At 34.0% G+C, this 72089-nt stretch overlaps 1 non-coding gene and 1 pseudogene across 1 annotated transcript; one reads left to right on the top strand and one right to left on the bottom strand.

Annotated features, from left to right (window-relative positions):
- Positions 1 to 30589: 30589 nt before the first annotated feature.
- LOC150110545 (U2 spliceosomal RNA) lies at positions 30590 to 30750 on the bottom strand (annotated as a pseudogene).
- Positions 30751 to 58680: 27930 nt separating this feature from the next.
- TRNAE-CUC (transfer RNA glutamic acid (anticodon CUC)) lies at positions 58681 to 58752 on the top strand. Its single transcript has one exon. It is a non-coding gene; the product is annotated as a tRNA-Glu (tRNA).
- The last annotated feature ends 13337 nt before the right edge of the window (positions 58753 to 72089 follow it).

The raw sequence follows: 72089 nt of genomic DNA on the forward strand, positions 1-72089 counted from the left end.
ATTAATCTCATTGAATTTCTCGATATTGATGGCTAAATTTTGCATTATTGCTTTATGTTCTCGCTCCAGTTTCTGACAGGAAAAACCCAAGTTTTCTCCTGCCATGCAGTACGAAACCAGATAATCCACATTCAGTTGACAAACCCCTTTTATTTCAGAGACATAATCTTCCTCACGTCAGCAATGAGAAATAAATTTCAAGTCTTTTCCAAACAAAGGGAGAAAGTTTTGTGCCATCCTTCCGACTACCCTACTCGGGAACATCTAGGCAATTTCTTTAACAGCATAGACTATGAGGGAGCCACGCTCTAAGAGCGTGTTTGATTCCATGTTATGCTGGTAAACTGGCAAACAGCATCTTGATGTGAATCAAAACAGATTAAAGTTTTAACATATCGTGCAATAAGAGATAAACTGGTAATGATAACAGCTATTTTATCTACACCACTCTGAGTGAAGTGAGTTAGTTCATTTATTTTAAATTTTATTCAATATTTCCAGCGCCTATCAAACACGTATAATAAATTATAATAAAAATAATAAAGCTATCATGCGTGTATTTAAAAATATGAAACATCCATCATGTTCCTAGAAAATAAAAATTGTTGTCCCAAGAATCAAAATTCTAAGGGAATAAAGTGAGACAAAGAAAGCACTGTTGCAGTTTTAAAGATTTTCCGATAATTTTTATTTTTTTTTCTCGAATATTTTATACTGGTAGCATGGCTGCGTGATGGTTTTTAACTGAAAAAATGAAAACGCTCTTCTTCCATACTTCGAAAGGTGTAATTATCTTGAAATAGGCGTCATTACCACTGACAGAAATTTTAACTACCACATATTAATTCTCAACCTTCTTATTTCAAAGGATCGATTTTGACGTAGCAGTCGTCACGGACCAGTAGAACAGACTTTATCGTGACCCAGCTAATGAACTTGCAGAAACTGTTTAGCTGTTTGTCGAAATTGAAAATGAAAAGTTGCAAACATAGATTTAGTTGTCACTGCAAAATTTATGCAGCAAATGTTTGAAATGTTAGCGTTAGCAATGAAACTAGTTTTTTTTTCTTTACATTGCAAACAATTATTCTATTCTAAAACAGAAGATCTAGAAATTCGGATCTAACCATGATATGTTGAAACCATATAAATGATTTACCAATAATGACCTCACATGTGTTTTGAACAGTTTTAAAAATTTTAACCTTTACTCTACTTCAAAGGTAGGCAATGTTTTTCACCGCGGATCAAATGAGAGGGATGTAGTAAAAAAAAAAAAAAGGGTTCATAAACGAAGTATGAAACGTTACAGAGAAATAAAACCTTTATTCTTCATACAAATGGAATATGAAAAAAATAGTATTAAAATCTTTTATATCTAATTACTATTTCGATATTGCAAACACAAATAATCATCAACTACTAATTTATATGAAAATTATCACAAAGGTATATAAATATAAAGGTATATAAATATATATAAATTTTTGCTTGCATATATACGACAAACCAAATACAGATTTATAATTTGTACCAAATTTCATATTTATAATTTGATTTCTATTACTGATATCTTTCTCTAGCTCGTTGTGGTGCATTTCGTAAATTTATTAGTTCATATGAGTGAACCGTAAAATTTAATCAATTCAATTTCTAAATTATCATTTCCTAAAAATTCAAAATAACGTAACGTATGATCAATTTTAGTTGCATCGAAGTCCGCGAGGACTTTGATGAAACCAAATTAATAACACATATATAAATAAATAAAAAAAAAAAATATATATATATATATATATAAATATATATATATATATATATATATATATATATATATATATATATATATATATATATATATATATATATATATATATATATATATATATATATTTATTTATTTATTTATTTATTTATATATATATAAATAAATTAACTAATGGCCTAGTTGGCCGCGTGGTTAGCATATCCGCTGTGCAGGTTACTTTTACATACCGACATGGATGTTTATTTTTGTCTGTGAAATACTAGTGGTGGGCAGTAGATGGTGTTGGAATATTTGCAGTTCATTATAACTGCAACTGTGGATTGTGTGGTGGAGACAGAATTGTAGAGCAGGCATCCTCCCTCAATGAGTCTCTATACTCCTTGGAAGCGTCACTTAATAATAATAATAATCAAAATTAATCCTAAGATTAATTAGGAAACTAAAGATAGCACCATGCATAGCAAACGTTGGAATTAATTTTTAAATTCCAATTTAATATTTTCAATATAATAATATTGAAATAACTTTCAATAAGAAATTAAGAATTGTGCGTTTAATTTTGAATTGGCTCTTGACCATTGTCCAAGAATCTTTTTACTTTGGGAAAATATTTAAACCTCGATGTCTTAATATACTTACTAAAAAATGAGTTTTTTCAGAACGTTTCTATTCTTCAAACACACCATATCCAAATCCAATCCCACTTGCAAAAAAGTTAAACTGTGCAATAGCAGTTGAAGTCTTCTAAGTACGTACCAACAAACAGTAAAATGAACGCCTGGCTTGGGACCAGTATAGAAACATAACCATGAAACCACCGCCATCTATCATCTATTATCTTCCTCAAATTCTTCGAGGAAGAAATCAGAAATGCCTCACAAAGAAAGAATATAATACATTATACAGAAAGGAAAAAAAAAGAAAAATCTGTACGAATTTCATTGTTACAAAAAAAAAAAAAAAAAAAAAACAGAATTAAACCTGTTGTAAATATTACATATCATGTCGTAAATATGCGATCTAAATAAATATGTGAAAAAAAAAAAGAATTGAATTTCTTTTTAAAAAAATGTAATCAATGTATGTATCATATGTAATATACGTATGTATCACATGTAATTTAAATATGTAATCATAAATTTTAATTAAAAATTATTATTATTGCACCAACTCTCTTGGAGTCAAAGTCTCATCGAGGGGAGAGAGAGAATGAGGTTTATATCATTAGCAATTACGTAAATTATATGAGAAATATACATCATATTACATTATAATGTGAAATAAGTGTATATATATATATATATATATATATATATATATATATATATTATAACAAAAGTCCATTATAACGAAAAATCTCTCCTGCCTGTAACATATCTATAATACTGAAACTTAAAATCATTCACAACAAACTGAGGCAAATCCATTCCACTCACCCACTATTCTCCACGTAAAAAAAAAACACTTCTCACCCTTTTGTTCACCACTTCCCTTCAGTTTCCAGGGGTAGTCTTTAGTTCTTGCTTCTTCTTTCTTTTCTACAATCTGAAAAATCTCTCTCATATCCATACGATAACTCTCAAGAACTAAAACGTGTGAGTCACAAAACCCCTTCGCCTTCTATCAGCCAAACTCTGCAGCCAACTTCAATCTATCCTTATAGCTAACATTCCACAGTCTTGAAATCAGTTTTGTCATCCGTCTCTGCATCCTCTCCAACTCTCTATCTTCACCCCATCTAAACCCCGGTCACTAGATTTGAACAGAATAGTACAGATATGGCCTGAACAGTGTCTTATACAGTGAAATCACTACCATTTTATCTCCCTTGATTAATGTTCGTCTTAATATTGCAGTAATCCTCTGAGTTCTCTTAATCACCTTTCCAATAACCACCTAAAATTTTAAATTTCGACCTACAATAACCCGTAATTCCTCAAATTCCTCCAGGATGCTTCTGCATATAGAATATGCAATATCTGATCAGCAGTTCCAAAAATTCAAACCCGTACATTTAGCAACAATAAACGGGTGTCCCCATTTATTTGTCCACATTTTACACAATTTCAGCCCATTCAAATCCTCCTGAAGAGTCACTATATCACCACTACTCTCAATAACCGTCTTTAGTTTCACGTCATCCGCAAGTAACTTGAGTTTCAGTAACAATGTCATTGATATAAAGGCTGAAAAGTAGTGGTTCCGGCACAGAGCCCTTTGTAACTCCACCACTAACTTTTCGTTTCTCCAATATCTCAAATCATTGAGATAATTCATTATATCGGTTAATAGTCCAAGTTTTATTAACCAAACATGATTACCAACTTGCGGAAAATGTTTGCTTAATCATTTAAAATATTTTAATTTCATCTATGCAGACTATAAATCGAAATAAAATTTTGCTTTCGTTGAATCATCGGTCGCCATATTTTGAATCCATATCTTCCAATAAGAATTTGAATTGACTATGTGTGAGACTTGAATGTGGTTTAATTAAATTTATTATTTTTATCGCAATATTCATAACTTCGTTTAACTCTGTTGGAGACGTTTCAGCACACAGACTTACTTCATGAAGTATATAATGAAATGATAAAATTTGCATACAAATGTCGTTTCCTAAAAGTTTTATACATCCAGTATTTTTGTCTTAAATGGCTGAGGAATTGTCAGTCCTTACAGAAGAGTTTCTTTAAGTGTAATCTTCTTCCTTCACTAAAATTTGTGAAATCCATAAATGTTTGAAAAATAGCAGATTGTTTAGTAGTACCAAACATTGGTTTTAATGCGCATAATTTTTCTTTGATTTGTTTGGATTTAATTTGGCCATAACGAGCCACCATTGCCAACCGAGCAATATTAATAATATCAGCACTTTCGTCAAGGGCAATACACTTTTGTTTTAATTTATTCGTGGAGGTTCCCCTCATCCCTTAGTACTGGTTGAGCTCTCCTAATGAGAGATTAATTGGGTATATTATGACTGTAGACCCGTGTGTATTCACGGAGCGGTTTGCCTCTTCTGATGGACGAAAAACGCGAGTTTTCGGGTAAAAAAACCCATATCTCTGTATAAGACCGGCTAACTCACCTTTAGTGGAAAGAAACCAGATAAAGTTTCCTCACGTCATGGACGGGAATCGAACCTAGGTCTTTCAGAATAAAGGACTTCGTCCATATCGACATAGCTACGGAGGCTCTACAGCAATACTAAAAACATCCATGATAATAAATCATTTTTTATTTGTTTTTCAATAGTTTTTGAGATATCGTGGACTCCACATTGAACAGTACAAATTGATAAAGGCATTTAATTATTTTAATTATATAGTTTTGATTCTAAACATCTTTAAAAAGTTCCTCAGCACTGTCAGTAAAGGACACTGATTTACACATTTCCGCAAAGCTTCCTTTTGACGCTTATAATTCAATATAAATTGTTTTATGTATGCTAAGTTTTCTTACACGCCGAGTTTACTATTTGAACCCAAATGCTTGCTTTTATAATGACAATGACGCTCCATATTGTCACTCCATATGGACTCGTTACACTTTCCATGCATAAAATGCATACAATCCGATTTTCACAAATCCATATTTTTCTTGCTGTACAGCTTGAAATTTCGTAGGTTCGACATGGCTAAAAATAAACATCAATTAAATAGAGATGTTATTTATTATTATAATTATTATAATATCTTATAAATTCGATGTAAATTTAAAAGTACTTTTCTGTTGAAAAAAAACCCAAAAAAACTTAACATTGCTGTGATTTTTTTAATTTCAGAATTCAAATCATTTATAGTAAGAAATTTTATTTCGCGAAAGGTCATTGATTTAATCAGAATAAATCAGATGATAAGTGTAGTTCACAATGCAAGAACAAAATGTAACGATAATATAAATAAAAACACAAAAATAAATTAAACTTATTTACTTTTTTTTATTTTTAAAAATTTGGATTATTAGTTTTTAAATACTTTTGGCGGATCATCCCAAATGTTTTCGCAGGTCGCTCAGTGACCCATTGGTCATAGTTGCCGACCAGTGCGCTACATCATAATGTAACTATAAAATTGCATGATACGAAATGTAGTGGCATCGAAAACTGCAACTGTAGATTAGTAAAATAAATCAATTGGGCCCTCCATATCGACAGTAATATTTAGTATCTCGTTAAAAATTATCAGTGCAAGTTTCAGCACTTACACTATTCATGGGTCAAATCTTCACTTGAACATCATTCGTTGGGTTGATATTACTACATCCTTCACTGCTTCCGTAGTGAAGAATGCAAAACAGAATAATTAGAGATTATATTTGTATATAATATGTATGAAAGATCCATGAAGTTTTCTGTATACAATGCAGATGGTTTTATTACGCTCTGTGGCTGGGATCTGCTTAAAGTTCCCAAAACAAAAAAAGAAATTTTTCATAAATCTTTTGAACACTTAACAAGCAGCGATAAACTTCTAATGAAATAAAGTATGCAACCTCGGCATATGTGGTGAAAGAAGAAAAAAAAAAAAGATTGAGAGACACTCAGTGAATTTCATTGGACTAAATAATGCTGACTTTTATTTTTACACGTATACTATAAGAGATTATGATAGATTATGAGGAATGTTAGACAGTATGCCTCAGGTATACGTCCTATGTTATTTGTGCCTTCCTAGATACAGTCATTCCATTTTTAGTGAGTATCGCCTTCATTTATTTTTTTTTCTAGTTACCAATATAGCTATGGCCCATATTTGCACACATTGTATAGTCCATTCTAGTTTATTTCATTTTTTCTGTTCTCCTTTTTTTAGTCTTTTCTTTATTTAATCAGTCTGCATATTACCACTTGAACAGTAATTGTGATATATTTTATTTATAATATACTCGTACCGTAGGTAGTATTACATTTTACTATCTTCCATAGTCACTTGCATTGTTATAATACTTGTAGCAAGTAGTTCATCAATCTTAATAAATTTCGATTAAAAATAATAGTAGCAATCAAATACGCATGTTTAGTGTTAACTGTGATAAGTTAAAAAGACAGTCACATGAAATGCTTTGATTCGTTCCACAATCGCAGGCTTGGATAACTAAGCAGATAGCTAAACTATTCGATGAACAGGTCGTGAGTTCCCATCTTATTTGATATTCACAAGCCTCCTACAGGAGGCGTGTGAATATCTTTAGATGGTAGACGAATGTCGGCTTTCGGTGTGAGATCACCATCACATCTCTTCTTAGAGGGCTGAAGCGGCTTGAAAATATTCATGTTTAGTCCATGGAATAGGGTTTTCGTACAATAGAACCATCAGTCTACCTACAGTATTAAAACTAATGTACTTCATCCAATAATGACGTAAGCAGGAATAAAGTGGATTTCTCAGAATAATGCATCATGTTTCCCGTTCTTTTTGGATGAGCACATATACTCCTATGCTAAGTCTAGTGAATCTAAGTTGAGGTATGAGGTAAGCCTCTGATCTCTCTCATTTGCTGAGTAAAATCTCCAACCATAGTTGATAGTCTACTTCTCCTCTGTCATTATCCCAGTCGGTCTTGGGATAGTCTATTTTGTATGTATGATTATGATCGAATGAATGAAGAGAGAAGGAGGGAAGGACATCACAAACGTCCATGCTCCAATACAGCATTCGAACCTGCAACTTGGAGAGTTAGATACGCTAACCACTGTGCTGCCCACCAGTCGGGCAGGTATAGTAGGGTATTCAGTAAAATTATTACTTTCCAGCATATTACAATTTATGCACTTTGACCGATGATTTGCTAAGGAGACTAAGCCTGTGATCAGATTTTTTTCGTGCTAGTAAAATCGAGGATAGAGAAATTACGAGTCATCATACATTATAATTGTCCTTTCCCACCTACGAGTCCACATTTAAAAGATACTGCTGTTCTATTACGTAACTCTTTCGATTCCGGCACGGCACTAGAATTGTATCGTTTGTTATCTTTATCTTTTTGTAGTCATTTTTGATGTCGTCACATTCGATTTTCTTGAAAGTATTTGCCTGCATTTATTTGTTTGGGCCTGTCTTTTATTCTTCTGATTTCTTTCGATGTCTGATTATTCATTTCTGCATTACCTGCTGTCTAAATCGTGTTCAACGGAAATATCACTTAAGATGCATTGTTTGTTATATATCCAATTACTTATCAACAACTGTTGCAATCCCGTAACTGACATGACATTCACTGATGCACACAGACTTTTATCCTACGAAGTACTTAACCAACTAATTTACAGTGAGATCAATCGGGATGTGAATATTATCCCAGGTGTTTAATCTAAAAATCTATTTTAATAGTTTTTTTAGATTTTTCCCTCATTTTTTAGATCATTTTTACCTACCATCCAGACTAAATTAGCTGTTGACTATCTCTGAAATCATTCGTTTCAGTGTTTTCTGATACAATTTTCCATTTTTTTTTGTTATAGATTCAGTCCATGCAAGGCTTTCGCATTTTTTTAAAAGTTTAAATGTACTATCCATTCAGCATATTTGTCTTCCTCCGTAAGTGCCTCCCGTTGTAAACACGTAAATATATCCTCAAGTATGTATTACTGAATTCACTAACGATCGACTTCCCATCTGCACTCGTTTCCGAAAACTGCTGCTGCAGTGGTGATGGTGGTGTGTGTGTGTGTGTGTGCGCGCACCCCACCACTTGCTTATGCTGGAGCTGCTAACATAAAAATTGAATATTTGTATGTATAATTATAAAAATATCAAATGTTATTCTTAAGATACTTAACTGTTTCTGTAATAATTTTGGCACTATGTTTATAATTATGACAAATCTGCTCGCGAAAGATCTTGATTACAGATCAGTGGGTCCCAATAAGTACATACACAGCGACACTTGTGCTAAATGCCTACTTTTCAAGGAATAGCATGTCTCAATAATCATATCAAACGTTAACATAAATTTATCATTTAACAGCACGCAAATATTCAATCACAAATCGGCCGATGATATTTATGTTGAAATAGCATAAAAGTGATAATTCCAAACCAATACCATTTCGGGAACAAATATGATTCGAAATGAATTCTCAAAAATTATATTTTACTGATTCAGGATCACAGTAGGTTTTAATATTGAAATATTTTGGGGGAAAAAATGTCAAAGAGAAAAAAATGACGGATAATGCGAGAAGCCATTTCTTTTCAGGCACGCCATAAACTTTTCCACCACATTTCGTTTCAAGCACCGCTACTTTTTTTTTCGAAGTCATTCCTTTGCATTCACTTGAAAAGCTGGATAAGCCATTTCGTTCTTTGTCCAAATAACTAGTTTAAATAAATAAAATAAGGAAATGTTTTTCATACTTTTTATTCTTTCAAAACCAGATACAAAATGCATTGGTAAAGCAACAGCAACCAAAACCTCATACTTGTAAATGAAATTAAACATTATAACACTCTTTTTTTTTGTATATTACGTGATGCCCTAAGATGTTCAATTACTTCAGCTGCGAATTTGAAAATATCTATCCGCTAGTTGGTGATATCACCGCAAGATGATCTTTCTTCAATTCGCTACAATAACTGAAAATATATACCCAATAGCGCTGCCTCAACTTTAGCTAAGTTTGATAAGTATATATTAAATATATATAAACAATTTTAGACAATATTTAGTTTAGACAATTAAGTGCTACATTGGTGCAGGCAGTTTATTAAATAAACATCATTTGTAATAATTATAAATAAATATTATTTAAAAAATAATTATAAATTTTTACCAATAAGTTTGTATCATTTTTTGTTTAGTAATATAGTCTCTAGAATGATCCAAGTAAAACCAACCGACAAAATATAAGAAATATCGCAAATACTAGATTTCAGTTTAAATTCATCCTACCAAAGTGAAAGCATTATAGACGTCCTAACTGACAGGCAAAATGAATCTAATCGGTCATTATCGCACTTTTAGAAACTTACCTAAAAAGGTCAAGGATCACAGGTATCGATGTTCTGATTTGTCAATGGAAAACTAATGCAGTCCAAAGCATAATTCAGAAAAAACAAAAAAAAATAGAAGACTACTAACCGTACTTCCAATCTAACAACTATATATGAACATATTTTACAATAAAATTTCATTATTTACGAAATTTACAAGTTCGTACCATTTACCTAAAAATATAATGACTTCTGTTACCTTATTTTCAATCTTAATATTTATCTTGAAAAATAAGATGACGATATTTCCATATATTCAAACTAAATTCTTTACAAATCCAAACTTAGTTTCTCAAAAATAATTGCAAGTTCGATTTATAAAATGAATATTCCTGGAAATATATTTTTCATTTCCATCTGACTGCTCGTAATATTGAATCTATGACGTTATCGCTAAATTAAGTTAATCGATTCGCTTCAGAATTCATATTAAACAAAGTTCTGAAACTTTCCGATGTGAATTTGGTTTCCACTTCTGCAATTCAAAAAAAAAAAACTGATGTGAGAAACATTGCTCTAAAATAAATAAAAACAAATTTGAATGTGTGCGAATTAATCATCAAGCTGGTATAAAAATTCAGTGTTCATTTTCATTTATGGAAAAATAAGTAATTTATTTCTCCGGTTAATATTACATTGAAACAACGACATGCTGTCTAATGTAATAATCAGCCATTATTATACATTGATAATTAAACTCGCATTGTTTGAATAAATTTCTGCTGAGCACCGCAATGGACACCATCTTTTCAATCTTGCGCACCCAGTAATTGTCGCATAAATTTATTTCTATGTAAAAATTAAAAGCGAATATAACAATACTTATCATTAGGACTTTTCATATTGTTACCGAGTTTTATTTGAATACTTCTACCAAGTGAATGAATATCTTTACTGTAATAATAACTTCACATCTGTTGAAGAAAGAAAATCTATTTTATATCAAACAAAAATAGTCCACGTGTACTTACCGCGTGAAGCGATTCTCAGGAGAAGAAATTTACTAATTACAACGTACAGCAGGACTGTTTGTAGTCAGTCCCACCAAATGTCCAGAAACATCAAAAGGAACCGCGAGCTTCCTAACACCACTCTCTTCACAAGCCCAGTCAGCGCACGTTCTGACGACTAGCGAGCCTACACTTACTTCACGTGGTTGCGGTGATGACGTAGAGAATGTCGTCACCATGTATGGTCGATGCCAAGTCACCTGGTTGCTCCAGATGGAAGAGTTGGAATTATACGAAAATAAAAAAATATAAAAAAAAATGAAAGAACGAAAACGGAAAAGAAAACTTGAGCTGAAACTTTTTTAAAGAATGATAATAAGAAAATATAATTTCGGTGAGGAACTCGTAAAGTCTTACGAACCAAAATTAAATCAATTGCCAGTCGCTCGTACAAAGACTGTACAGATAGTATGGTGACCATGAAGAACATATTAATTTTAAATGACTGCTGAGGATATATATAATTACTGTTTCAGAAAAATATTTTTTTAAACTTTTCCTCTACGTCAGCCTCATATTTTGTTTGTATCAACGAAGAATTACAGTGCAAAGATTTGCTTCACGCAACAAAGTGTGCCAATATATGGAGTTACAAAAAACTTTTTTGTAGTAGCTACAGCTTTAGTTTCTTCGGAAAGTGAATTAACCCGAATGTTGTCCTTGGTAGGAGTAGCATTGTGCAACTGAACTATTAAGCATCGAAACATTTGAAACATTACATCTCTCAGTTGACTTTTTTAGAGGCTTAACTGTTTTTGGTTTTCGAAGAATCTCTATTTTAGTAGGGGGGAGTAGGGATTGGCAATTAGGCTACTTTCAAAGTGAATCATTTTAAATATACTGAGCTTTGGTTTCAGTTGAATAATCTTGTATTTGAAATTTGCAATGCTACAGATAACTTTTGGACGAATTTAACAATGAATGGTTAGTAAGAAATTATTCAATATCCATATACCCTTCTTGTTGATATTTCAATTTTGTTTGGTTAAGAAATGAAGAAAACAAAACAGCGTTCTCTCCCTTCATATAATGCTCAGTTGTCCAGGTCTGAAATTTGTAGATTTCTTCAGATGATGCCTTTTCTATTCGCACAAATTCATTAATAATTGATGTAATTTTTGTTTTTCAATTATATTTTTATATTACAATTTTATTACAATTTTACAAGATTACAATGTACAATTACAACTCACGATTATATAATAGTATATGATACTTACCGAAAACTCCATTACACTTAATTTTAATTCTAAATACACCGAGACGGCATTTAAAATTTTGTGTGAGGACTAAATCTGATAACTTGTCCTGTTCATTCTTAAGAATATAAAACGTTCATCAGGTCCAAACAAAGCTGTTCACTTTAGTTCGATATGCTGTTTCTTCTAGATCTTCAGTGAATTCCCACAATAAAGAAAATCCCTACACCGTCTTCGAATTGTCCTCTAGTTCGAATGCTTTATTTTTTTCTCATCTTAAGACGGTAGGGTAAGCTCTCGGAAGTTTCGAGCCATATATATTTTTTTTCGCTCTATATTTTTGCTCACAAACACAGCAGTGAGTGAGTGGAAGATTTTGCCTGTTGAAGTAAAGAGTGCGTCAATGATGAGTTCAAGAAAAGATACTCCTTGACTTCCAGGAAGTCAAAGGAATCATCGAAGATATCAAGAAATCATTGACTACTCTGAAGTTTCGGATAATAATAATAATAATAATAATAATAATAATAATAATAATAATAATAATAATAATAATAATAATAATAATAATAAATAGATAGGACAATAGATGAATAAATAAATAATTGTCTTCGAAAAAGTAATGAATTAAATGTAATTCGCTTTCCTTTAGATTGGTTCCTAAAATTAATTAATACAGTTAACACGTTGTTCAAGCGCACATTCATGATAATAACATATATAAGATGGTAGCATAGTAAATTAATATTTATTCCAAGATTTTTGAGTAAAGATATTTTTAATATGAATAAAATATTTTGTTAACAGTTCGATCGAATAATTTAAGTCGTAATCAATGATCTGAATTTCGATTTTCGTATAGATATAAGAATTTAAAAAAATGAACGATTTAGATTAATTAATCCAAAAAATCTCAGATTCATTAACACTGAAATAGCTGAACATAGGTAGGTTTCTATTACAGGCTTAAAAGGGAACATGACTTAATAAAGCGCTTCAAAACAGGAATATATCATCTAAGAGAAAACATGGTTTTGTAAATTTTTTCTATTTAAAATCCTCATTTTTCTGAATTTACTTCAAAGTGTTCAGAAATTCGATTTAAAAGAAATGAAGCAAAAGAAATCAGTTATTTTTCACGAGTGAAGAGAATTCATTTGAGGTACCACCTGCGGTGATAAAAACGTCCGGTAGAATAATTTATCAGGACTGTCTGCTTTTCTGTCAAACGTGCGAATATGTCTTTCTTAAGCAGAATAGTTTAGTTACCGGTTCGGATTCTCTATTCCGAGAATACTTCTTGTGTGTTTGCTCTGTCAAAGCACGTTCAATCAGAGAAAAAGGTTTTCTCTGAGTGTCCTTTTTAATTACAAGATTGCTTGTCTTGTGTCCTTCCTTCTAAGAACTTCAAGCTATTTAATCGTAAGTACTATTTAAGAAATTAAACGAAAGTAGTGAAAGCTTTAGTTTGCCTCAAGGAATAATTTCAAATTGGATTACTTGACAATTACTTTAACCAATAGTTTTTTTTTTTTACTTTAGTGAGATGCGCTGCCTCCTGGTGTCATGGCTAAAAGAGTACACATTTCTTGTCGAAGAATATTGGATTTCTTTTATTGAATTAAAATGGTCCAACAAAACAACTGATATCTCCCTCAGTTAGTATAGTTGGAACAACATGTCCTTTGGAAATACTTAGTTCCGACTAGGACAAAATGTATATTTGTAAAAGCATTTCAAATGAAGATAAGTAAGTCTGGATCATCCTCAAGAATATAGATACTAATGGGAGAACACACTGAGATGATCAACGGGCAACAATGAGAGTTTTGCGCAGGTCATACCCGGCTGGGTATGCCACAAACGTACTGGGTATGCCACAAACATACCCGGCTGGGTATGACCTGCGCAAAACTCTCATGCAATCCAATAAATGCTTTTACATTCATCCAAAGTTACTGCCTGGTGCGGTTTTACAGTTCTTTTATCATTGGACCATTCATCCTGTGATCAGTTACTGTCGAGAGGCATCGCAGTATGATAAACAATTTTGTTGTGCCACAACTACAGTATCCCCTGCAGGGATTCAGTCATTTTCATGCAGGATAAGGCCCCTCCACAGGTCGATCCCTACAGGAGGTTTTTCGAGAACATTTCACGGAAGCCAGAGTGATCGCCAGTGCATTTCCCACTGTGGCGGCCTCATTTACCTGAAAGACAGCATAGCGCAGCATGCACGCAACACCATCAGTGGCGACCAGCTGCGTTCTGCTGTTGACCGCCCTGTACGTTTGTGTTTTTGTTTGTTTGTGCTTTTGATCGCCCTGTACGTTTGTGGCATACCTGGAAGTGTATAAAATCAGTTATTTATGCTTGTGTCGCTTTCCTCCTCATATACACAGAAAAATTACTACATCTATATTCGATTCATCATACAGCGCTCCCCCAGTGGTCAATTTTGGTACCACTTTTTTTCTCACATATCGCTTCCGCATGATGCACAAATGGCACTCCACAAGGCCTTAAACAGGAATACTTTAATTTTGATCGCCCTGTACATTGAATTATATTGCCTTTTATAGCATTAATTAAATTTATGCCACATTACTTGGCAGTAGCAGGTCACTGGATCTAAGAGTTAGTGGAAGATGGCACTGGATGTGTATCGAATATAATATTAAATATGATATTTTAATATTTTTGAGAGTGTTTCAAAAGCATTCATTTCTGGATTTTGTTTTGATACACTAAGATTTGAACTACATTTGCGGTCCAGTTACATTCAGTTTGAGAATTTGAGATTTGCAGTTTTTTGTTGTATTTTTTTTTCACAATATGGCATTTATTGGTACAGGAAATGTGTAAATGGTTTTTATCATTGTAAATTTGGGGAGTGTATTAGTACGCAGGCAATCTAAAACTCAATGGAAGTAAATAAAACTTCTGTATAAATTGTAAATCTCTTCGTAAATAATATTATGATTTAATGTTTTTATGTGAGCACATCCAAGAAGCATAGGCTGTAAATTCCTTCAGATACATACTAATCGTATGTATCTAAGGCTAGATTTTCTGTAAATCTGAAACATCTTGCTGTAGAGGCGTTGGTTTATTTTCAACTGCGTCAGGCTTTCGTTGTCATGGTATTAGTTGCGGCCCCATGAATTTCATTCATCGGGACCAAATGATATTCACAAACATCTATATCCATAATGGGAATGAATCACATAGTCTGTTGGTCTCAGGAAGAAACACTGGCAATAGAACCAAGATGTCTGAGTTTATTACAATGAAAATCCCAATCAAACAAAATGACAGCTCCACCCACACAGCACGCATTCTCTGTCACATTCTGTCAGTGGAACTTTTCACTCATTCTATGTATCCTCAACGTGATCATCCGAGAGCTTCAATCTTTTGTCTGTATCAGTTTATTATTGTGTGCGGTCCGATAACAGAAATTCGTCGATCATTTAAATTAGCTCTTGGTCTTCATGAGTTCACTGACTGTATATCTTGATGTCCGCTGACTGAAGATTATTTCTGAGTAGTTTTCAATTTGTATTTGCATCCGATAGTGAAATTACTTCGCAGGTCATACCCGGCGAACGTGAGTATTCACAGATCTGTTCAGGTGAAAGTAAGCTTCATCTTCTCACAAAATCATCCACTGTCACGAGTCGTCCAACTCCACTCGAGTAAGTAATGTTAAAGCGAATGTCAGTCGACTTTCGAAGTCCTACGGATGCAATTCCTGTTTCAACGCTATCTTGAATGGGTAGAAATGAAGAATCTTCCGTAGAATTTTCCATACCTTTGTTTAATGCACATTAATGTGTCTTGATACAGCACGTGCATTGCATGTACTTTATTCACTTGTTGTGCACTTATTGGTTTGCGACCTCTGCTATGTCTAACTACCAACGATCCTGTTTCTTCAAAACAACTGATCGTATACGTCGCAGAGTACATGGAGATGGTGGACCTTTGTTCCGACGACGAAATTCGTGGAGTGCAGCAACAGCAATTGTAATGTTTTAGGTAGTACAGCTTCACGAACAAAGAAGGTTGGGTCAAAGTTAGTGCCATCACTATAGACAGTATTAACAACCAGAACGAAGGAGAATATCCTCTGTCCATATTTTTAAACCTTCCTGGTACCTGTCGAGTTGCGTGATGTTCAAGCCATGCATTTGCTGTTTACACCATCCATTGTGGTGAATTTTGGAACTATTTTCCTCTCCTCAGATGTTGATTCCGCATGATGCACAGCGTATTCCTGCAAAGGTTTGGAGCATTTGGATCATTGGATGGCGCTCCACAAGCCTTTAAACAGAGATACTATAATTTTTATCATCCTGTACATTGGATAGTGTATATCAGATAAGAAAACTACTTTCCGTTAATAAGAAAAAAAAAAAAATTTCCATCTCCATCTGAGACCAGCTAACTAATCTTCACTTGGAAAGTCTTTATAAATAGTTTCGCACTCTACGCAAAACTATATGTGTGTGGGAGTTTTGGCCTATTAATCATAAAACGCCAACTAAACCTATATTACTGTTAGAAATCTAATTTATTTTTTCTGTTGCAATGAACAATTTTACTGCTAAATCCGATAATTTAATGTTATTAGTTTAATAAAATAATGAACTCAATTAATCAAATCTTATAGTTAACAAAATCAACTTGCCTACGTGAAAAGCATGTTAAGATTAAAATTTTAAAATAATGCAAAATAAGTGATCACTTCCTTATATAAGGGTATTTATAAATTTTATGAGATGCTGAAGCCTCAGTTCTGAAACACTTCGCATTTTGGGCAATATCTTTTCAAAGTCTAGTACAGCTTTCTTCCTACTGAAATATCCCATATATCTAGAACTAGTGTGTATTTTTCCTCACAATTTCAAGTAGCCTTTATATTTTGATTTCTATTTCTTCTACTCACTCTTGTGACGTAATTCCAAGCAGGTTCCTAGTGTAGTCCACGTATTTATGGTATAAGTTGCGAAGCGGTATCTACGTTACCATGTAGTTACGATAGACTATGCATTATTCCATCGTGGCATGAATTAAGTACTAGATGGATTTTATCGTTTTCTTTCCGCTTAAAAAAAAAGGCTAAAGTGTGTGTGCGCGCGTGCGTTAGAACATGTAGCACATCCCAATCCCAGATCACTCACAATAAGAACAGCAACAATAATTTTAAAACTTTTACAATTTTACATTATTTAACAATGTATTTTATTATATTTATCTGAAAACTAGTATTGTAAGTTTTTAGAAAATTTCTAAATCTAAGAATCCAATTTTTATATAAACGTATACTCTATATCATTTAAGGTATGAGATGTTACTGTGTCAATACCACCAACAAACATCGCAGCTTGTTTCATTGTTGGTAAATCAATATGCGTACTAACAGTATATCACCAGATAGTGTTTAGTTTAGCAAACCTATTTAGTCCGTTTAAATGCCCAATAAAACTGATTCACATTAACACAGTGATAACAGCAATAAAATCAATAAATTAAATAATGAAACAGCATTAAATTAACCATTCGATAAATTCATATGTACAGTTCTGTATGTTACGTCGAAGTAGATGAGTTACTTACTGATAATAGAATTCAAAGAGTAGTAGTTCGAATGATAATTATTGATAATGTACTTTTTTATTTTATTTTTTCCAGTCATAGTTTTTATTCATAAATAGAAAACTCACTAAATTTCTAATGACGTTTATTCATTCACGGAATAAATGTTATAAGTTCTATTAGAAAACAATTCTTAATTTAATACTGGTGAAGCATAATATATTATCCTTAAAGAATAGCTTCTCCGTATTGACGAAGATTCTGTTAAATCTTCCCACGTTTCCAATAACTGCCGAAACAAAAATCATTTAAAATGCAATTCGCAAAACAATTAAATTCTTCAAGATTGGGGGATTTTAATGGTAGAGAAATCATTCATTCTGTCAAAGGAAAAGCTGCTCATTTACTTGTAGTTTTATGTGTGTGATTGGATATTTAATAGGAACGCCGTCTTATCCATATTTCCGCTTCTTTAAATACTTTTTGTACACCGCTATTTGTTTTTTTTTTCACTTTTGAGCAGATCACTTTAAAATCTCTTTCCTTTGATGTTTAGTATTTTCATTAACTTTCGCGATTCTTAATTCATCTAATATTAAATACGAGCAATGACAAATGAAAGGTTGAAAAAAAATTAAGAGTAGACTAACAATATTTACATTTAAATGAAAATAAATCATTATCCGATTCTAAATCGAACCTGCATCAAATTATTCTATTCCAGAGGTTTTTTTTTTTTTTTTTTGTAGATAGAAATACTGAAAGTGGTATTGTAATGTTCCCCTTGAATTACGCAAATTTTAAGCTCCTTTAACACAACTACATCTAAATATCCAAAATAACGTTAAAATTAATTATAGCTAATCGTCTTATTATGTTTTTATAGCTAATAAAATAACAATAGCAAGTCATAATAGAGTAAATTCTTTTAACAGACATAAGAAGATCAGTGGAATATTATTTTTTTTATAATTTAATATCGTTGAAGCGCTCTGCTAAGCAAATGTGGTCAAAAAGGCTTTGAGTTTTAAATTATCTCGTGTGTGTGGGTGTGTGTGGGTGTGGGTGTGCATAATGCAGTCATCGCTTCTCTTTTTTATTTGGAAGTAAGCAGAAGAAAAGCGATGGACGATTGTCGCTAACGTTTTTCTCCACTCATAATCCTATGACGGGGTAGACACGCCTTCTTCGAGGATTGTGTGCTCTCGATCAAACAAATATTTATCTCATTTTTTGTGTGATCAGTTTTAAAATCATCAGTTTCAATCATCATTAGTTAAAAAAAAAAAAAAAAGCGTGGTGAGCCCTCTGCCGACAAGAACTATTGTTGCATATTGGAGTGAATTCCTAAAACTAATTTTACGTATTAAATTTACGCAAGAAATACTACAAGAAAATTAAAGAAAAAATGCTGTCATTTCCAGGATAAAGGTATATAACCGATTTGAATATCAAAGGCTTAAAATATAACAGCTATGCATATGATTCTTCAGAGAGCCCTCTGGTATCTAATGCGATGCCAGCTAACTTTTCAGTATTGTCTCTCACAAAAATACATTAATGTAAATCAGATTCATTGTCTTTAATGGCTATTATTCTAGGTGTTTAAGTGGAAGACTATTGTGATTTAAGTTTCTTGGTATCGAATAACAACGCTATTGTTATTAAAGAGCTACTAGTGTTTGTGAGCCTTTGAACACAACATTTCTGAATTGTAGGCTATTATGGTATCTTTTCAATTGTATGCTGCTGTATAAAATATAGTCTTGTTTTGTATTCTTTATAATGATCAAGTGTTCTGTATTTCTTTTTCTCACCTCAATGTCCCGTTCTACAAGTTGGTCACGCTAACATTTCTTGTGAGGAAAAGAAAGAGTATATATATTATACTCGCAGCCAACCACGTGCAACTTAGAGGTCATCTTTAAAACAATGAAATACTGGATATCATAGGCTGCATTCTATGCACTAATGGTTTTAATTTGGAACGTGAGGACACATCGATAAAATTGATGCATAATACCTGTATGAACTGGAGCAGCGATCATAAACACGTGACAGACATATGTGCAAGCTTTCCACTTGGAAAAAAGTTTTCTTTTGATTCTTTATTCTTTACTTACTTAACCAGATAGGGTCGTAGCAGGGAAACTTTTTTCACGTAAAGTAGAGTTTTTCTTCCAGCAAAATAAGCCAAGACACCAGACGAATTACGTGCAATTATCAACCTAAGCTTACACCCTGGTTCTGTATTGATCGTCATCCCAAATTACAGCTTGTTTCTTTACTTACTTGATAATATCTTTGTAGATTAATTTTCAGATTAAAGTTTGTATAAGAAGAACAAAAGATTATTCGGGAATCCGATTATAGCTATTTTAGAAAACTACAGTATCCCTATACGACTTGTAACACATCGATCTTCAACCTCCAGCATTCTACAAGCGTGATTTTGGAATTGTGGAGAAAAGCCAACGCCTTTTTGTCTGTTTTGATGAAGGAAACTAAAAAGTAGAATAATTTATTGTTATATTTTCTGCGATTCGGTGTATCGTCTTTTGAGTCTCAATCTAAAGCAATGTCGGAAATTAGTACACCTCTTCAAGCATCTCGTAGAACATGTAATACCGTAATCCTATTGAAGTTCGCAATGCTAATGTCAAAATTTTAATATATAGTTATTATGCAGTTGAATCTTTGACGGTGTCTGTATAGCTCATACAATACTTTTTTTTTTCAGTCGATTTCCGAATTGGTCAAACTCTGACTCAGGCAAGTAAGGATATTTCTCCCAGAAGAAACTTATGATTTCATCTCACTTAGAACAATCGATCATACATCTCATAATATCATGTACACTAATGCTAGGAGTATTAGGAACAAGAAGGAAGAATTTTTGGCCATTATTGGCACTTCCACACCACAGGTATTAGCATTAGTGAATCATGGCTGACTGTAGATGATATAGCTAGTGGGATTGAATGTAATTGGCATAGTGTGTTCAGGAATGACAGGGAGAATAAAATGGGGAGAGGAGTATTGTTGATGATAGCTGATGAACTGCAGCCAAGGAGAATAGAAGTTGAATTGCAGGATAGAGAAAAGAGCACATTTGAGGCCATTTGGTGTGAGATTGTGGCTAGCAGAACAAAATATACAATTGGGTGCTGCTATAGACCAGGTAATGGAAAAGATGGTGGAGATGGTATGAACAAGCAAATAGAAGAAATGAGTGGAAGGAGGGTAATTATTACGGGAGATTTCAACTATGATCGCATTGATTGGAGTGAGTAGAGGACACACGGGAGGAAGGAATTGAATTTTATGCGGTTATTAAGGGATAACTATCTGCAACAGCATGTAATGGAAAATACTAGGGGTCAGAGAGTGCTTGACCTAGTAATTACATCTGAGGATTTGGCTGTAACAAATATGACCACATTGCCACCAATTGGTGAGAGTGATCATAGGGTCTTGACTTGGGAGGTGGCTAAAGGTGTGGAATTTACAATTAAGACAGGGTACATGTGGAATTATAGAAGTGGTGTACTATATATTATAGAGCTGGTAAGTATGACAAGCGTCATGGTCATGTTCAGTGTCATGGCATGTACAACTGCAAGGGCTAGAAGTTGATAGTGCATGGGAGGCAGTTAAGAAGTGTTTGCATGAAGCAATGGCTGACTGTATACCTAGGGTCCGAATAATAAATCAAGTAGGAGTTAAATGGATGAATGACACCATTAAGCTTCAGCTGCAAAAAAAGAAACAACTATGGGGGTATTAAGAGGAAGATGTTAAATCCCGTTTTATTTTATAGCCGGGTACGAAACTCGGGTGGAAATCCATCGACATCCGTAGAGTTTCAATGCCGAAAAAACTATCGGCGGAACCAAGTGTAAATGATCACTTGGATAGTACAATACCAGGGCAACTCCATGCAAAGGTGGAGCAAGATCCCTCACTAACTTTAATATTCTTTCATAATGTACAACCCAGTTCCTAAGAGATGTAAATATATTGTTTTACATTATGAGAATCGGTCGCTACCCAGACCGGTTTCAACATTTTTGAGGTCTCATCAGTGAGCAGGTAGACCTGGAACATCAAGGTTTTAAGTGAACAGAAACTTACATACCTCTACTATCGAATTGCCGGAGAGTGGTGTACTATATATTGTTAACTACAAAGATAATAAGCCGAAAGGCTTATTATCTTTGTAGTTGCTGAAGTGGTGTACTATATATTGTTAACTACAAATTGTAGTTCACAATATATAGTACACCACTTCGGCAATTCGATAGTAGAGGTATGTAAGTTTCTGTTCACTTTAAAAAACCTTGATATTCCAGGTCTACCTACTCACTGATGAGACCTCAAAAAAGGTTGAAACCGGTCTGGGTAGTGAACGATTCTCATAATGTAAAACAATATATTTATATCTCTTAGGAGCTGGGTTGTACATTATGAAAGAATGTTAAAGTTAGTGAAGGATCTTGCTCCACCTTTGCATGGAGTTGCCCTGGTGTTGTACTATCCAAGTGATCATTTACACTTGGTTCCTCCGATAGCTTTTTCGGCATTGAAACTCTACGGATGTCGATGGATTTCGACCCGAGTTTCGTACCCGGCTATAAAATAGAACGGGATTTAACAGCTCCCTCTTAATTAACAAATTAGCCGGTAAAATAGCCTTTCGGCTTATTAACTATGGGGTGAATTTAAGGAGAAAGGTGACCGGCAGGCACATGAACGGTATAAAGCGCAGGCCAGAACGGTAACGAGTGTGGTAAGAAAAGTAAAAAAGGATTACGAAAGAACATTGGCCATGCAGGCTAAAGAGAATCCTAAACAGTTTTTTCGATATGTTGCAAGTAAAAGAAAAAATGTATACGCAGAATGATTTTAAAAAATGCCGATGGTAGGGAGGTAACTGAATCAGTTGATGTAGTTGAGTTACCGAGTGAACACTTTGCAAGAATATATCATCCAGGAGGTGACATTGCAGAAATGAATGAACCAATAGATTATACGGGAATTGTGGTGAATGAAGTGGAGGTGAGTAGTCTATTGCATAACCTCAATGTCAATACATCTGTGGGATTGGATGGTATACCAGCTCGTGTCGTACGTGAAGCGGCTAAAGAATTGTCAGTACCTTTGACCATTTTGTTTAATTTGAGTCTCGGGTCAGGGTTAGTCCGAGGGGTGGAAAGAAGGGAAAATAATTCCACTGCATAAAGGAGGGTCCAAGGCTGCTGTTGTAAATTACCGACCGATTAGCATATCAGGAATCCATGTCAAGGTCTTGGAGAAATTAGTCAAGAAAGGAATACAGGATTGGATAGATGAAAATGGGGTATTGTATGGGGGACAACATGGTTTTGTGAAGGGTAGATCATGCCTCAGCAACTTGCTCACGTTTTATAACACAGTGACGGCTGAACTGGATAAGGGTAATGGGTTTACAGTGATTCTACTGGACCTTGCAAAGGCCTTTGACAGGATACCACATGGAATTCTAATCAGTAAACTGCAACATATGAGAATGGATATAGGGTTGTTGAGATGGATAGGAGGGTGGTTGATGGAGACATATCAGAGAGTGGTTTATTCAGGAGTTGAGTGCAAAAGATGGCTTGTGACTAGTAGTGTGCTGCAGGGCTCTGTTCTTGGACCACTACTTTTCAATTTGTTCATCAATGATATAGGAAAGGATCTGAGAGGAAGTGTTCACTTGTTTGCTGATGATGCAAAGTTGGGTAGAGCAATTGGGAGTGCACAGAATGTCAAACTTTTACAGGATGATTTGGATAGTTTGTAGGACTGGGCTAGGGAAAATGGATGTCAATTTAATGTGGCAAAGTGTAAGGTTATGCATTTTTGGGGTGAAAAGAATAGCAGCAGTATATCACATTGGTGGAACCGTACTCCAGAAGATTGATGAGGCCAGGGATTTGGGAGTGTTGGTGGATAGGGAATAAGTTTAGGGGGCACATTGCAAAAGTGGCTAAATCAGCTCATCAAATCACTTGGCTTCTGAAAAATACTTTAACAAGCAGAGACAAACAGGTTATTGTACTTCAGTATCGAGCCTTGATAAGACCCCATCTAGACTACTTTGCCCAGATATGGGCTCCAGGGTTTCTTCTTGATTGGAGAGGATCCAGAGACGAATGACCAAGATGATAGCAGGTCTGCGGAATGAACCTTATGAGAACTTGTTAAAGATCTGTGGGTTGCAAAAATTGGTCGATAGGTGGAAAAGGGGTGATATGATTGAGACTTTCAATTTCCTGAAGGGTTTCTATAAGATTAATCCAGAAGATATTTTTGATAATAGGACTGGTAGTGGGAGGACTAGGCTCCATACATGGAAGCTGGGCAAGAATGTGGTTAGCAGGGATGTTAGAGCTAGGTTTGTTACTTGGAGAGTGGTGAATGAGTGGAATAAGCTGCCAGAGTCTGTTGTGGGTGCTACGACCGTGAATGAGTTCAAGACGAAGTATGATAGATACTGTGTGAATGCTGAATAGCTGTTCTTGACATGATGTTAGGGCCTCCATCGATGAGTCTGTGGACTCCTTGGAGTTGCCAGGAATAATAATAATAATAATAATAATAATAATAATAATAATAATAATAATAATAATAATAATAATAATAAACATACATGTAATACCACTGTTAGGATTAGGAACACACGATGGTGTAAGTTGTCTGCTGAATCTCGTCACCGCTGGCGGAAAGTGCGAAGAATGGAACTCGGTTCTTGCTGATTTTCAAAATTTTATGGTTGAAATAAATAAAAGTATAAAATATTTTAAAAGTTTTAAATGTTTTCACAAGACCTTTTAATGAATGACTATTGCTGTTTTTTGTATTTCTTCACGTTTGATTTTCTGCCAGATTTCTTCTGCTTTCTCCTCCTGGATTCCCCAATTTGTGTGATGTAGACGATACTGTCCAAAATCCCTCGTCACTTCTTATCCACTCTCCCTCCCCCACAAGCCACAAAAGTTAGAACGTATCGGTGTCTAAGTCAATTTACAGTTTTTTTACAAATACTTTTGTCCACTCGAGCATCTAGAAACTACTCGGAAAATCTACATCCTTTCTTTGTCTATTCTTCTAATGGCAAAGAAAGGATGTAATATTCAATAGTTTCTGGAAGCATTTTACCAAGTTTAAAACAAATTTCTTTACTCTGTCATATTATTCATTTCGAAAACTGAATAACACAATACATAACCCTGCAATTCAACTACGTTTACACAAGAAAACGCTGAACAGTTTATTGGAGTCATTCAATATATAATTCATAACGGAAATATAAAATTAATAGTGAGAACGTAACAGCCCCACGTTTTTTCTGCGGGCAAATCCCAATTTTCAGTACCATGCCATTTGCTATTTTTACACAAAATGTAAAAATTAATGTAGAATGTAAACCCATGTGAGTAAAAACACACAAAAAAAATCATTTTTTGGTCTTGTGAGATGTGACTTGTGAAAAGTGAGATGTGAAAATCCAAACTTCGAAAACTAGCGACCTAAGAGCTGATAATGCTTGATTAAAATTTCTTACTCTTTATCTTTGCATTGGTGTGATATGACGCTTTAAAAACCACTACACTGTAGAGGAAGAAGAAGAAGAAGAAATACAAAGTTCATCAAAACATAACTGGGTTTTGACATTCACGAATACGACAGAATTTATTTACAGCATCATAAGGACAAATGAGGTAGCTGTGTGTAACTGCAGGTATTACTAAACTGAACAACCAGAGTTCTTGGTGGAGGTGGGGGATACAACTCGTACGAGTTCCTTGGACAGTTGATCCCCCTCGCATCAAGTGAAAATTAAGCTTCTCTCTCTAGAATTTAGATTGAAAAAGATGAAAAAGATGAAAAAAAAAATATATATATATACGAGCAAACCGGGAATCATAAACTATGTTACAGCTTTATAAAGTTACTTCAATCATTACTTAATGAATGATACGAATAAATATGAAGCAGTTAATGAATCATTTAATTATAAATTTTTACTTCTCACATTCAGAAAATATTAGTCTTGAAAATTTATTACATCATGTGAAGTTTGATACCTAAAATATACTGCTCACATTCATAATTTTATTATTATTACCAGACAACTACAGGTAGACATGGATTCGTCGAACGATTCCTGTTCTAGAATTCTCATTACTTCCGCCTGCCACCTTCAAAGATAACCAATTCCAATCAGGAAATTCTCCGTGAGAAAAAGATCTAACTATCCTCCATGATCATTTCAAAGATTTGTAGGTTTTATCATATCACCTGATGCCATTGCTCTTTTTCCTATTTCCTAAAATCTCATCTGCAGTCCATAAATTCTCTAAAAGATTTAGCAAATTCCAAAATGTCATGGTGTATCCAATTCTCATTTAAATCGACTTCAAAATTATTATAAAATATGAGCAAGTTGATTATATGAGTATTACACATATGATTGTTGTTGTACTTAAACGTGACTTATACCGTGCGTTTCTATTTCTACATTTACAATATTTCTCTTTCTATTTTACAATACAATTTAATTGTATTGTAAAATTTGTATTGTATTGTATTGGACGTACATGTTTTGTACATTCATAATGATGACTTTAAATAAGTAACGGTGAAATCAACTTGCTGCATGGCAACGATATCCAAACTAATTAGATTGAATTGTTTCTCAAGCAAAGGTATTTAACAAGTACCAAATGAGGAGAATTGCTAGTTTAAGTGATGAATGTTATCAGTATTAAATACGTCAGTTACTGGGTAATAAAGTTGCCATTTTCGCATTTAATATGAAAACGGGTCATGCAAGTAAATGGGGTTGCCATTATTAGTACTAGCTTTATGGCGGTTCCGCCTGTTCCAAGAGATGCCTTGAACTGTCGACGATATTTTTGTGCACACTGACATAGCATCGAATTATTAACTCCTGCTTGGCTCGCCTTTTCCCCAGATAACGGCTGAATTCATGGGCCATATCATCGATTTTTGTAAATATATAATAAAGTCGTTGTGGATTTGTAAATGTGATGCCTGCAAGTCATCCGAATGGAGAAGAGTGCTATGCATAAAAGACTCGAGCAGCATGTTCAAGAACATTCAATGATTCTATTGGATTGAGACATGATTAAATTGTTGGCTGTTCAGGTTTGGTACTCTCAACTGTTTGCTCCTTGATTCTTTTCCAGCTCGCTAACATTACATATTATCGTCTTTACAGACTCTTCATCTGAAGACAGATCATCAACTTGTTTGTCTTGTACACATAATATTCATCTTGGTAATGCAATAATACGCCCTAGTTGTCATCTAAGGCAACATCAACACTGTTCGATTAACGCGTTCGTGTTGCACTCTCCACCACACTAATCCCAGTTAGATCGCCGAGAAATAGATTCGCCAACTTGGCTTCCTTCTGTTCGCTTATAAACAAGTACAAACCTTGAGCGATGTACAGACGTGTCTTCTTTCGAATTGGAGACATAATTATGATATTTTCAAACTTTGCGACTCTTTAAAATTCTAGTTTACACAACGTATATATTCCCCTACTGCACTAACATGCTCTACTGCCTTTAAACTTTTGTGACCAGGAGGATGATCTCAAACAAGCAATCTGTGGGTTCGAATTCCACCATCAATATGGCTGTTTTGTGAAAGTCCTTAGATGACAGATGAATTTATTATGAAATATGAAATGGTTTTAACATTTTCCATATTTGGTCTCTAGAGTTTTCGGTTATCTAACTCTTATTCTACCCACCTATTAATATCATATTTTGCTCAACAAGAATCAGTCCAATGGATGAAGTTCTCTCCAAGTTTTCTCCATTCATTCTGTTTGCAGCTTTTCTCGTCCACTATATTTCAACAAATTGGAAGTCAGTAAGCAAAGGGTAATTGGTCTTACCCTTTGCTTAGTGACTTCCACTAGCCTCCATTTTGCTAATAATTCAGGTCATCCTATCTTGCAATATCTTTCAATATGGCCAGCCAATATCTCTATTATGAATGATTGATGTTTAAATGCTAATGTGCTGTGCATCTGCTCCTGATCTTATTAAATGTGAGGGTATCCTCTCTCTAAACGACACATCGAACATGTTCCTTTCCATTACATTTTTAGTACCTTTCAATTCAGAAATTATATTCAGTTAAATTCCAGGTTTCGCTATCACATTTCGTTATTTTTATACCATTCCCAAACATGAGATGCTAAAAGGCTTATAGCAAATAAATACTGTGTGTGGGGGGGGTCGAAAGCAAGATAGTCTGCTGATATTCTTCTTAAATTTCGGGAGGTGTGATTCGATGGAACACTCTTCCCCACGAAGTAGTCCTCGTGAATACTTCATGGGGAAATATGTTGCACAAAATCAGAATTGACGGAATAAAAAACGATGGAAAGTCGCAAGTTCGAGATTTAGAAATTTAACTTTAAAACGATGTAAGACAGTTAAGATTTTCGTGTGACAACAAAAGTTCTTTCTTAGATGGATTCGCATTTAAAATATTTAAAAAATCGTGTAAATATTCAAGGGAAAACCTGTCTATTTTGCAGGAATCAACTATGGTCATTTAGGTAGGAAGTGTTTGGAATTATGAAAGAGACAATTAATCAATGAAGGCAGAAGAACGTATCTAATTAATACATTGTACAGTATTTTGCTTATCCTGGTGTTTTGAAAGAGATTCGAGTAGAATTAGAAACGAAAGAAAACACTTTCTAGTTGTTAATTTATTTTATAGAAATTATATTCCGTCAAAGTTATCGTCGTTTCAATTATGCAAGCAACAACTTCAGCTATGATGTCCCCTCCTAATAGATTTATTTACGCATAGATGAATGGAAATCCATTTACGACATGAACATTATGGATAATGTGAAAAAATAAAATTAACATAAAATCTCAGAAATATTGCTCTACAATTCAAAAGCAATTTAATTAGATCCAGATACTACTTGAGAGTAAACACTCCATCCACATCAAGAAGTCTTCAGAAAATTATCAATATTCTTTAAGGAAATAAATTTTTCAGCAACAGTCAATAATTTTCTTGTTCCGGCAACTAGCCAACGTCTTTCCGTATTTATATCCTTGCACTCACGTTATTACATGATGTGTATTTCACATGATGTCAATTTCCTGTCTATCTCTGCTTGGTAAAATATGTAAACTACAAACATTTGCCTATTAAAGAAATAAGTCTTGCCAAATTGTTATTTCATAAAGTGCACATGTGTCCATAGTGTACCACCACTTACTGATATATCTCTGACATTCGCTGGTTAATATTAACCATACTTTTAGAGAGGTTTCCTAAATTGAGACGTTATTTCTGAAACAGCACATGAGCCTACACTTTCTAGATTTCGAGATCAAAGAGATGTCAGAGATCATACAGAATGTTTAATATATATGTTAATGATTTCATCATGAATATTATGGGTGAGAAAAATCTCTCTCTCTCTCTCTTTCTCTCTCTCTCTCTCTCTCTCTCTACTGATATCGGGCATGTAACTGGACGAAATAGGAAGCTGTTCATGTGATGTCAGTTCTCCTTCAGGATATTCTTAAAATATTAGAAGAACTGAACTGATAGGGAAGCACTATTAAAGTTTAATGTGAGGAATATAAAGCATACGATTTGGTAAGACGATAATACTATATGGATACAAATTTAATAAAATATATGGGTAATTAATGATTATAACGATTCCTTTATTTTGGTCAATAATTAGTGTAAGTTCTATAATCACATTGGCAACACAACTAGTGAAGTTAAATCGCTTATGAATAGATAAATGAAAGTCCCCTTTAATGGAGATGGGCGTTGTCATTGATATCATTATATATACTGTGTTGAAATAAGTGTTAGGACATCACTATATTTAGCTCATGGTTGTAGAATTTTAATAATGTTAAGATAATGAAGAGACGTTTTATTAAATTTGTTGAGTAATTGTATCTGATTGTTAAGATATTCTGTTAGTTTCTAATGTCCTACGTAGTTTATTAAAAGTAATAAAAAAGAAGAACAGGGAACTTGAATTTTACATACACATTACAGTATATGTAAGAATATGTAACTTGGTCGATCTATTGATCTATTTAATACAGAATTGATCTATAACTACGCAGGCTCACGAGAAGTGCAAATTATCATGCCTATAAACGTTGCGAACATAGCGCTTTATTTCTGTCTTTTTTTTTCTTACTTATTGGTTTAGTGCCACATCCCCGGTACAAGATGATACGTCATCCTCGTTTAGATGATTATTTGAGATGGCAGGTTATTGTACGATTTGAAGTCGTGCAGGCAAACGTGACATTTTGGCTTAATGTGTCCCGCGGTGTTGTCCTTTTCACTATACACCCAATTTCAGGAGACAGGAACCATTAAAAGAAGAGCTCACCAATGTTTTCCGAGGGCTATGCCAACTACACAAGACTGATATGTGACTCTACCAGCAAAACAGAACCTTAATGTCCTGTTACTGCGGCCACAGGGGAAAACATTTCCAACTGGGCTGTGTTATGATAACTCAATTCAAGTGGACTCTAGACAAGAAATCCAACGGTTGGTTATGTCATTCTTCGGCCTAGTGGAAGAATCTTATTGTCGCTCTTATGCAGAGCATGGTCCAACGCTGTCAGGTCCAACGCTGTTTGTTTAACCATTACACAGGATTATATGGTACAAATACCAAACTTTGTGCTATTTCATCGCACAATGCATCACAATTTGCAAGCACATAGACTCTAATTGTGTTCGCGCTGTATTTAGTAGTACAATAAAACTACTTTTTCTTTCATTTGCATTATAGTGTTTGTTGTGATGGGATATTTTTCAGTACTCTGTTTATTCTTATGAATAAAAATGGATCCTTTTATGTGTTATGGCAAGCATACCAGTGGCATTAATTAAATATTTCCTAACTTCTGTTTATGTTGTGCATTCCCCGGTGGACAGACTGACCCTAGAGGTAGTGCAAAACCAGGCAACAGTCGCTTTCTGAAAATTAGTTTAATATCTTAGAGGCCGGTGGGACCTGTATCAGATTTGAAACTAATAAGAACATATACTACACTTTTAGCTTCTTGGTCTTTTGGCTAAGATACGAATGTAGTATCTGTTCTCATCAGCTCGAATGTTTTGTAAATTTTTGCGGATTGCCGATTTTTTTCGGATTTTAGATTTTTGTGGATTGCAGTGGGAAAAATTTGAAAACTACTGCTCTAGTACACCTTCCAGTTTAAATAGGGTAATATTTGATACCAAAATAGTATTATTGCATACTTATTCGCAAATAATATTGTGAGGCTCTGCACAATGGATTGCTGCTACTGCGAGGAAGATTACCAAGTGAAGGAGATTGCAGCACATGCATGGTTGCTTGGGGAACATGCGCTTTACCTTCTCTGGCTGCTTGGAGATCAAAGTCCAACACAAGCCTAATACCGAAGTATCATATGCAGAAGAAAAGCGATACAATGGACATGCAACATTTCAGAAGATGTAGAAAGCGTTTTGGAAACAGGTCGGCAAAATTTTGATTTTGATATAGAAAAGGAAATGTCTTAAAACTAATGCTGGGATCCAGTTTTTAGTAATCTCCTTTCTGAGTCATTTCTTGAAACTTTACAAGAAACTCCTCAATATTTAAAGTTTAGTAAATATGAAAATTTTATCCAATGCTATTTATCTTATGATAAATACGATGGAATAGGATATAGAATCATATATATATTGTGTGTGTGTGTGTGTGTGTGTGTGTGTGTGTGTGTGTGTGTGTGTGTGTGTGTGTGTGTGTGTGTGTGTGTGTGTGTGCGTGCGTGTGTGTGTGTGTGTGTGTGTGTGTGTGTGTGTGTGTGTGTGTGTGTGTGTGTGTGTGTGTGTGTGTGTGTGTGTGTGTGTGTGTGTGTGTGCGTGTGTGCGTGTGTGTGTGTGTGGGTGCGTGCGTGCGTGCGTGCGTGCGCGCTTCTCGGAGGGAAGTCAATGGACACCCCCATAGACAGGATGTATCGTGCCACATAACAAGTCATGTGTTCGTAACTCGTGTACATTGGAGGAATATGACGCTCCTAAGTCAGTGCAACTGTGTCCGCGTGAAATGGCTGCGAGAAGGGAACTGAGGGAGTTTGAAATAGGCGATGGGATAAAATGCCATATTGCAGACCTATCTCTTTGGCAAATTGGTGACAAATTGGGTCATCCAGGGTCAACAATCAGCGATATCATACTAAGATGGAAGCGCAGGAATTCAACTCCAAGAGCTATCCGCAGTGGACGACTAACCACACTCACCGAACGTGACTGTAGTCATCGATTAGAACATAAATCTGCACAAAAACATTCAGAACCGAGGCTCATAATATTGGTTTCCACAGTAGGACTGCAATATGCAAGTTCTGCATTGCCCGAACCAACACGCAACATCGTCTTCAGTGGTGAAAAGAGCGCGTGTACAGTGGGATGTGGAAGCTTGGAAAGCTCTGTTATGGAGCGACGAATCACGCTACACTCTCTGCTACCGACCAGATGGACGAGTGTTGTTGTAGCGGATGCCCGATGAACGTCTCTTACCAGGGTACGTAATACCATCTATGAAATTCGGAGGTGGCGGTGTGATGGTGTGTTCTTCATAGTGTTCCTATTTTTCCTGGCTTGGCCTCGGGCTTCTCTTAGTGGTGCTACAAACATTGAACTCTTTGAGGTATCTGAACAATGCACTACTTCCCACTTTTTGGTGTTTCGACGGAATTGACCATTGTTTCTTACATAAAGAGACATTATCTCTTACCATTGTTTCTTACACTGTGTTATAAGGCTGCTGCTGCTGCTGCTGTAACTGAGTTGTTTGTGGACATGAAAGACACCACATTTGACTGTTCCCCATAGAGCCGTGAACTTCACCCTACCGAACATCTGTATGATGAACTGGAGCGTCGGGTGAAGTTAAGAGATGTCTGTCCCATAACAGTTCTCAACTTCATTACATTCCTACAGAAAAAATGCTCAAAAATTCCCATTGATCGGTATCTTATTCTTTTGGATAGTATGCCCAGTAAGAATGCTGCAGTCGTCGCAGCGAAAGGAGTCTTACATCATATTAAGGTGTGAGCCGTGCCTGTTTGTTCCTTACACAGTGGTGTGCGTGACTTCTTTCTAAGCAGCGTATATCACTGAATGAAATTTTGGATATGATTTTTTCGATATTCATGTTTTATGCTCTGACAAATGCAAATAATTGAACATTGCATATTTTATATTATCTGTCGAGAAAGATTTCTTTTATTGAAACGTTTGGAGATAATATACTGAAATTAAGGTGGACATTCTTATAGAACGCTTCGTTATGAATACGTGTTAATTAACGGAATAGATCATTTTTCACTCAATATGGTAAAAGCAATTGAAATGAGAGAAAAAAAAAGGAAATACCAATTTTAACACCCAATACATCAAGATCGTCATCATTAGCAAACACATAAAATGCATTAAGAAATTCTTAGCAAAAGTGATGAGGATTCCAACAGGACTTACTGAATTCTCTAGAATTTTATAGGGATTTCAAATTCTCTTTCAAAGAAAAAAGTGAGCACAAAGAACTTTTGCTAGATATCTTTTTAAAAAGAAACGAAAATCCATAGAAAGTAAACACAAACACAAAGAATTTCTTACTGAATAAAGAATGAAGAGAAAAGAGCTTGAGATAACCGATAAGTGTCTCGGGTAGTGATGGTGCTTAATTAATTTATTAAAATCATGAACCACGAAAGATCGCTTTTTTTCTATTTAACTTCCTCTTTTTTAAATTGTAATATTTGAGTGGAGCGGGTGAGTCAAAGCAGTTCTAGTGATACTGAGATTTATTTTCTATGTTAGTTTTTTTCCTGTAATTTTCAATATGTAATCGATATATCATTAAAGGAAATCCTATGCTTAGTTTAAAAAAATTGAAAATATGTAATCACATTATCCCTGGAAGCCGATAAAACATAATTTTGGCTGCCATTTGATTAAAATAAGAATAAAAGAAACTTTTTAAAAAATGCACGTTTTTTCATCTTTATGAACATTTCTCAGTTGAATGAAGGCATTGTTGAAATCAATGATAAAAAAAAGTTACAGAACTAGAAAGAATTAACGAAAACTTTAAACAACTAATAAAACTGACAAAAAAGCGACAGATCCAAATGTAAACACTACTTTTTGTTACAAACAAAATGCTGAATGTTTCACTTTTTTTAAAAAAGGCTGTTTCTTTATTTTTCTTTCCTCTTTACGATGCTAATGACTTTAAACAAAAGCGCCTCTATTATTCATATTTGCGCACATAAATTACTTTCGTAATCTTCAGAAGTTCTTCCAGAGTTGACAGCATCTACGGCTGTCTTAAATAGTATTTCAGCTTCTCTCTCTCTCTCTCTCTCTCTCTTACTTCCAGACTTCAATAAGAATACTTACAACATATTCAAACTCATCAATTTTTTTTTGCGAATACTTTGATTTCGAACAAACAGACAGTCTTTTGCTAACTCTCAGTCGTAATAAAATTTCTTTACGAATCTGCGGCTTGCATTTTCAACTAAATCGTAATCCGAATTTTATTACAACTCTATGAGAAAAATCGAAAGATTCTAAAATGATGACAAGGACAAACTTCATTCCGAGCAATAGAAAATAAAAAATCATAAAAATGCGGGCGTGATCAAAATTTTTTTCAGACTTGCTGAGCAAATCAATAGAAATGTTTGTATGTTATAAAAGCTTTTTTATTTATACCACGGAATGGACTTAGTAAAATGAAGAGAGAAAGAGAGAGAAAGAGGGAATGTTGGAAAAGCACCATTACCTGAAAAGAGTCTTTCTGAAATTCAGATGTTTTATACGTTCAAACATTCTGCATGCCATATTCTGCAAAAACGCACGCACTGTTAGTGAAAAATGTAGTGCTAGCACTTTAATTGAAGAATTTAAGCGCATTTACAGGAAATCTCTACTAACGATGTTTCTCTCCTATTTTGGAATTTTCTTTTAAAAACAGTCTCGAAGAAAATCAGTACACAGATCATAATGACTATGCACAGTGGTAGGGACGATCGAGACCCTTTCATTTCGTACTTCATAATTATCTTTTAATATGAGTTTAAAAACATAAATATAAATTATGAATATTATTAAACGTAATACATGGGAATCATACTTAGTCTTTTTTTATAATAAACAAAGTCGGCAATACTTCTTTAGCCTTACGTTTGGTCTATCGTAGGCAGCCTGTTTGGACATATCACCATGGCCGGATTTTTTATTTTTTTTTTTAAATGTGGCTCCCACCCATGAAAGGTTTTTGTAAGCATTTAATACATTCATACTATGGTAGATAATCATTTATTTTTTTACTTTTTTTATTAATATTCAATTCACTTTCTATTTTTATTTATTTTATATAGTCCAGAAATCCGATTCTGGAGACCAAACATGGAAGTTTCCCAAGCCACTTCAGATCTCCAAGCGAGGCAGTGATATTACATCTGGTGATGAAGTTTATTTCCATCTAAGCTGAGTGTATTTCCTTGGCAGTGAATATGGTGATGCTACTAACCATAAGTGGTATTTATATGCATATCTCTGTGCATTCATGTATGTGTTCTATGGCAAATTTTATTTCACGATGAAAAAACCCAAGTTTTTATTTTATTTTATTTTATTTTTATTTTTAGTACCTCCACCAAAAATCTGCTCCACTAGAATTTTCTAAAATAAAACGCAATTACTACTAGCAGCGTTGGTACTGTTAGCTGAATGTAATTCCTCTGATTTATGCTTGCATTTCTTTCAATAAAAATAAGTAATTTTTGGTCTGTCAAAATTTGAAATATTTTATCCGTTAGAAATATTTATTTATTTTTGATATATTTATATAGGAAGTTATTTTAAGAATAAATCTTGTAGTAATCTGAAACGTTAATTGTAATTATTATACAGTATTATTAATAAAAATAATTAATATCTGAACATTAATAAAGTCGCTAGATAACTGAGCATGCTCTAAACGGTTTACGATCAAATCAACAACAACAACAGCTGCGGTAAATGGAAATCTAAATAATAACTAATCTTTCAATCCAGACTGTTTATTCGATTATTTTAACTTTTCATTGGTTCGTTTGGGGGGGGGGGACCGTGATAAATGACCTCTCCACAAATCTCCTAGCATGTCTGACACAAACCGCTTCCGCCAGCGTTACAGGGCAGCGGAACTGCTCGTAAATGAGTTATTTATCGAACTTTCCTGATCCTTGTGTGCTCTACCTGTACACACAGAACGCTCGCGGTCTTTCCTTTTGGCTCTGCGTTTATCACTTTACCGAGCAAAGCGAGTCACTGCCAGCCATTCCGTATAAACGTTTGGCAAAGTCATTTCTCTAGGTTTACACCAAAAAAAGAAAAAAAAAGTGTCTGCAAAACTTCGGTTAATCCTACGTAGAGTACAACAGACGAAGATGACAGCTAAGGAAATCTAAGAAAACACAAATAGCATTAAGTTCAGAAGTAATAATGGGGAAACAGATACCGTATTCCTTCACTTTTGTATCCCTGCTGTGAACTCATTTCTGCCTTGTCGATTATCAACGCCTGGAAGTTATAGCTTTGGGTGTGGAGAGGATTACAGCGATACTAACTTAAATAATAACGGGTTTTTTTTTCTGTCCCTGAATGCTCATTGTAGCGTTTAGAGTTGCAAAGAATTTTACTGAATTTGTTATTAGAATAAAGTGAGGTAATTTCTATGAAAGTTACAGTATTATTTATTACTTCAAGTTTTATGTCACATTAGAAAGATATATTTTATGATTCTGTTGTTATCAATGTTTCGAATTGTTTAACCACAAGAAATTTAAAAATCTCGTTGCATTATTGACTTTTGCATCATCCTTTATCAATATATCCAAATGTTTCTTTTTTGAAAAGTTTATTATCATCTTCACATATTTACAAATATACAATTGAAATATTACTACTGTATTACATTTTTGTTCACTACAAATATTCAGTACATAAGGTTAAGTAAATATCTTATTTAAATGTATAAATAATAATTCTAACAATGTATTTTACATTTTTACTCATATATATATTTACAATGATTCATTTAATGTCTTAAGAGAGAGATATTTTTCATATTAATAATATCGGATGTGGAAAACTTTTATATAAATATACACATAATTCTTTTCTGTATTTTGTCATTTACATTTATATTTAAATCTACAGTTCATTTTAATTCACAAATTATATTTACAGTTGTTGTTTTTTTGTTATCAGGTAGGGAATACTGAATAGATTCATTTAACTTTTTAACGTTGCTATTTTTTGAATATAATAATAATTCAAATTAAATGGATATTGAATCTAACATTATTTCTTCGATCTCGATAAAGGTCTAAACCGGTCTGGGTAGTGATCCCGTGATCCCCCTATAATGTATAACATCATACATGTCCTCTAGGAGGTGTGTTTCAGATTATGGGAAATACTAAGGATAGTGATCAGAGCTTACACACCTTTACTACGAATTTCTCAGGTCATGAAAGGTTTGCTTACGCTTGGATCCGCCGAAACATTTATAGTTTCTATATTCGGCATGAAACTCTTGTGGTTTCTCCGAAACTCTTGTAGTTTCTCTATTCGGCTTTGAAATAATGTTGAATTCAATATCCACTTAATTTGAATAATTTTGGATCGCCGCCGAAATGAAGCCTTTTGGCCCTCTTTTTCAGTAATAATAATAATAATAATAATAATAATAATAATAATAATTTTATTGGTTTGGGGGGCATATTTGCATTCTCTCTCGAAGCTTCTGCTGAGCTTATCTGAGGAAGATAGATGGTGGTAGTTTCGTGGATCGGTATCAATACCTGTTGCAACAAGCTAGGTGTTCATTTAACTGTTTCTATGTATGAGCTTGGAAACCGGAAAAAAAAATTATATATATTAAAGCTTTTTCTGGTTAACATGTAGAGGCGAGTACACGCGCCCACGGACTGCCACTTCTTGAGTACCGTTTAACCTTTTTTTTTGCAAGAGACGGGGTTGATTTGGATATGGCGTGTTTGTGTCCTTCTAATGGCGTTTAAGAGGGGTCTGTTATAGGTTTGTGTGTGTGTGTGTGTGTGAGAGAGAGAGGGAGAGAGAGAGAGAGAGAGTAATTCCCTCTAATTTTCAGTATCCCTATAATATTTATATAGCAGCTGATTCAGCTCCCTATAGATTCCTATGTTTCTGTCGTCGAATGGCTGTTTGTTTATCATGTCAGGTACGTAGAAGTTTCGGATGGCAGTGATTTTCCGTAGTGATTATTATACTTATGTGTTATGTCGTTTGTTGACTGTGGACATGTTATCTGGTATGTTGTTCTGGTTACTCTGTAGGTTGGACAAGTAATGTTTTAACATGATATAACATTTTAATAATAACAATAACAATAAAAATAATATATTTCCATTAATCAAACTTTTATTTATATAATATTCATGTTCATATTTATATTCATGTACATATTTATATTCAAATCAATGTCGGTTACTTTTGTATTTACATCTTGCCCTAAAGTGTTATTTGCTTTATAAGTATTTATACTGTAATTCAAATATGCGAAATGTTTCTTTATTTTTTTAAAAACACTTATAAATTTAATATTTTTAGACGACTACGATGTTGTTTATCACAATTTGTATTGTCTATATTTGTTCTAAGGTTCTCTTCTATTACTGTTTCTTTTGGTAATCTCCAAAATCTGCATAAAATCAGCACATTTAACATCAGATATTTCGTTATTTCATTTTATTATTCAATTTAGTCTTGAGTGAAAATGATTCGTGACTGTCTTATCTGTAGTTGGAATATTTGAATAAAATATTCTGAGTCCTCTACATTTAAGAATTTACCATTTTAGCATAGAAAATACTGACAGTGTTCAGATCAATTCTGTATCAGACAACGCTAGTTCTGATTATTTATTTATTTCTTCTGTATTCAAATATTATTTTAAAATATATTTAGATTTGCTTCCCAGCAGACTGTAATTCACGTTTCGCCTCGATTCCATTTTTCGCCCAAACTTTAGTTAAGCAAGCATGAGTACGGTATGCTTACACATCTGAATGCGAGTGTAGTATGTATTCAAAACAACTGCATTATTTACCACATATATCGTGATGAAGACCAACTTCTTAGGATAGATAATAGAAACCTATCGCTAAATAATGTAAGAATTTGAAATTATATTTTATGTTATTTCCATCTAGAAAAGGGTTTCGAGAACCTATGCTACGTTTTAGTATTGGTACTATAAGCGGGCTATGGACTAAATAATTCGAGAAACCTGCTCGAGTGACTAAAATGAAACTTTTCAAGTCACTTCTGGTCTCTAATAAGCGGGGTGACAGTCTCGCCTGATATAGTAATCATCTCCATGTCATTAACACTGATCTAATATTTTACGAATTCCAAAATTATGTTGCTGTTATCTAACCACAGATTAACCATATTTCGCCAATTTCTTTTGTCTTGCATCCAATCAGCCCTTTGAAGAATTCTAACATATAGTGGATTTATTATCTTAAAAAAAGTCGCCATCAATATACTGAATTCCTGATATCCAATTATATTTGCAGTACAAGCTCTCTCCATCGTGTCTTTACATAAGCACCCACCTCTCTCTCTCTCTCTCTCTCTCTCTCTCTCTCTCTCTCTCTCTCACACACACACACACACACACACACACACACACACACACACACACACACACACACACACACACACACACACACACAGTAAATTATCTTCAAGATTAAGTTAAAGGGAGATGGTAAATCCCGTTTTATTTTATAGCTTTATAAAATAACGCTATAAAATGGCTTATTATTTTCAGGATTACTTATTTATTATTTTTACATGAATAGTTTTTATTATTTATATGAATAACACGCTGCACGATTAAACAGATTTCATGTATTCGGCTTGCCGAGCATTTATAAGACACCTTATGTCCCTCTTATCTGAACCTTAGTTGAACAAGAAATATTATGTATTTGAACGCTTTCCTTTACATAATTTACGTTGTCAATTTTTCTAGCCAATAAGGTAATTTTTGGATGATGAAGACATGATGTAATTCGATCTTTTGTTCTTAAAATAAACTGCAAGTGATAATATGACCATGAATTTAAACTTTCATTATTTATTCATTTTAAAATAATATTTTAACAGTAAACACACAAAGAGAGATTTTTTACAATATTTCCGTAAAAGCGTATAACAATATACTTGCAGTTGTAGAGAATCAGTTCCTGTACGCTTTAAATTATAACAATGATTATGTACATATTTTTCATGTAAAGAGACAAAAGAATAAATCCACCGTACTACTGTAGATATATTCTTTTTCTCTCATATTCATGAAATGAAATTTGTCTCCTCAGTATTGCTGTCTCTTTTCAGAGAAACAAAGTTATATAATGCTGATGTTTGTCAATGAAAATTACAAACGAAAAATAAACAAAAGATTGGTCAGTGGGTAATATTAATGTGTTGAGATAATCTCCATTCTAATCAAAACAAATAACTGATCATTTCGAAATTAGTATTTATATTAAGGTATATTTTTTACATTAGCACGCTGCACAATGAGCTACGTACGCCCGATTCCTGATTTATGCTCAACAGTAGAATCCACCTCACCATGCAGGCGTTCCAAACCGAAATCCTACGGAGTTAATCCTTCTTCCAGGAGTGTCTTATGTCTGTAGGTTGTGTGTGTGTGTGTGTGTGTGTGTGTGTGTGTGTGTGTGTGTGTGTGTGTGTGTGTGTGTGTGTGTGTGTGTGTGTGTGTGTGTGTGTGTGTGTTCAAGGGGAATGTTTTCCTGTTCTGAGGGACGAAAACCCGGTTTTCCTGTTGAAAAAACCTTACCTCCGTATGAGATCAGCTAACTCACCTTTAGTCAAAAGAGACCAGATAGAGGTTCCTCACTTCATGGACAGAAATTGAACCCAGGTCTTTCCGACCAAAGGGCTTCGTCTATACTAACTGAAATAGGGAGGCTCCCTACATACATACATATATACAAAAGACTTTTTTTTAACAAATCACACACTAGCTTCTTTATTGATGACAGCCATCATAACTTCGAGTTAATAACAATACTCCTTGAATGAAAAGACCTGGGTTCAAACTCCATCTAGAAGCGAACCTTTATAATAGCTTTCAAAAATGTGAGCTATTCGATCTCAAACGGAATGGGAGAATTTTTTCCCTCTTAGAACTCAGGGTTTTCATTCTGCATGATACACATACCGACTGAAGAATATACACTTAGTTGACAGAATTAATCTATGTAGATAAGATAAAGTACCCTATTGCAGTATGCATTAATTATGTTTCTACTAATTTTTTATTATCGTTTTCCTGTAATCCACGAAATGTCACATACCTATAGCACGTTAGTATCATAAGTAGGTTTAAAACGTGCTTTTTAAACGTTCTTTTAAAACATTGCTTTTTTTTTAAAAACTTTAATATATGATTTTTTGTAATTTTAGTTATTTCTGCATATTCCAGAAACATCGCCTCTAGAGACCAAACATGAAACTTTTCAAGCACTTTAGATCTTCAGTAAATCGATTGGTGGTATAACACTGGTTGATGAAATTCATCTCTTACCTAAAGGGAATTACAAACATCCACGCTCATGGTGTGATTCGAACCTGCAGCCTGTTTTGATGGAGAGTGGACACGCTGAACACTCGGCTAGCTAATGTGGCGGTTTGGTTATTTGGCGGTACAAGCCATTGAATCTACTACAGAAATGAAAAAATGATATATGTATTTATTTTTATTCATTCATTCAATTATGATTTATTTATTTTTATTAATTAATTTCTTTATTGTTTATTTTACTATTTATTTTTATTTATCTATTTACCTGCTTACTTTCATTTGCTTTTATAATGAAACTCCTTACGGTTCATAGTTTCACTGGTATCATTCGTTCGATTTTTCTTTTAGGTGATTTACCTTTTTGTATTTATGTACAAGGTGTGGCTATTAAATAAAAAGACTGGTTTATTATTACAATCGTACAACTTAATTGTTATCCCCTCAACTCAACATATTCCCCCACCCCCTCTATCTATACACCGTTGCATGCGAATTTTTCATTGTTGGAAGCAGTGCTGCAAGTCATCAGGTGTTATCTGCTTCAGTAGCGCTGCCGTTTTTCACCTTTACCTCATCCAATGACTGAAAATGGATGTCATTGAATGCGGATTTCAACTTTGGAAAAAAAGGTAAAAGTCGCATGGAACTAAGTCGGAATTTATCCTGATGGAGAATCCAAGCGTTGTTCTTCCACAGATCGGGTCTCTTCTTCTTCAGCTTGCCCAGAACCTCAAGGTAATGATGATTAACTGTCTGACCCTCTGTTATCCATTCAACCATTACCATGCCATTGATTTAAAAAAATAAAAAATAAATAAAAACGATCAGCATTGCGTGGGACATTATTCCGGCAAAGCGACTTCACACGTGTTTCTTTTATAACTGCCTACACACTAACGACGAGCGACAGCAAACAATGCTTATCTCAACTGCTTCCAGAACCTTCAAGGTTGTTCATAGCGCAAGCGCATCCCACTATTACTAGTGCACGATTCACAGCGCACCTTGTCTCGTTATTTAATAGCCACAACTCGTATGAATGGAAGTAGAATAAATTAAAGGCCATTTAATTTATTCAGTTTACTGGCCGCTTGGCCAGTAAACTGCATTTTTTAGATTAGTTTTAGCAGAATTAACTAAAGCAATGCGACTAGTGTATTATTTCTGTGAAATCCTGCCAGTTTGCCTGTTTTGTAAGATGAAGCATCTGAGTTTTCCAGGAGTCAAAATCCTACCACCTAGTATATAAGTAGTCAACTCATCTTTAGGTCAAGTCCTTATTGCAGCATGTGTGGGGAGGGATATAAAAATAAATAAATACTGTATATATATATATATATAAATAAATAAATAAATAAATAAATAGCTTATTCCATTCTTCGGTAAATTCTGTTGGCTTTATTTGTATGGAATGCACGCTTGATTTGGATGAACTTAGGAACGATTTCGTTATCTCTGCATCGGGTTAAGAATATAAGACGGTTGATGAAATTAAGATGTTTAATACGTAATTTCTCTAGTTGCGTAACTTTATACCAAAAGCACTCACCGTAAGTGTTTAATTGTAAGTGCAGGTTTCTGTGGTTTAAAAGTTCATATGGCATATTCCGGTGATACATTACTGGAATATGCCAGGTGAACTTTTAAACCACAGAAACCTCCACTTACAATGTAGACACTGCTAAAATATTGTATATTTTCAAGTTCTTTCTTTTTGTGCAATATTGAGATTCAGTGTTCTATTTATCAGGACTATAATCTGAAGAATTCTGAAGAATTCTTCAGATTATAGTTTCTTCAGATTATGAAAAATTCTGAAGAATTTAATTTTATAACTTTTGTAACTTTTTCTATTTATATTATATTCATCCAAGATAATCGAAAGTATTTATCTGTTACATTATTATTATTATTATTAGTAGTAGTAGTAGTATTAACAAAAGTTAATAATAATAATGTTAACTATAATAATTAACATTATTATTATTAACTTTTGGAAGTAAAAAACAATGGCATTTTTAAAGTTTGTTCAGAGAATGCTATTGTTTTTTTGGTTTTATCTATGGATATTTTCATTCCAAACTGTTCTACGATACTGTGTAAATTATATATTGCTCTTTGCAAATTGTTTTCCTTATCTGATATTAATAACTGATCATTTGTAAATAATAGCGTATTTATTTTGCTATTCAGGGATATTTCTATACCTGGATTGTTTAAGGTGTTCCACTGCATTCTTCTTCTTCTTCTTCAAACTTTTGGTTCTGTCCTCTGCTGGACGAAGGTCTTCCCCATGATTTTTCAGATCACTCGGCTTTCTGCCTCTCCCATCCATCTCGCTGTAATTTGTTCCAGTTCATACCTCAACCTTCTTCTCGGTCTTCCTCTTTCTCTTGGTCCATCCATTGGTCTCCACTCTGTTGTTTTTCTAGTCCATCTCCCATCACTGCATTTGGAAATATGGCCAGCCCATCTCCACTTCGCCTGTTTAATGAATTTTACAATCCATTACACCTGTTTGATATCTTATCCAGGTATTTGTCTTCCTATCTCTTAATGTTATTTTTAGCATACTTCTCTCCATGCGATGTTGTGTTGTTCTCAGCTTTTGGTTAGGGCTTCTGTTAAAGTCCATGTTTCTCCTCCGTATGTTAGGACAGGAAGTATGCACTGGTCGATTGGCCCAAATATACATATGAAGTAACTTGTTCTATTTCATGGTTTTCAACTTTGACAGTTCTATGATTTATGTATTTCATCATCATCATCATCATCTTCCTTTTACCCTCTTTTACCTTGCGGTGTCGAGGGTTAGTTAATCGTCGGACCTCAAACCGTTCACAGGATAAGGTGGTCAGCCTTATGCCCCGGTGTATCCTATGGCCTGTAGTGTTGAGTTCTCAAGGCCAGTTTGCCTGCTTGCGGGATGATAAACCCCAGATAAACTGGGGGATACCCTACTGTCTACGTCCAAGACCGGCTAACTTGGCTATGGCTGAGGAAGATCCTTAAGCTCCTCACGTCACCGACGGGAATCGAACCAAGGACACTCCTTCCCCAGGCATATGGTTGCGAAGCGCACAGCCACTAGGCTAACCGCATGGACGATTTATGTATTTATACATCATTATTTTTGTTTTTTCTCTATTTATTTTTAATCCAATTTTTCTGAAGGCTTCATTTAGCTGATTTAGCCTTTCTTCCAGATCTTCAGGATTAACTGCTATCAGGACAATATCATCTGCAAATTTCAGATGATGCAGCCTTTCTCCATTTATGTTTATTCCTTTTGTTTCCCAATCAAGGCTTCTAAAGACTTCTTCTAGTGTAGCTGTAAATAATTTGGGAGATATGGTGTCGCCTTTGCCGGATGCCTTTTTTGTATTGGGAACTTTTCACTGTTTTTATATAATTGAATTACAGAAGTTGCATTATTGTAAATATGCTTTAGTGTTTCAATATATGGTTTCTCTGTTCCCTGGGTTTCAAGAGCTTTTAGTGTTGCAGATGTTTTAACTGAATCAAATGCTTTTTTCGTAGTCTATATAGGCTAGACATCAGGGTTTATTGTATTCAATTGATTTTTCAATGAGCTGTCTTAATGTGTGAATATGGTCCAAAGTATTGTAATTCTTTCTAAATCCAGCTTGTCCACAGAATTGCATTCCCTCTACTTTAGATTTTATTCTATTATTTATATATTTTGTGAAGACTTTATATATGGTGGTGAGTAGCGGTATAGGTCTGTAGTTTTTAATTTCTTCGTTATTGCCCTTTCTAAAAATTAATATTAGAAGTGGATTGTTCCATTTTTTTGGAATTTTTCTCTGTTTTACACATTTATTAAAGAGTTTAGTCAGCTGTTTGGTGACAGGGCTTCCTCCCAGTTTTAAGAAGTCTACCTTAATTCCATCTTCTCCTGAGGCCTTTCCATTCTTCATTTTCCGCAGTGCCATTTCCACTTCACCTTGTAAGATCTCATGGGTATCGTGTTCTTCTTCACTTGAGTTATCCATTGATGATTCTTGCATGTCATAGTCTTTGTCTTCATAGAGTTCAGTATAAAATTCCTGAATTCTTTTGATTATTGCATCTCTATTTTTTATCAGTTCACCATTTTTTCCTCTTATAGCAGCTACTATTTCCTTTGTTCCAACTGATAATGTTCGTCTTAGGACCTTCATATTACTATTGTTTTCTATTGGTTCTTTAATTTTACTAGTATTATACGATCTAATTTCATGTTTCATCCTTTTATGTATAGTTTTACAAATTTTCGCATATTCTATTTATTGGTTTATCTTATTTTATTTTATCTATTTTATTCAAATGACATCAATAAAATAGAATATTTTATATATCTATTTTTATATATCTTATATATAACATTATATATATATAATATTATACAGGGTGTTCGGGATAAATTTGACATATTTATAATTAATTATATTTTTCCGTAAGTTACATGTATTAACACACACTTCTCTTCATTTAAAAGTTTGGACCCTTCTTCATTCATATACAAGATGTCAGAAAGGATGGATAGCTGGAACCCACCTGAATCATGGAAGAGAATAACTTGTATCATGATGATTCGTGCCCGCCATCAAAATAAGGATATTACGACTGCTGCCCAATGCTCCCTGAATACAGTAAAAACAATCAGGCATGAACTAGAGACTTGCAATGGTGACTACGAGGATGTAGCAAGAAGAAAGATCCCTAGCAGACGATCTGATTGCGTTCGTACAGCAGAATTCCTCGCAAATCTGCAGGAACAGGTGTTGAAGAACCCTGGCATTGGAATTCGGGCTTTGTTCGTGGAGTTGCTAACTGTAGTCAAGCCCTGGATAACAAGGGTAGCCAATGGTAGGCCGTATGTATGGCAGCAGGATTCGGCCCCTTGCCACACCTCTGGGAAAAGTCAAAAATGGTTGTCTGAAAATTTCTACGATTTCACCAGTCCAAATGTTTGGCCTCCAAACTCCCCAGACCTTAACCCCATGGATTATTTTGTATGGGGCGCAGTTGAAAAAGACACCAATCGCACTTCCAGTAATACAAAAGCCCAGTTAATGGATAAAATTAAAACAGTTTTTGCGGCCCTTCCCAGGGAGACTGTAGCATCAGCTTGTTCGAGGTTCCGAAGCAGAATTGAAGCTGTGATCGATGCTAATGGTGGTTATTTTGAGTAAATCTTGTTGATAGTATTGTAATTAACTCTGCCTGTAATGTTTTTTTTTGTCAATTCATTAAATTTAATAGATACAAAGAAGATTTTCTTTTTCCTTACGAAACTGTCAAATTTATCCCGAACACCCTGTATATATATATACTTATATATAATATTATATATATATATACTTATATATAATATTTTATATATCTCTTTTCATATCTCTTCTTTTCTTCATCAGATCTAAGATTTCCTGTCTTAGTTTTTCCTCTCTTTGGTGTCTTTTTACACCTCCTATTTCTAGTATACAATTCAAGATAGATTTTGTTAAGATTTCATTAGCATCATCGATGGTAGTAACTGTGTTTAACCTTTTTAGTTCATTTTTGAGTGATTCTCTATAACAGCTTTTATTGTGGTAGAGGTTTTGTAGATTCACTAAATTGGACTTTTTCTTATGAGCTTATTCCGTTCCCATTTTTTGTTGATCCATACTTTTGCCCTTACTAGTCTGTGGTCACTTCCTGTATTAAATCTATTAAGCACTTCGCTATTATTTATTATATATCTTCTGTTGGAGAGGATGAAATCTATTTCATTGTACGTTTGTCCATCTGGGCTTCTCCAAGTCCATTTTCGGTTGATTTTCTTCTTGAAAAAGCTGTTCATAATAAATAGGTTATTTTATTCTGCGAATACAATAAGTCTTTCTCCTCTTTCATTCCTCGTTCCAAAACCAAATCCAAATTCCACTGCATTAATATTTCATTAATATAAATATTGAAAAGTGTTGGAGACCGAGGCAGCCCTGTCTTATTCCTTAGTTTGTTTTCAAAATACTGTTTTCAGACACTTTTTCATGAATTTTATTTTTATTTCATTATCTTTGTATATATTCAATATTGCATGTAGTAAAATATTAGGCATATTTCTTCTTTGTAATATATCAAACAGTATATATATTTTTACTTTGTGAAATGTTTTTTTCCTTATCTATAAACAAAATATGAGTTTCTAAATTACATTCGTTTCTTTTTCTATAAGTTGTTTTAAACAAAAAGCGCATTCATTGTAGCGAGTCCTTTTCTAATTCCATTTTGACATTCTGATAATATTTTTTCACTGGATATTTTCAATTTTTCATTGTTTTTTATCATATATTTTGCAGCATGTATTTAATAAACGAATCCTCTGTAATTAGCAGGTTTTGTTTTTATCTCCCTTTTTAAATATGGGTATTACTATATTTGCCATTCTATTGGCATATGTCCATTTGTATATATTTTATTTAAAGATTTTAATAATCTCTGATTAAATTTTTTTCCAGAAAATTTATACAGTCCGGAGTTTATTCCTTCTTCTCTTGCTGATTTACGATTTTTGTTATTTTACTTAGGTTGTCTTTTAATTCTTTCATTGTTTCATTGTGTCATCTGTACATTAATCGATTAATTCTTTTAAATCTATTTCGGAATATATATTTGCAGTTTCTTTTATATCAGTATGCTTGTCATCTTGCCTTATTTTGTATATACGTATTTTTTCTAAATAGTTACAAAATCTAATTTACAAAGTAGTCTTACTTTGTAATTAGATTTTGTTTCTCTAGTTTGTTTATTTCTTTTATTTCTTTTTGTATTTTTTTGTAACCAATTTGGTGGAAACCTTCATTTTGCCTTCACTAAATAGTGATCGTGTCAATTTCTAGTCCTCTCCTGTCTTTAACTAGGAAGAAATTTGCTGCTTTTTCATTTGCTATAGTCTATCATTGAGTTTTGTCCTCTTGCACATCATATATCAGGGGTGACCACAACGTGGCTCGCGAGCCGCATGCGGCTCGCTTCCACGCGTCATGCGGTTCTTCACGATCGACCAAGAAAAAATAAACAAAAAGAGAAGAAGAGACAACAAAAAAGTGGAACAAAATAAAAAAGAGAGAAGAGAGAAAAAAATTAATAAAAATAACTGCAATAAAAAAAGCTTAATTCTAAACACATTAAATCATCGTAACGGCTTCGAAAAAAATTTAAATTCGAAACCATCGTAGCAGCTCTTCTAAGTCTTACTGGAATTATTCTGGCTCCAAAAGGAAGCGTAATTGGTCACCCAAATGAAGTTTACTTTGAACAATTAGAATAATTTTAAAGCCGAAACACAATAATTGTAGTCACTTATGTACTAGTAGCTCCTTAAAATTAGGTGTGTAATTAGCCAAAGCACTTCTTACTGCACAAGCTCGTTGCGACCTCGCCACGCGCACACTCACTTACTCTCATACCATCGTAGCTTCTGTCTTACTGGAATTATTCTGGCTCCAAAAGGAAGCGTAGTTGGTCACCCTTTCCACATATGTTGATGTATATTTTTTATGTCTGTAGAATCCATTCATTATTTTAAAATTATTATATGTTTTTAATCAACGAGTCGTTTTCCTGTTAAGTTTACTGTGGTTTCTCCAAATTTTCTATTTATTATAATATTAATTTTTTTCATTGCTATTTTGGAATTAAGATCTCCAGCTATAATTATATTGTCTGTTTTATTTAATTTTTCATATATTCCTCGTAACTCTTTGTAAAACACATCATTGTTATCTTCTTTTCCTTCTTCGGAGATATACAGTTCAACAGCTGTTAAATTTGCTTTATTTAATTTTAATCGCACTTCTAATATTCTTCCATTCTAATATATCCTATCCTGGTTTACGCGTAGACCTACACATTTTACCGTGTGGGTTTTCGGAACTGAAAATCCTACGAAATAGGTTGGTTATCCCCTTATTCCGGGAGTGTCTTATGACTGTAGTCTTGTGTGTTTTCACTGGGTCGGTTTGCTTGTTCTTGGGGACGAAAAACCCGAGCTTCCAGATGAAAAAAAAAAAAACTACCTCCTTATGAGGCTGGCTAACTCACCTTTATCAAAAGAGACCAGTAAAAGTTCCTCCCGTCACTGAACAGGAATCCAACCCAGGTGTTTTCGACCGAAAGGTTTTGTCTGTAGTGACTGAGCTACGGAAGCTCTTCCAGTATATAGAATGAGTTATTTTTGATTTAATCGATTTATGGACCCAAATCATTACGCTAGGTTTTGCACGTATGTAATTACAGCTTTTGTCGTACTCTACAATAGACAAAAGAAGAATTCTAATATTAGGTTTCTGTTAAGTTCATTTCTTTCGAAATAAAGTATTCACCATATTTCATCAAATCGATACACATTCGGTATTAAGAAATTGCTTTTTTATATGAAAGCGTACATGTATGTGTGTGACACAATTAAGTAAGAAGTTTTATAAATAACCAAGCTTAAAAACTGTCAGTTTCTACAAAAGAAAGTTATGTTGTTAAGAGGTTGTACCCCACTTAATTAACAAGACGTCTAAAGAACTGCATTAAAGCCGTGCTTTCTATCTTTCAGCAAAATACAGCATTCTATTCTTTAGAGAAATTGCCCTTTGAATAGAGCCACACTTCACAATGCGGAGATTTCTATAAGCCATTTTAGTAGTAGTACTGCGATTTGTTTAGCTTCGCTCACAATGTAGCTTGGACAGTCTAATCCTTTGCTATGAACCTGCTTTAGTTTGAATTGCGTTTATACTCGAAAGGGAGAGCTACAACTGCTTAGCTTTTGTAAAGAGAATATAGTAATTTACGAAAGATTGAGAACCTTGAGTGTAGGATAACGACTGAAAGCTAAATGATAACAATTAACCTCAGGTCGCTGGTAAATCTCGAACTGTACGATCGTCAGAGGTCAGTGTGTATATTGCATGCTTATCTGCGAGAAAGAGGTTGAATTCTACACTCATGTTGAAATAGCTGTTTGACGGTAAAGAATGGGCAAAGTTGAACTTAATACTTCTCTATCGTGAATATTCTCGTAGCAATGCAACATGGAATTTACTTGAAAGTGCTATTTAGTGAGAGGAAGCTAGTATAACTACTCGAGTTGGGTGTTTGACTGGAAACACAACACGTAAGATACAATAATATAAATAGCTATTCACATTTCGACGTTATCATTGAAAACGGCTGATCTATTAAAATATGAGTATCTTTACATCTGATAGGCGATGAATGAGTCAACTTTTAACTATGAAATATGCTCATATGGGAACCATTGAAGACAGTTTGATAATATATTGATAAAGCTTAAACTTCCGCTTGACTTCCTAGGAAAGTAAAGCATTATCAATAGTGATCTGCTTGACTACATAAAGGAATGTACTAGTCAAGCTTGTTATCTTAATCCTTTAACGGAGAATGATTATATTCTTACTAACGAACAGTTTGTTATTTTCGTCACCATGATATCCACCTGTAATGCGAGGAACACGTACAAATTTAATTGGTTTGAGATAAGATCCTCAAGATTAAAGCAGTTGTGGTTGAATTTTTCAGGCATAAGTCTTCCAAACTTGTGCTGAGGTACTGAAGCCGGATCCCATGTATCCTATCTATGCGGTAGCTGGCTATTTAGTGAAACCGGAAGTTAAAGGCAAACAACTGATAATACTTATGTTATTGGGAGTGAATCATTTTTTCCAGAGAGACACACTTCCTATAGAAATTCCCTAATCGTGCTTTGATGCTAGTGATATGGAAAAGTTTTAATTACATCCAAATATCTCCGATGGTTGAATGGCAGTAACTTAAATTTAGCGTGATGAAAATTTTCCGCCTGATGAACTGCAATTAAAGTAAATGGAGATATTGAATGTGACAGTCATTCTTAGTTCTACTACAAATTTCGTTTTCTGACAATTATGGATGAATAATTTTCCCATATTAGGATTTCATTGCAGTACCGTAAACTAATGACAACAATAAATAAAGTATATAACTATCAGCTAACTTTGATTATAATGGAATGGCAAGTTAAAACAACAGTTAAACAATTCACGTAAATATTCATATACAAATTGATTCTCAGTCGTGGTGAGGTTGAAATTATAGAATTGGAAGAAATCATCAGCGGATTATGTCTCAACACTGAACATATCTTCAGACTAGTTCACCTATTTTGCATGAGTCAAAACAGAAATGTAAGGTTCCAGGAAGATTATTCGTCCTTCTGAGACCGCAAATCATCCATAGTTAAAGAAGCAAGTTTCATGTCTTCCTTGGCTATATTCCTTTATGCAGCTGTTCAGTTATTTCGTTTGTAATATAGCATATAGCAATCATTATCCACTTATATGACTTTAATAGAATTCAGATACTGAAGGTTGGAAGAAAGAGTGAATCTGACATTGGATTTTATCTTTTGATGATTGATTTTTAGGGAAGTTGTATTTGAAAAGAATTCTGTGAGAAAACGAATGAGGTTTTTTTGTGTCTCAGAATTTCATTCCTATTGAATTCTCATTCACAATGAGTGAGAGTTATCAGTAATTATTTCTGTGACTTTGTCATGTAAATAAAAATTTCTACCAGCCACAGACATTCATAAAGAAAATAGGTTAATTATAGAGGCATTTAACGCGAATGGTAATGCAGAGCTTGTTACTAACTTGTGAGTTAATTTAACTGGTTTTCCAAAGCCAGCCGAGAATTCTAAGAATTTTTTCTCTTTTTTTTTTCTTTGGGTGCAATCCACTCCCTTCCTGCAGGTATCGGGCGTCTTCTTGATTGATGGAAATTTGAGATATGTATTATGTTATTAATTGACCAGCAGAAAAGTGACATCACATAATGGTAAAGAAATCTAAGGTTTCAGACAGTGACGAAACTACAACTATAATATGTTAATACCTATGATGGGAAGAGAATGTCGAAATTCAAAGCACTGAAATTTGATTTGATAATAAGTGTTAAATTACTTCTGTTTTATCAAGATAAAACCGCAGGATTATATAAAAAAAACAACTTTCGAAAATAAACTGATGTGTTTTATCGAGTGGTAAATCCTTTAGTGTAAACTTCATTAAAATATGAACAAATATCTCAGAAGTACCCCTTTTTTTCTGTATTTCAGTTAATTTTCTCCTCCTGTATATACACCGCTTGGAAAGAAGTCACCACACACCCACATGGGTAAAATGCATTGTGCCATGTAACGAGTCACGTGTTTGTAGCCGGTGTAAACTGGAGGAATATGATGCTCCAAGTCAGTGCAACTGTGTCGAGGTTAAATACCTGCGAGAAGGGAATTGACGGAGTTTGAAAGAGGAAATGTGATAGGATCCCATTTTGCAGGCCTATCTGTTCGGCAAATTGTTGACAAATTGGATCATCTTAACTCAACAGTCATTAATACCATACTGAGATGTATGGTATTAACTCAGAAATTTTTCTTTCTCTATGGCTCTCAAGAAAACCCTTACATCACGTTCCATAACTTTTTATAATACTAAGATATCCAAACACTATCAGATTTCTTTTCATAGACTGATCTATCCCTCCAACCTTTCCCAGTATAAGCACAACTCAGCTATCGCCTATGCAGCAACAACACAACTCGGTTTACTTTTCTTCTTACGACACTGTTTCACACTTTTAAGAGTTCAGGTATATAATAACTAGAAGATAACTGGACAATAAAGATTTATCTCTATCTCAATTTTATGATGGTTTCATGTAGATGACTGAAAAATTTTGATAGGTGATTTTGTCCAGCTGTGAAACTTACTGAAGGTCTAAAGTGATTTGACAACTTTGACAAACCAAAAGTCCCACTTTTGGTTTCTTCATCAACTTTTAGTACAATTTTCTAACCCAACGTTAGTTGGGTTACAGTACTAGGTTTACAATTTTTCGTGCGTGCGATTCATATGGAAAAGCATTTCGATAATCGGAGGGGGTGAGGTTGAAGCTTAAGGAATATATATAAGTGACAGGGAGTGAGAGATGCTAAAAAGTTAAAAAAAGAAACTTACATAAATTACGGATAAAGTTTTATGAATATTGAATTATCTTCTTCTAAAAGATTTAAAACTTAGTATTCAGAAATGAACATAGCAATAGTATACATCCCTTATTTACACCCAACAGTCGTCATAATTTTCTTATATATACATATTTTCCATGTATTTCTAACTGGCTACCCACAGAAGATTTTTATTTGAAAACACTTTAACAACTACTATCGTCATGTACTGTTTTAGGATTTCTTGTATAGTATTGTACAATTTTGCCTGAGCGAGCTCTGATGGTAACTTAAAGATCATATCAGAATAGCAACTGTTTTTCATCTTATCCAAGACTGAAATGTGCCACGTATCCGTGTAAGGTATTCATGAGAAACGTATTTATTGACAAAACTCTAGATCCTTACTATAGGTGGTGGCAGTAGTTCCTACTGATTACACTTTTCTTTTTGTTTGTTTTTCGAGGTTTACTGCATCTTAGTTTAGAAATGCATATTATATTAGCACCATTGTAGTTCACAGTCTCTGGAACACACAAGAATGAGTAGGTCTAAAATGCAGAGAGAGAGAGAGAGAGGGAATGAGGAAGATTACAAAGTCATAGTTTAAGCCGACAGTTTCTTCCATGCTAGTAACTATTAAGGTGAGTTGCTTTAGTTTGGAAAATTTTTGTTTTTTATTGCGCAGGTTTCAAATTTTGGATTATTATCATGATTCCGCGAAAGTCTCTGAGAAATAATTCCAGATATTCATTCGAGTGGGAGGAGGCGGCTTTCAAGAATTATTTCATTTACATCAGATTAGATTGATGTAGGCATCAGGAGAGCGAAAACATTAATCCGACGATGGGAAAGAAAACCAAAAAAAAAAAAAAATCAGGAGACTCATTCCATTTGGCTACAAAGACAAGAGACTGAGAGTTACTTCAGAAGAAGGTTCTGTAAAAATAAAAGATAACTTGGACGACGTTTTACGTCTCACTTGCCAAAATGAAAACTGACATTTACAGTATTTGAAGAAAGAGCTGGTTAGTGCGAGTAAATATCAAGTGGTGGTGAGTACATGGTGAGGATTATCTGGTATTCTGACTAGTAGTTGAATATTCTCCGTTAAACAACTATTGTCAACAAATACTCAGCTGTTCTTCTGACTCAGCCAGTGGAACTGGAAAAGAGAGTCAATTTTAGTTGTGGACTTGAAACAAGAAAAACGACGTTACCGTTCTGCTATCTGATACTTATGCGTAGGACATAATCATAAAGAAAATGCCAGAATGAGTAATTAATGAATATATACTGCAAATACAAGCCACTGAATAAAGAGAAAGGGAAGTAAGCCAGGGAAAATGTTTAAGTCACAGAAGATAAAAACAAGAGAGAAAGTTAATCGAAAGGTTTCGATTTTCTTGTATAGAATATCAGATACTGAAGTGCAATTCTTGTGACCGAAGAATTCATCGTCTGCATTTCTGATAGTTTAATATTACGGTAGTTGTCATAACTGCCACTTAGGGTTAATTTAGAAAATGTATATCGGGTTTCTATAATTTAGAAATTATAGATGTCTTTAAGTGGATACCCACTTCATTTTATATTTGTCTTCAGGTAGCAAATGTTAGAGAATTAAATAAGGGAGTGCTTGTTTTATGGTTTTGAAGCTTTTTGTTTGTATGATTTTATTTATTTTTTCATGTTTTGATATGTGTTGTGTTGTTAGATTTCGTTTACCTCGGCGATACTGTAATTATAATTTATGTTGCGTTTCCTGGTTGGTGATGAAAATTATTTAAAGAGTAGGAACCTACAGCGTAAGCGTTAAAATGTGTGTATATGTTTCCCACTCAATCTCCATTGCGTTTTCTCGACAGTGCTCCCTCTGCTTACCAATAACTCTCACTCTCATCAGTTCAGTAATAGAAGGAACTGTATTTATTAGGTCGTCTGGAAACCCACTAACATATTAGCATCAGGTTCCTTCCATATATTACTAGTGGTCAGCATTTAGAACCACGTTACTTTTAATACCGAATGCGTTACTTCTTTGTGTTTGGAATTTCCTAGAAGGATTGCAGTCGTTGTAACAGTAACAGGACAAAAAGTAGAAACTCTATTCTGGAAATCTGGCATGGCAACAATCACTCCAAATCTCCAATATGAAGAATAGTTTCACTAAGCAACTAAACGCATATACCAACCTAGCTAACATGCCTCTAATTACGAGTAAGTCGTACAGTCATTTAGTTTCTCTTAAATGTGCAAAAACTGTGTATCAGTGTATATAAAAAGTTTTGTTACGTAGATATTTTTCAAAAATGTGATGGAAAAGATGCCTTCGCTTGAATTAGGATTTTTGTAAGTAGTTTCATCCTTTTAATCGAAACACTTTGAAGACTGTTTAATAGAGAACAGTGGCACTACAAATAAAATCTGCACAAAACCATGATACAGAGAATGAACGTAATAGAGAAGCATCCTGTAAAGCAAGAAGAAAATTCTATACAGTGTCTCAATCAACAGATTGCACAGCCTAATGTAGGGCAGTTGTATTATGTTCCAGATAGGATTATCTTATCTGCAACTTAATACTATGCAAACTGAAACACTACAAGACCAGGAAATTGAGTTCAGCAATCGTATGAGAGACAAAATAAATAGAAAAAACAGAAGAGAAAGAATTTATTGAGAAATGATCAAGAGTGAAGAAACAATTTTAAAAAAAACGATGGCATTAATTAAAGAACCAGAAGAAAACGTAAACGTCGAGCAAAGAAACTATTAAAACGGGAAGTAATAAATAAAATTAGAGTGTAAATGAAGAATTAGAAGAGAATAAATAATAGTAAAAGCTGTAATGAATCAGTAATGAATAGATTCGATAGCAAAAAGCGATTGGTAGTTAGCAGTTAGATAGATACATAGAGAGAAAGAGAGAGAGAGAGAGAGAGAACAGCGATATGAAACGGTTACAAAGCTAAGAGCGTATTGAAGAGAAGTTTTCCATTTCAATTTTAGTAAGATTTAAGTCCAGGCTCGAATAAAAGCAAGACGTTTGTTCTGAATTTACTTTTGAATAATCGGTGATGGTTTTTATATCGCTAGAAAACTGAAATGGAAGTGTTGCCCAAAGAAGATATAATCAGTGCAAGAAATCTCTAATCGGTCTATAGTTTTGAGAGATTTACTTAATGACTAGTACTCTTCTAAGTCATTAGTCTTTGTTTTTTTACTTGTGGATTGCCTCTAGCGTAATTTGATTATTAAATATCTACGAGCATATTAGAATATGACATCTCTTAAAGAATATGAAGACCACGATACGCCCTGAACCATATCTAATGTTTTTTGCTTTATTTAACGTATTTTGGACAGATACATGTTACTGCATGCAGCTTAATGTTTATTATATTTTCGGTATTTATCATATCCCTGAAAAAAAGATCTTTCCTTCTCTCTCGCTTTCTGGAAGAATATAACACCTAGTTCAGCTACTATTTTGCACTACGTTTTGTTGGTGGTAGGCATGAATCAGTTACTTTCTTCATTACAAATTTCTATCAGGTCAATTTGCAGCTTCAAAACTACTAATATTAAGCTGGAATGAAAATAAAAAATTCAGACTCTCAAAGGGTCGCATGTCTGGATTGGTGCAATATCAAAACAACTTATGAAAAGTAAACAAGGCTTGTGCATATCGAATGCATTTATAAAATACTATTTTAATTTAAATACAAATCTTACCTACCCACTCTGCGTTATTAGCCCAGTGTACATTTCGATTTTACCATGAACGGAATAAACATTAGATATTGCGGTAACTGCCATCTAGAAACCAACTACCGAATTTCTTTCAAGTTGTTTCAGGTTATTAATAAGTGGACCTCCTCACATCGGGCAGTGAAATCTATTTATGACCTAAAGACATTCAAACATTCGCAGATATCCATCACCATGACTGTATTTAAGATGCCTGCTAATGCCTGCTGTTTGGAGAGCCGATACGTTCATTCTAATTCATGGAGTCAAACAGGCCGGAAATGAAAATACTGAAAGCTTTCATTTCCTGTTAATGTATCAAGAAATGAAAGCAATCGTCCTTGTTCTTGATATTTAGTAAATTTTAATTTGAAATTCAAAAATATCTAAGGAGGAAAATTAGTCCAATACACTATTAACTGATATTTAATCCCTTCAATATAATCTTTATTTAACTTTATAACACAGAAATTATGATTAATATGGTGAGGTTCATATTGAAAATGACAGTATACTGTATTTATTTCCTCATTCATACACAAAATGCAATTTCACATTATTCACTTTATGCTCTATATTTGTTGTGTTAACAGATTTCTTTCCTTAAACAAATCAATATCCAGTATTGAAAGATAAGTCTTTTTCTTGGACCACATCCTTTAAGATTTCGTATTCTAAACGAATGCAGAAAAATCCGAGGCTTCTAAGAAATAGTGTTCAGTTTTATGTACGTGTATCAAGAGGGAACAGTTTTAAGGAGTTTCAGAGTTTCTTGCACATAACTATTTGGCTGCATAGGTCTAGTTTCAAAAATCAGATTCTATACTGCACAAGTAACTCGCCATTCAATACCTTCCGTCTCGGGTTGTCGGCGCTCGTGAATTGAACAAACATGCTGCCGGATCTCGTTTGGCGCTCCAGGTATGGTACTACGGACACTAACGACGTGCACTTTATCACCACTCTAGGGCTAGGTTATTGTTAAATTCCCGACCACTCGCACCTTGTCCGAAGCACCTGTCTAACTATTTCTTTCTCAAGAAATTCTTCTCACGTCTTACGTCTGTAATCTGAACTGTAATTCTAAAGAAAAACTATCGCCTGGCAGGAGACACTGATCAACTTGCGGGGTCCTTATATCCGCTGTAACACGCTTTCGGATCAGTAAAAACGAAGTAAGAAAAATATAGAGAAAAATTTTGAAAAATAACGAAATCATGTCAGTGTTATAAAACTCGTCTCGGTATAGAAGCAATTTCAAAAGTAGACATTTCTCATATTTTTATGTGGTTCTCATCTACGAAAGGTATTTTTAAAACTGATAGTGCCTTCGTACTGTGAGTGGGCAATGAATTTGTTTCTATTTTTTTACAGTTATTTTAATATTTATTTTTTTACTTGTTCCACAAATCCTGCTCTAACAAACATGGATTTTTTTAAGTCACTTCAGGTCTTCAATAAGATGGACGAAGTTCTCACATTGAGCTATGAAAATCACCTCCCACCTAAAAACCATCCCAAACATCGGGCATGATCTAGTGGTTAGGATACCTGGCTCTCACCCAGGAGGCCCGGGTTTGATTGCCGGTGCCTGAAAAATGTTTTTTGCCCGCCTGGCTGGCAGAGTGGTTAGCATATCTGCTCTCCACCCAAAAGGCTGCGGGGCTGCGGGTTCGAATCCCGCCGTGGGCTGGGATATTTGTGATTGTTTATGGAAATATTTGTGTATATTGGGATTGTTTGTGTATATATAAAAACAAAACATTAGTGGTGGTAGTCGGCGGTAGATGGTGTTGGTGTAGTTGTGGTCAGTTGGAGGATTGAGTGGTGGAGACAGAGCTGTAGAGCAAGTGCCCTACCTCGATGAGTCCGTGGAATCCTTGGAGGTGTCAAATAATAATAATAATAATAATAATAATAATCCCTATCCAAAACATGATTCGAACCTGAACCAATTGGCGAGAGAATAGATACACTAACCACCCGGGAAACCAGGCCAGTAAATTCAGGTCACAATCTAATTTATTATATTAATGAGAAGGATATGATATAAATGATGACGTAATTATATAAATGAATTATGTATAGTATGTTATGTATACCATGAAACAATCGTAAATTAATTCCATAAATTAAGGAAAACAGTATGTAACTAAATACGTTCAAGATATTATATGAATAATACATAGGATAGGCCATCATCGAACCTTTGTAGCTCAGTCCGTATAGGCGAAGCCATTTCGTCTGAAAGGCTTGAGTTCGATTTCCATCCATGACGTGAGGAACCTTTACCTGGTCTCTTTCGGCTAAAGGTAAGTTAGCCAGTATCATATGGAGGTGGAAGTTCTTTTTCCCTGAAACTCGGATTTTTCGTCCCTTAGGACAGGCAAACCGGCCCCGTGAACACACTCATTGTTCACGGGGCCGGTTTGCCTCCAACGTCAGACTCTGGTGAGAAGTCGGTTAGGATCGCGCGTGCGGAAAGTCGCATCGTATAAAAGGCCGACCCCAAATAGATGGGATAAGGCACAAGAGAAAGAAGAAAACATGTGCCTTTATCCTGATGATATCTTGAACATAAATCATTCATGATAATATGCCGCCAATTATGTAATGTTGAAGACAATTTATGTATATAAAACAAAACATTATTTTTGTGGTGGTCTCCGATAGGTGACGACTTTCATGATCTACATAAAAACATTCACAAACATCTGTGTTTGCAGTGGGATATGAACCAAGAAGCTATTTCTTGATCCACTGAAACACCCACCCGGTAACTATAGTACACAGCATGCAGAGCTATATAGAATTCAGTGGGTGCAGCAATCTGTAAACTACTCATTGTAAGCAAGACCAATGTTACGTTTAATAACGCCAGCTAAAGCTATGAGGCAAATATGCCTAGTCATTGCGTAAATTAGCCGGTAGGTTTGTCTTTTTTTTTCAGCAGGTAAAACCTAATGTAAATAAAAAAATCTTACTTTTAGTTTCAAATTCCCCATGGTGTCAGAGACTAGATATTAACCATTAAAAAACAGTATCTCATTCCGACAGTCCTTCAGAGGCACAATATATGATGAGGGACCCCTTTTTTGTTTTGTTTCAGTCAACTGATTTGATCATTCAGTAGCATGAGAAATGCATTCCAGTGATTGTATCTGGATCAAAGTTATCTGTCTCCACTCTAAATGATTATAATAACTGTTATTGCAGAGAGACTGTTTAAATGTATGTACACGGCACTCACTTGCATATAATATTGTTTACATATCATGCATAAGCCACCATGTTTTTTGTGAATTGAAATAACACAGAATCTGCATTTTTATAGAGCTCTTACACATTTCCATGATGATTCCTTTTGCTGATAAGTTGGCAAACAGACCCTTAGAAATCTACAGATACTGGATGGCTATAAATCACACGTTATTTGTGTGATAACTCTTTTGTATTATCTATCTGAATACTGTTTGTATTTACAACGATAAAGCTCTGAAAAGATTAAAAAAAATTAGCTTTCGTTTTAAACAGCTTACAAAATTCTCACTGAAGACGAATTTGAAACTCTGTTCACTTTTTTCAGCTAATAAACCGAATGATCTGAAGAATTATGTGAACAACTATGTATTTCATAATTATTAACAGCAGTGTGATAGTAATAATTTAATAGTGTAATTATTCATTAACTAAATGGCTCTTTTCAAATACATAACTGCCACCAAAGATTAACTAAACCTCATTTCGGAGTAGGTCACAACAAAACCTTTTGGCTGGAAAACCTCTGGGTCCGAATCTCATCTAGGACACTAAGAACATTTATCAATGTCAACTGAAGATTGTAGCCAATCTTATACGGAGGGGCAGAGTCTGTCCTCTGGGAAACTCGTGTTTTCAGCCCCCAACAGCAATCCGACAAGGAGAAAACACACACACTTTGCCCGAAAATTATGGTTTAAAAAGCTAATCTGGGCAGGCCGTGGATCTTAAGGGCTTGTAAGTATTTGAACCTAGGATTATTATTATTAATAGATGTTAATGAAATAAGCCAAAAGAGTTACATTCTTGAAAAAAACACTACGAGGCTTGTCGGTTATTCCATCATTACAATGTTAAGAACCAGTATTTGAAGTAAAAACAGATCGTTATTTTTAGAGTTTAGAAATATTTCCAATATTATTGGAGTATATTTTATACATTCTCTATAATTGAATTACAAGTCGACAAGCTTTCGTTATTTTGTTTTGTTTTCTAAAGAAGGAAAAACATTTTATCTGCTCTAAAGTTAAAACTTTCCGTAGCAGAAATTGTCATTTATCACGAAACTAACGGGAGATTTATTGACACTTTTTACTAACAGTTTCAGTAGCGTAAAATGCAGCATTAAAGCAAAACCAATGTGTTACAGGTGACAGAAGGTACAAAAAGTTTTATTAAATTCTCGTTTTCTTACAACTTATTTCTTCATCAATATCTGTCCTCTTTTATCATTTTTTCATATCGGTCTTCTGTCACTCGTTCGAAATCCAAGCACCTAAAAAATGTTGTCTTTCAAAAGCATTCTTCAACGGCGATATCTATCTGGAGGTTAACGATCGACATTGTAGCCATTCCATGAGGCCAGACTGCAGATGCTTTGTCCAGATATTGATGTCTACGATTTCTTTATTCTCCTTATCCTTGTTCTCACTCTTAAGAAAGAACAAGCAGATTTCTGATAAACAGTCAATACATGTTCATTCGTTTCAGATTATTCTTATAAGAATCTACCTATAAAATCATATTTTGATGAGCATTTCAAGAACTAAGAAATTCTTCTGCATATTTTTATCAAGCAACTGTATGAACATTGGATTCGTGTAAACAAGTATCTGGTGAGAAATTCAATATTTCCTTAATATCAGAATATCTAATCCAATTTAAAACACAAATAACATTTAACGTGTTACATAATTGTATAGAAATAAGCGAGTTAAACATGAAAAGCTGAGCCTCCGAGGGACTGCGGAATGAGCTACTGTTCTTTGATGGTTAATATCCAGTCTCTGACACATGGGGAATTTGAAACTAGAAGTAAGATTTTTTTATATACATGTAGGTTTTACCTGCTGAAAAAAGACAATCCTACCGGCTAATTTACGCCATTACTAGACATACTTGCCTCATCGCCTTAGCTGTCGTTATTAAACGCAACATTGGTCTTGCTTACAATGAGTAGTTTACAGATTGCTACACCCACTGAACTATATAGTTCTGCATGCTGTGTACTATAGTTGCCGGTGGGGTATTTGAGTGGATCAAGGAATAGCTTCCTGGTTCATATCCCACTGCAAACACAGATGTTTGTGAATGATTTTATGTAGATGATGAAATTCATCACCTATCGGAGACCACCACGCTGCTTATTGGAGGTCTGAAGGCTTGAAAAAAAGCAGTGTTTCTAGATTACTTAGCCAACAACCTACTTGCAATACTAAGGTTTTATATTTATATTGCCTTAATGGATGGGATTCATAGAAAATACTAAAGTAAATAAATAAATAATACCTCGGAATCTGTTTTCTGATATGGTCTGGATCTAATCGATCTATTTGCATCAACTTGATGGTTATGGTAGATCATCACATAATCTCTTTCTTAATTCCCATACTACAAAATTTCTTTCTTTAAGAAATAATATCTCAAAGAATAAAAACATATTGGTGATATTCAACTTTTATATCGAAATGCTACTAAAAAATGTTTTATCTAGCAGTGCTAGCTTCTAAGTCGTCTTCAAATTTCTTTCTCTAGATCTATTCTTTGTGAATGAATGAGTTCTCAAGAGCAGTTCATAGAAACTCTTTTCTTAGTGCAGATTTCACAAAGAGAGTTGTTCTACATTCTTCAAATCCAAACTGGTTTTTATGAGAATGACTTCTCACTTTTGACAGTGATGTCATTTGGTTGCTTTGTTCACTGCAAACCGCCGCCGCTCTTTTTTTTCTTTATTTTTTTTAAAGGTGAATTTCAACGAAACAACAAAAACAGATAAGTAATAGTCTCATCACATAGCAAATCATTTAAATTTAAAAGGATTACAAACAAAATGACTTCATATGAAAGAGTTTGCATCTTTTAAAGGAGCTGAGAACACACACTTGCAACTTCTTAATAATATATTATGACACATATATCTGATCAAATGGAATCATTTAACGACGTTAAACATTACGCAAGCATGCAAACTCGTTAATCAAATGTTTCTTAGCATTTGTCGTCTTTTTTTCAAGTTTCAAAATATTCTCAACTTCTTTAATAACACTTCAATCTCTGGAAAGTCTTAGAATTTGGAGGCGTCACTCCCTTTGTGTTTTGCCTTTCGTAAATGATGCAAAATATACCCTAGAGTAGACGAGATACACTTTTATCCTTTCTTAAGCGATCAAGAAACTCACGTTGCATTGCATCTTCTTCACAGATTTATAACTGACAAGTTGCAGAAAGAATTCCAGAGTAGCATTCCTTTCATTTGCGTTATACTTGCAATCAGTATTCCTTAGGTTATGTGAAAATCGGAGCAAACTTGTGTAAAATAAAATAAAAATCTTTCCATTATTAGGAATTAATTTTCTTAGTCTCTCTCCTCTCTCTCTTTCTCCGTGTGTGTGTGTGTGTGTGTGTGTGTGTGTGTGTGTGTGTGTGTGTGTGTGTGTGTGTGTGTGTGTGTGTGTGTGTGTGTGTGTGTGTGTGTGTGTGTGTGTGTGTGTGATTTTCGCTACTGCCTTAAATAATAAAAAAAGAAAGAAAGATACAAGATTTAATTTAAAGCCGACGTTTTAATTCTAAATTTGTTTCAAGATTTCAATTAAACGAACTCGCACGTATTCACTCTCTCCTGGGATGTAAGTTTATGTGAAGAAGACTTTATTCTAAAACTTTAACACCTAATTAATGGTGTCTGCTAAATCGATTTGTATTTGGAGCAGCGATTGAGAAGTTATAGTGAAAGTAATTAGATTCGGTACTATCGGTAAAAATCTTTCTCACGTTAAAGATCACATTTCACGAATAAATTAAACATGCTGTGCTCAGGAAAGACGTGTACATTATTCACTATAAAAATGTATTCGTTTGTATATGGTATTTCAATTACTATTTTTAAAAATTAATATTCGAACATAAAAAATACACTTCATGTATAACTTTAAAATGTGTTTTATACAAATCTTTAACAATAGAAATTCTTTTCTAAACGGACAGTAAAAGGCATCTTCCCGGATGGATGTGTTGCATTGAAAGTTAAGTGAGCATTGGATTTGTTGCGACAGCTACTCATAAGAAATAAAAATAAAATAAAAATAAAAATAAAAAACTTTTTTTTTAAATGTTTCAATATACAACGGAAATGTGTTATTTAATCAGTTGAAGTAAACCCAGAGACCACAATTGCTCTCATTGGGTTAGAGTACACAGTAATCTTGGATTAAAACTTCACCTGAATTTAGCGTACGAATTTCGTATTTCGCTATTATTTCTAATCTTCAATATGAAGACAAACTACAGAATTCAATCGGGAGGTTTCTCCATTGGAAAACTGCATTATGTATCATCGTCTGGAACACTGCAGAAAGAAGAGTGGGAGGGATGAATAACATCATAATCTTTAAAAATTGCGTGGGTATTTCGATTTTTTTCTTTTATCTGAAAGAAGATTAAAGGCTGGGAAATAAAGAAAGAAAATGAAACAGATGTAATCACCTTCAAATGTAACTTATCTCCGTAAAAGAAGCCCGTCGTACTTCTTGATTAAATTTTATTGATACCTTCTTGCAAAGAAAAACTTTTTGAATTACGGTAGGTTTTTGGCCTTTCTTTGCTCGTAGATTATCAAATTGTAATTTTCATTCCACTTCTTCTGTCATTGCGAACCCTCAGGCTTTTATTGCAGCAGATCTGGCAAAATATTAAATAACAGTATTTTGGAACTGTTGATATAATCGAATGAGAGCTGACAGTAAGCACGTAATCAATAGCGTTTTTTTTTTGCTTTTCCTTTAACAGCAAGCTAAAATATCCGATAACCTCTAATGTGGGAAAGAGAGAGGGGTGAACTAAATACAAATGGACTAAATGACGATTTTCAAAGGAGAAAGAAATTCCAAAAGTAATAGAATTTCTCGGTAGCAGACACTCAGTCCAATTAAATAATGTGCGCTCTTGCAACACAATAATTTAATTTATAATAACGTCTTGGTTAACACAAAGAGCATTTGAGATTGTTGTTCTAGATATCTGGCACCAACAAAAATTTTCCGTTTCAGATTTTTTTTAGACGAATGAAAATTTCATTTATCGTGGACAGACGCAACACGTCAACACATCAATCCAGAACACAGGTAACTCAATTATTCCGGGAACGAGTGTCCTTTTGGGGCTATTACGAAATCTGTCCCTTTTTCTTATTCGAATATTTAATATAAAATGCAGCTCAAATAAATAACTTGCTATCCCTCAGAAATGCATGAAATAATAACTGAATTACGTTTATAATTGTGATTATCATGTGTTCCGGTACTTAATTCTACCCATAATTTCTAAATTATTTTAGGGAAATTATGTTATTAATTTTATTCGTTTCTCCGAATTATTCACATATTTTCAGGTGGATTATTAATGGTTACATATTGTCAAGTATGCGAATAAAGTGAGGTGACACGAAAATGGGCTCAAAGATCACATTTCTTAATAGTGAATTAAGTTGTTTTTGCGTTTATAAATCTGTATACGCAGATCAAAAGCACCTTTCATTTTGACCCGATTATTATACTTCATTAATATATATCACAATGGTAGTGGTCTTAACATGTATAATGTCCATCCTTTTTTTCTTAAGAATATTTTACTGAGCTTCTAGTTCTTTTAATTAAATATAGTTTTACAAAGAATTATCATAATCAACAATTTATTTAGCTAAAATAAATATACGTATAGGTAAGAAGTAAAATAACAAATTGGATAAGATATAGAAATGTATGCATCATCTATATCTAGTAATAAAATTTTAAAATACTAGTATATAATACTTTAAATGTGAACATGTAGATATAAAAGGTTGAACTTTATGAAAGAGTGATTTCTTACGAATTTTATTCTGAAAAAAAAAATTTTCTTCAACTAATAATATGCATTGCACTTCGGCAAGCGAGGTACATTGCACGGAGGCAATAATATTCTTGTTATTGACTATGTATTTAAAGTTCTTGAGTGTTTGAACAAAGTATAGTCCAGTAGAAAAACCATACCCATAGAATTACTTGTAGATTGAAAAGTAGTATGATGACTAAGTAAAAAAATAAAGATTATGACCACCACTCTATTAGCTTGTTAGGACTCCTTTGGCCCAGATAACCGATTTTATCGTTGTGGCATTAACTCCTGTAGATCACGGAAAGTGATCTGAAATATTGGCGGCGTCGATCTGCGGATGCTCCATTATACATAATCCTACAAATGTTCGATGCGATTCAAATCAGGATAATCCCATTACCATGGAAGCACACAAAATGGTCGGATATGCTCTTCGAAAGGTGCTTCCATTATAAGAGCCTTGTGACACGGGGAGTTTTTTTGCTGGAAAAATCCAGGTCTATCAGACCACATTGCCACTTTGTAGTACAATACCTGGTTCGTAAAAATATACAGATAAAAATAGCATTTAAACTGTGTTCAATGTAATGTAAATAAGATTCAAAGATGTACATGAAATCAATCCCGAGCTAACTGTACAGTTTGGTTGACTGTAAAGAGTGGGCAGTCATAAAATGTTGGCTCAAGTGTGTGTGTGTGTGTGTGTGTGTGTGTGTGTGTGTGTGTGTGTGTGTGTGTGTGTGTGTGTGTGTGTGTGTGTGTGTGTGTGTGTGTGTGTGTGTGTGTGTGTGTGTGTGTGTGTGTGTGTGTGTGTGTGTGTGTGTGTGTGTGTGTGCGTGCGTGCGTGCGTGTGTGCGTGCGTGCGTGCGTGCATTTTGGGTGAGCGCGAGCATGGGAGAATGGTTATCTCTGCAGTATCTTAATATTAAAAAAAGAATTAAAGTTATCGATTTTTGTTAAGGTTGTCATTTCAGCTGTGTTGTGAGTCTACAGAAAATATTTCATGAATAATGTAAAAAGTGTAAATAAAATAAAAGAAGGAATGTGTTCCTTTTTTTTAAACTGCCTTTTTTCTCTCTTTCAGTGAATAATTCTTGTGAAAGGTCTACCTCAAATTTCTTCTTAGCCAGCACCTTCACGCTCTAACAACACTTTCAACCCGCAATGAAATCTTTTCTCCTGCTATTTATCTTAGACTTTTTATCGATGACGATGGATGGATATTTTGAAGAAGCTTTGTGAGTGGAAATACGAACGCTTTAAGAATTCTTTACAACTTTTTCCGTACTTCTAGAAGAGCATATATTCCTTTTATTTCGTATTAAGAAGCGACTGTGGATTTCAAATGTATGATGAAGGTTTCTAAATACAGAGATAAGGAAATGTTTACAGAGTATTAGTAGAGAACGTTCCAAAAATTCCCTAGATGCTCAACATGATGTTTACAAGAAAGAACAATGTTAACACCCCGGGATCAAAGCCACGCAAGTTTTCTAAGTAAAGGAAGAATTTTGAGTGTAAGTCCAAGAAAGAAAAAATTCCACTTGAATTGTTAATCAAGGAAGATAACGGTTGCGCAATATTGTGGTTGCAAAATTAATGCGAAGAATCCGATGTAAATTTAACTGCTTCAGTAACTCGACGCCTCTGTTCAAATTAGGTGGGCGTGAACTTCGAAGATATTTTTCTTGTTCTAAGCTAATGTTGAATGTGGATTGTTTGTCTCGAATCTTCACTTTCGTACTCTACATTTCGAATATTTCTTCCATGGAAGAAATGTAAACGTATAAGTTGCATATTTTACTCATTTCGAATATAGCCAAAAAGTATAGAAATCTTCTAAATGTACGGTTTATTTACTGTCTTTCTTCAGTTTAATAAATGCTTATTAAGAAGACTGCAAACATTTTATGCACATCTACCTTTGTTTCAACACCAAAATATATTGTATTTTACTGTATCTGAAGAATATACTGTATGTGAAGCCTTAAGTCTAGTAATGTATATGTAGTAAACAACCAGATATGTATTTCTATTTCTAAATTAAAATTAATATTAGCACTACACCGGACATATAAACTATACATTTTAATCCATCATGTTAAAAGTATAAAAATTATAATTATTTAGCTTGTAAAAAGGCAGAAAAGTATCGTTATTGTTCAATAATTCATTGTGACAGCCGATGTTGTCCAATGATATTATTGTCTCTTTGTATGAACGTTTCCAGTGAATCTTACTCATAAAAGCTTCTTAGCTCACTGCACATTAGTGGCAGAGTGATGAGAGTTAGATAATCCGAAAACTCTACTGTAGAGACACAGAACGCCGAGTTCATTAGCACTGTGTTTGGAAACCTGTCACTTTTAAGTCTCTAGTAATCAGGAGAGAGTTCTCATACTGGGTTAGAAACCATCATCTTGTATATATTCTCATTGGGTTTGCGAGGTATAATGATAATGTAAGAAAATTAAGATTTCTTGACTTTTTCTGAACAACAGTAGTTTCCCAATAGGTAATATTTGTCCGTCTTCTGGTTTGATTAGCACTTCCATTTTGATTTTCTTAAAACTCCTAACTGCATCACTCTACATAGACCTTGGCTTCCTCTAGATCTCTTCCCTTTCATCATAGACTCAAACATGTTTTCTTTCATTACTATTACTTCATCCCAAATTCTGCTGAAGTGATCACAGCATATGGGTTTAGTTCTGCATATACATTCCTGAACATTAAGAATGTTTAAAGAAAAAGGCGATAGCATACTCATGAACAGTACAAAGTACAGGCAAGTACTTTGTACTGTTCTGTACTGTTAAAAAAATGAGGGTGAACTGTATTCTAAGGAGGGTCAAAGCTAATTATGAGAGGAAGCTAGCTCAGGAATCCAAAAGAAATCCTAAGGAGTTCTTTCGCTATATGGCAAGTAAAAGGAGGAATAATTATGGAAGAATGACTTTAAAACGTGTTGATGGTATGGAAGTAACAGAAAAAAGTCAAACAGTAGAGTTACTTAGTGATCATTTTGCAATGCTGGATGTGCCACTGACTGATGAGAGACTAGTGATGGAAGAAATAGAAATGCTTAGTATATTGCAGAACCTTAATGCGAGCTGACATAGGATTATATGGCATATAGACCCATGTATCATGAGAATGTGCAAGAGAATTAGCATCTCTTCTATCCCTGCTGTTTAGTTTAAGCCTCGGTTCTAGTATTAGAATTCAGGATTAGGTGAACAGAAACATGGTACTTTGTAAGAGGGCAACATAATTTTATGAGGTGTAGGTCTTGCCTTAGTAAATTATTTATTTTCTGTAATAAAATAGCTGTGGAGCTGGATAAAGGAAATGCTTACTCAATGATACTGTTGGATTTTACAAAGGCATTTAACAGGATTTCAGATCGAACGCTGTTGCAAAAATTGTAGTAAATGGGATTATTCTAAGCTCCTCGTGAATTGAATTAGAGGATGGCTGATGGACAGATATTAAAAAGTGATTTATGGAAACGTTGAGTCCAGAAGAAAGCATGTGAATAGTGATGCACCCCAGGCCTGAGTATTTGGTCCTCTGTTGTTAAATTTGTACATTAATGCTATTTGAAATAATTTATCAGGAAATATACACTTGTTTGCTGATGATGCAAAACTGGGAAGAGCCATAATCAATGAAGATGATGTAGAGATCTTCCACGATGACTTAAAATGTGCTGGCGGTATGGGCAAAGATAAATAACTACCAGTTTAACGTGGTTAAGTGTAAGGTGATGCACTTTTAGGAGAATAAAATCAGATGTTATATCGATGGAATTAAAGTGCAAGAAGTTGATCATCCATGGTCCTTGCGGCTAATTGTGAACATAAAATTGAATTTTATAGGGGATATTGCAAAGATAGCCAAAAAACAGCGCATCAAATTGCATGACTGTTGAAGAACACACTGACAAGCAAGATAAGAAAGTTATTGTTCCACTTTATAAGGCATTAATATGCCACATCTAAAGTATTACGCACAGATCTGGTCGTCTGGATTCCTTGAATGAAGAAGTGGTGGAGAGGATCCAGAGGCGAGTGACAAATATTGTGGTAGGTCTGTGGAATGTTTCCAATGAGGGTAGATTGAAATTCTGCAGCTCCTGAAACTAGCTGATAAGCATAAGAGAGGAGATAACATAAAAACACATAAATTATTAAAGGAAATAATAATTTTTTTAAACATTTTATTGTCTCAGATAAATTACATACATAGATACAACAATAGTTTTATATTCACGTACATATATATATATATATATATATATATATATACATAATATTTATAATACATTACAATTGTGAATAACAAATACTGGCGAGTTATTAATATTTTTAAATAATAATAATTTTTTTTTAAATAAATAATATTTTTATTCAATGCTAAAATATTTACACATACATATATACAATAGTTATCTTGAGTATAATAGTAATATTTTTTTCTTTTTTTTTTATTAAAAAATGAAAAAAAAAAAAGACATAAAAAAAAATTATGTCTCAGTATAAGTTACATACAATGTTAATTTTTACAGTAATTACTATAAGGATTATACAGAATTTTTTTTTATATCTCAGATTAATTGCATACATAGTTGCTGTAGTAATTATATATATATATAATATTTATAACGCATTACAAGTGTGTATAACAGATTCTTGCAAGTTAGTAATTTTCTTCCTCGAAGCTTAGCAGAGCTTATCTGAGGAAGATAATAGATGACAGAGGGTGGTGGTTTCATGGTTGTGTTCCTATACTGGTCACAAGCCAGGTGTTGATTTTACTGTTTGTTGGTACATGCTTGAAAGACTTCGACTGCTATTACAGTTTAACTTTTTTTTTTTTTGTGCAAATAGGGTTGGATTTAGACGTGGTATGTTTGTTCCTTTGTGTTCTTGTAGTGATAGTTTTTGAGAGGGGGGGGTTGTCACAGGTTTGTGTGTGTGTGTGTGCATGTGTGGTGAGGGAAGAGAGAGACAGGAATTGCTCTAATTTTCATTCTCGCTATAATATTTATATAGTGCCTGTTTCAGCTCTCTGTATGTTCCTAGGTTTCTGTTGTCGAACGGCAGTTTGTTTATCATATTCAGGCACGTAGAAATTTCGGGTGGCTTTGCCGTAGTGATTTTTGTATTTATATGTTATGTAGTTTGTGGACTGTCATATCATATCAAATAACAAGATATGTTGTTTTGGGCTGTAGTAGTGTTTTAACATGACTGTGTAGTGGCGTTAGTGTTTCACCTTAAATAGTTTGTGTTTTGTCCGTGCTTCCTGCATAAGAGTGGGTTGTTCCCAGAATATCAATTTTATCATTTTATCTTGCAACCATTGTAGCCTGTTAAGTCTGTAGTCTGCGCAGAATGCGTATGATGTGATTGCATATCTTAAAATGTTTTCACATAATGCTTTATAGATTAGTATTTTTATGTGGGTTGGGACAATGTCTTTTAATCTGTATAGTTTGCTTGCTATTATCCTAAGCTTGGTATGTAGGTAGTTTGTATGGCTATTCCAACTTTGATCAGCATCGAAGTGAAGTCCAAGATAGCGTGTTGTTTTCACCTGTGTGATGGTTGTGATTTTAGGTTCTGCACTTTGTGTATAGGAGGATGAATGTTTGATAGTGAGATATTTAGTTTCTATGGGCAGGGTTTGGGGGTTTTTGAATATCATTAGCTTTGTTTTTCCAGGGTTTATATATATGCCGTTTTCGGTTAACCAGTTTGTGATTTGATTGATGTCGTGTTGCATATTTTTGTAAGCGA

The sequence above is a fragment of the Typopeltis vanoorti genome, chromosome 1 (genome assembly GCF_054136105.1).
Source record: "Typopeltis vanoorti isolate ZY-2024b chromosome 1, IOZ_Tvanoo_1.0, whole genome shotgun sequence".
Lineage (NCBI taxonomy): Eukaryota > Metazoa > Arthropoda > Arachnida > Uropygi > Thelyphonidae > Typopeltis > Typopeltis vanoorti.